General features: G+C 38.7%; 1 protein-coding gene across 1 annotated transcript; it reads right to left on the reverse strand.

Annotated features, from left to right (window-relative positions):
* Positions 1–835: 835 nt before the first annotated feature.
* Positions 836–57,781, reverse strand: tlr3 (toll-like receptor 3). The gene is made up of 6 exons (XM_039750965.1): positions 57,187–57,781; positions 51,842–51,890; positions 42,995–43,460; positions 24,778–24,969; positions 18,902–20,748; positions 836–2,953 (listed from the first exon to the last, which is right to left on the reverse strand). Exons 3-6 carry the CDS (start codon positions 43,427–43,429, stop codon positions 2,725–2,727), a joined length of 2,703 nt encoding a protein of 900 aa, XP_039606899.1. The 5' UTR covers positions 43,430–43,460; positions 51,842–51,890; positions 57,187–57,781; the 3' UTR covers positions 836–2,724.
* Positions 57,782–72,089: the final 14,308 nt, after the last annotated feature.

Below are 72,089 nucleotides of genomic sequence, written 5' to 3' on the forward strand. Positions count from 1 at the left end.
CTCACAGTTCAGATTTTAATTATATCCTGATCATTAACTCTCTGTTTCCACTTTCTCACTATTCTTTGTTGGTTCCTTCATAAATCTAAATGTTATGCATTTAAGACTGCCTGGCAACTCTAACTTGACCTAGTAGGAGTGGGTACTGGTGTGTAAAATGGGAGTCTTTTTATTGGACAGGTATCTCATTAAGAGTTGCTCTCAGTGTGTGTAGAGTAGGCCCCAGTCCTCTATGGCTCTGAACTGGATTAATAGGGTTTGAAAATGTATGCATATTTTATGGGTGCTGGTAAGCTGAATCAGCCTGTGGATGAATCAGAAGGAGTATAACCTAGCATTCCATCATTTAAATAAACAGCTTCACAGCAGCTACATGGGAGCCCAGAAAAGGGGCACATCTGCTAAAGTCATACATGAATTCAACACTGTGCTGTTCTTCTAAGGACAGTGAGCTAACTTAAAGAGTAAGAATCCATTGGGTTTGCACTAGCAAGGCACTTACAGTAATGTGGCACTACAATATAGTATGAGCTTGACATGGATAATTTAAGTAAATCATATATTAAATTATTGTAGCACTCTCAGTTCTGTCATGTTTAAATGGGTGGCTTTTAATTATTCCTTAATTTGTCATATACCAATAGTCAAATGAATATAACTAGTGGGATATACTGTGGAATCTGCTGATTCCTTCCAACTACATTATGAACTTAATTTTTATAGAATGCCATCATGGGGAGCAATAGCCTCAATTCTGGACAAAATGCCACTCAATCACATTGCTAGAATCTATCCAGGGCAACAGCATAAAGCATTTAAAACTTGTTTCAGGTAGATCAAAACAATAAAACATTTATAAAAACAACATTAAATTCACACAGTATATACAGTGTTAGTTTCAAATTAACTGTACAAATACAATCTTTATATATTTTTTGCTGTCATCATTTTGCAGACCACTCAGTTCCTCCAACTTGCAGGGAAAACTTGGGGGTTGGTGGCAGGATTGGCACTCCAGCCACTGTAAAAAAACCTCACGCTGTTCCAGGGTGGTGCTGAGGTGTCACCCATTGCATGGCTGTGCTCGGGACCTAATTTGGTATTGTGAGGTGGTTCATCATGTGGTGGGTGCACCAACGTGCTGTATCAGTAAATGATCACAACCTTTACATTATGAATATAGAAGTACTGCTTTAAATACTGCAGAAATAAATTATATAATACAATGTAAAATGTACTAATACAATGCACTGTATTCTAAACAGACTGAAATGAAAAGGCTTTATGAAGAAGGTGACATGAATATTTGGTTAAAAAAATAATCAGCAACTCTAATTGGCTGACAGCTTTTGCTGTCAGACATACAGAATGTTGGCATCTTAGGCAAGTCACTTTGAACATTAGCATGCCATATTATAAAAGCAAAAGCCACGTAGGGTTTACGTTTCTTAACCAAATGTGGCAAAAACAATACTGATATACAATACACAAGGCTCTTGTAAAGGGTTTTTCAAAGTTTTATTAAAAAGTCAGTAATAGTATGTTCACTATTCTTTGAAAAACAAAATGGCATTATAGCTATGGGGGGTGTACATACCTTTGCTGCTGTATTTCGTTCTACTCATGTTCATTGTTTCTGGTCAGTTGGGCAACAGGAAGAATTCAGACATCTTGTAAAAATGCCCCATATCATTTTAATTGGATTGGGGTCATTCAGTACTCAGTTTCTAAGATCTTGTATGGCAATGGCAGTAGTGCATGGCTATGCTTTATCATGGAGGAAAACTCTTACTTTCTGTGCTGTCTACAAAGTGGGAATAATCCCTCATAAAACACGTTGTTGAGCAGTTATGATGCCCAAAATGACAAATAACTGGTACTGGAGTATAGCCTGCTAAATGGCATAAACCTATTTCTTATTTCTTATTGATCAAGCCTTGGACATCACTCTGTCAAACTCACAATGAGTCTTTCTCAACTTAAAGCAGAGGTAAACACGCCATTGAAGCTCTGGAGTGTCGGTCAATGTCATATACATGTAGGTCAGTGGTCAGACACTTAACACTATCCCAGAATAAACTTGTATGTTTTCTGCTCTGTGATCTGTAATCTCCATTTGTCATATGACTGGGCCTTACCTGTTAACATCCTTACATCGAACCTGCTATTTATACTTTTATGATTTAGGATTTTAATATAAGTTAAAATAGAGTTTTTCCTATTTTCAAATCAAGCCAATAATGATTATGTCTACCTTTTTGAACATCAAGATCAAACCTTCCCTCTTGTAACCAATATAGCAGATATGAACAAATGGAAAAGAAGCCTGAAAGCTATGAAGCAACTTGATAAAAAATAAAATTACGCATACGCCATGTACATTTACAACAATTTTGAGAAACATTTTTGAATTTTAACAATGAATAAGTGATAAGTGCAGTATTATAACACATCAGCCCTGGTAACAACAGTGACTCAACTGCATGTAACATTTTCAAAGGTCACGTCATCTTTATGTTATTTGTGGTATTTCACAGTGTATAAAAACTGGAAACAACTGGCAGGGAAGGCAACTTTTATAAATAATTTAAGCAAAAGTCTTTAAAATGACATTTCTACATTGTAAATTGGTGAATGAAAAGATTGTTGATACCATAGTATGACCATTCATTCAAAAGCAGTTTCAGAATATTACATATAAAAGTAATTTCATAGAAATGTAGCTTAATTTACCCTGTTGCTTGAACCCAAAGCAACCTGCATCTTTTGGTAAAATGCTTGCAGGCGATCTTTTTGCACAGGCCAGTATAATATACACCGTGATTTAAACATGCCTCTCCGGAGAAACAGAGTCTGGTGCAGTTTATAGTCAGGTATGTCCTCCAAAAATAACAACACAATTGAATCTCTGCTCTGTTCAATGGCTTGATGCATTGCCTGATGGACCTTGAACCTGAAAGCAAAGAAAAGAATTAAATAGGAAACATATTTTTCACACTGTAAGCATATGGTGTCATCCAGCTTTCATTATGGTAGCATACTTTGCAAGTGTTTTTGCAAGGAACAGACTAATTGTAATTACATATAAAAAATATTGCTACATTAAAAATATTTTTTTCGAAATTGTAAAAGGATTTGATGATTAGGGCAGCAAGGTGGCGCAGGGGGTAACAGTGCTGCCTCACAGGTAGGAGACCTGGGTTCGCTTCCCGGGTCCTTCCTGCGTGGAGTTTGCATGTTCTCCCCGAGTCTGTGTGGGTTTCCTACCACAGTCCAAAGACATGCAGGTTAGGTACATTGGTGATCCTAAGGTGTCCCTAGTGTGGGTGTGTGTGCCCTGTGGTGGGCTTGTGCCCTGCCCGGGGTTTGTTCCTGCCTTGAGCCCTGGGATTGGCTCCAACAGACCCTTGTGACCCTTTAGTTAGGATATAGTGGGTTGGATAATGGATGGATGGATGGATTTGATGATTAGCGTTGCAGCCCCTAGCTCTATGGTCTCCTGTAGCATCCCAATCATTTTGATTAATTAACCCTGGATGGTTACGCACAGACTTCATATTTGCAGTACAAAGAGAAAAAATAGCACAGAAACATTAAGCCGAAATTTCCTTCCATTGCACTTCTTTTTCTCCAGTTATCAATTTATATGAAATATTATATTTCATAAATATATCCTACAGTTTTACATGAAAACAGTAAACAAAAGTGATAGTCTCAAGTTTAATACATTAACTACACTAATACAATTAACACAAGACTAATGTTGTTTAGCTACACTGTGCTGCAAACCATTCAACTGCTTAACTATTTAATCACATTAAAATCTAAAGTAATCAGCAGTAAACAATAATTTTCAAGCCTTTGGCAGTGTAGTAAATGACATTATATTCCCAAAAAAATGTTTTAAATGTCTATGATGGACTGGCGCCCTGTCCAGGGTTTATTCCTGCCTTGCGCCCTATACTAGTTGGGATATGCTCCAGCAGACCCCTGTTCAGGACTAAGTGGGTTAGAAATGAATGTCAGCATGATTAAAAAAAAGAAAAAACAAAAACAAAAAACTTTCCTTGCCATACCAGTCTAACACATACATACAGTTAAACTTTCATGCCTGGTATTTGCTTGTTTTTTCACTTAAACTTCAAAAAAAAAAAAAAAAACTGGATCTGGAGCGCATACATTGATATTTCACTACATAATAAATTCAATGCTGTAAACAGAAAATATGATCACAATTCAAAAGGTCAGTCAGCTAGCAAAAAGTGAAATAATAAATGAAATAGAAAACTTGCATAACTTGGCTTACAAAGACAATTACAAATGCAGGTAGAAGCTGGGTGTTTCATTAACTGGACGTGAGTTTTGATGTTAAAAATACACTGAATGCAAAGGGAAGCTAAGAGTGTAGCTTATGCTTAAAGAAAAATGCCATTTGGGACAAACAGTTCTGAGATTATAATGGAAGCATATGCTGCAAAGATTATATTATCCTTTTGAAAACTGAGGATCTCTCAGTCAACTTCTGACTTTAGAAACATTTTTAGAAATTATGTTGCTGTTTCCTTATTGCTTTACTTTGCTAATTTTATTGTACTTAATATTTGACAACATATTCCACAGAATTGCTGATAAAGCAATAAAAAAAAGTATTTAAAGAGCTAACCTTACATGTCAGACCATTATAAAGCACATTAATGGAGTTGGTGCTAGTGACATACTAAATGGATAAACACACAATTATACACTGTGATGGCCAGGGTTATTTATGGAAAACCTTCATTGTAATATATTTCAAAAGTTGTTGTGTGTGACAAGTCATTTGGCCCTTGGACAAGTAAGCTGTGTGTTGCTTTGTTTTTTGTGTTCCATACATATCAATTGCATTCTAAAGTTTGAGGGAGTGTCTGACTGGCAAGAGAATGATAAAACAAAAGCACCATTAAGACTGCAAAAGACCTATATAGGAGACATAACACCAAATAACTAACTTGAAACTATTTTTTCACATTAATGTTGTAAGACAGGAACACACCAGTCTGCATAGCAGGAATGGAGGTATTATGTGGCAATAACTAGGGCTAAGAAGACTGTGCCGCCCTTTCAAGACATTGCAGCTTTACTCAAAGCTCAAAAGAACCTCTAGACTGGTGCACCTGTACACAAAGAGGTGACTCCAGAATTCGACCCAAGATTTAGGTGATAAGCTTCATCAAGCTAGAAAACATGTAACTAAAAAGATGACAGAAGAGTTAGTGCAAAGGCTCACTGGAAGAAGGAACAGTGGCCATATCGAAAAAATAAAACAGAGAAAGATGGGAGGTAAAAAGGAAGCACTTTGTTGCGGAGTACTTGAGAGACAGATAAAGGTTTGTTTTCTGCTTTTATGTGCCTTTGGTCCTTTGCTTTTACATTACCAGTGAGTCACTTAATTTATCATAAACGTACTAGCTTTGACAATTTGCATTTACTGATAACATTCCTGGTATAATGTGGCCATACCTCCTATTATATTACCTGTCAGCAGGTAATCCACGTGCCTGAAAATGTCCTTTTCCCCATTCTAAGCTATGTGTACCATCATAAATATGCTTAAATGTATATGCAGTAAATTCTTATTTCCATTATTTGCATGCAACACTTGACTTGTAAAATAAAAAAGCACATTGGAAATAATAAATCACCTTATGCAATGCAAATATAAGGTTTAGGAAATTATTTTTTGGAAATACAGAGAGCTCTATTAGTTAAATAAGCACCCAGAAAATACTGGTTTTTATTTTTTAGCAAATAATTTCTGCATGCATTGCATATCAAGTACTGAACAGGTGCACATGCTCTCAGTTGAACAATATGTTTTGGTGGCAGGTGAAGAGTGAAGTCTGCTTCACAGTTACATGCTGTTTGCCATAATGCATTGTGCAAGGAATATTCCTAGTTAGCCTTCCTTATTCATGGTGTTTATAAGAAACGTAATGATTTACTTCATGAGGTAGTACCTTAGAAACAAGAATAGTGGCATTAAATCTTTAAAATATTATGTGTTTTATTTTAAATGTTTAAATTCTAAATATTCTTGACTGCAATAATAGATTGTTGTTTCTCACCCTCTGATAGAGGTAGACTAGATTCCTACTACAAGGTCAAAAATCAAAATATTCATAATAAATGACATTGAAATGGTCTAAAACAATACCTTACATGCTTATATTTGAAATTTGTCATTTTTAACTATCTGGGGGTGTTTCTCCACTGGTAAACAATCAAATATAAAAAAATATATATAATATTCATGATTGGCAACCTCAGAATTGTATAAAACTACACTCCACATGCCTATATTAACTGATCCCCAATTTGTGAAGTTTTGTGAAAGGGAATCATTTTGAACCCTTGAATCACTGGGGTTGGTTTATGTGGCATGCACAACTTCACATCCTACTGATCATTTTTGTTGAAGATATCTATTGGTTTATTCTTCATCAAAATGGTGTAATTGCACAAAATATGGCCCAAAAATGGCCTAAAAAATAGGGGTTTTCAGGTCTAACAGGCCAAAAATATGGGGGAGCCACAAAAAGCGTGACATCTTGCAAAACTAGACATCAAGACAAGTCAAACAGTATATCATATTTGTTGGTTTTCTTCCACCTATGATATGGTTAGTAATGAGGCGCCAAACAAAAATAATTGAAATGATTTCAAAGCGTTCATAAGTAATGCGTTCATTAAGTAACACAAAAAAAGAGTTAATAGTTTTTGCAATATTCACATTAAAGCAGAACATTTTATTTGCACAAATATTTGTACCAAAATAATTTTTTACTTTTAAACACTATTACATGCCTAAAAAAAAGACAGGGCAGAGCTGGAAATGGCAGGGTTAAAGATGCTATGCTTTTCGCTCGGTGTATTAGATTAGAGAGACTAGATTGAGATGATTTTGGCCTGTGCAGAGGATATGAGGGATACATCAAGAAAAGGATGTTGAGGATGGAACAGCCAAGCAAGCGGAAAAGAGGTAGGCCAAAGAGGAGATGTGGTGAAGTAGGACAAAATGGCAGTCAGTGTATCACAAAATGATGTAAAAGACAGGGCTAGATGGAGATGGATGATTCGTTGTGATGACCCTTGTGACAGATTGGGGCTTTGTCGTCCCCTTGAACCCTCAGACTATACGGCAGACACCAGATAAAAGTCCAAATTATGAATTTATTATAATAATAATGTGCACAAAGCACCCTCCTCTCCATAATACTCATATAAATAAACACAATAATCAATAAACAATAATCCTCCACTCTCCCAGACGCGTTGCCACCCTGCCACCCAGTTCAGCTCACCCGTCTGGGATTTCCCAGAGCCCTTTATAGTCCATGACCCGGAAGTGCTTCTGAACCCTCGGTTCATGTGATTTCCTAGCACTTCCGGGTCAGATCAAAACTCTTCTTTTTCATCCCGGAAGCACGTCAATTCCTCTGTCCATGTGACTAGGACGTACTTCCAGGTTATAGAGCAAATGTAAGTCTTTGAGCCTCCCTGCAATGTCACCTTGCGGCACCCATGGTATCCAGCAGGGCTGTGAAGGAAAATTCCAATATCCATGATGCCCTGCTGGAATTCGGGGCACCTCCATGCTGCTGGAAGGGCTCCATCTAGCGGTGTGGGGTTATTGGCCAGGATGAACGGCAACACACTTAAATGGTAGCAGCCGAAAGAAGAAGACATGCCTAAGATGCTTAATAACATATACCTGTATGTGTATTTTCTAGTTCTGTCTACTGGAATAAAAACGTTGTCTTCACCAAGACAAAAATAAAATTATTTTATTCTATATAGAGTTAAAGTATACATTACCATGTGTTTGATCTGCAGCTATAGTTTAGCAGTATATAGATGGAGAGAACAAGAAGAAATTGTTGAAGATGTGTGTTTGACATATTAAATGGCCTCTTGCTCACAGATGGTACTGACTGATGAATATATCCTTTTTTTCTTTACCCATACACCTTTGGAACTCCTTTTTTCTGTGTAGGGCACGTGTGTGCATATCAACACAGCAACACAAAACCAACAAGCTTGCAAGAATATGGCCTGGGTGTGTGCAAACAGAGTGAGAAAATATATGGGTGTTTTTAAACTTAGTTCATCTGTCTTTCCAAACACAAAAACAAACTTCACATTGAAGCCACTACAGCCATAAGTCTAACTGGGGTCCAGCACAGTCAAGCACAACAATTTTATATTTTACAGAGACATTAATTTCATCTTCATTATGACACACTAATATTTTAGTTTGACAACTAGTGTGGGTTATGTTCCAAGATTTAATTCTCACAGTAACACACTTAACTGTATGCACCCCTCCATCCATCCACAAAGAATCTAATTCTTCATTCAAAATTTTTATCCTGTTAAAATAATGACTGCCTTATTAATAGAAGGCAAAGTTGCTGCAGGCACATATTTACATTATATATTTTTTCCTGACAGGGCAAATAACTAGGCTAATTAAACACAGTGGCCCAGAAAGAAACATTGTAAATGTCACACATTCTTCTGCCCATGAAATAATCAACCATGCTTTTAAGTGTCAGGATACTAGTAGTTGTGTTGTGATTATTTGGATTTAAAATATGACTTTCTATACATTCTCTCTGTTGTCAACAGTCATGATTTAATTTGGGAGCTTCTGCTTATTCAGTTTCAGAAAGACTGCTGTGTTTATTTTCTGATTGTTACAGAATTTTATCCGAACAATGCCCAGGGATGGTGATGCCTTGTCATGTCAATGCACCACATACTATCTCACTTCCAAATTTTGGTTTTAAGACTTTCTAAAAAAAATATATAAAAAAAGAACATCTACATAGGGAACAGATAAGAGACAGGATACAGTCTGTGATGATTTTATTAAGAATCTTAAATATGACTTGGTTTTCTTATTAGCTTTGGTAAGGTGTGATGTACCTTTCCATGTAACAGACCCTTGCCAGCTGAACCTCTCCTTTGCCTTGTTCTCAAACAAACTAACATTATCTAGCAATATGTAATTTCAGCTATTGTTTGTTCTGAATCTTTTCCCATTCTTTCGAGCTCCTTCTATGACATATAACAATACTACCCAGCATACTATGCACACATAAGCACTTACTCACTTGTCAGTTGAACAAAAGCATGTCAGAGACATAAGACAGGAACCAAACCTGAGAAGGACGCTACATTACATACACACTGACATCGAGCCACTTCAGAGTCAGGTGCATGCTACTAACTGATCTCCTACACAATGGGTCACAATCATAACTCAGTTTTGTGTATCACTAAAGAAATTCAGAAGATTTTGTTTTTACAAGCCACACCATGATTTTTTTTTACTCACCAGAGACATAAAGGTTATAAGCGATGCTATACACCATTCTCTACCAATTTCTCATGCCACAAAATGTTGCTGACCCTAAACACAAGAACTTTTAAACATTTTAAATTCCTGTATTCTTCTTACTGCTTGATTAGCCAAGTGTCTCAAAATTGTTAATATTAAATTTACTTGTCTTTAAAATTTAAAAAAATGGTACTATTGTCATATGTCAGAATATGTTTATTTAGTTAAATTTCTAAAGTAATTTTTGTTTTTAAAAAAATGTTCATTATTATTTGGGGATGTCATTTCATCAGAATTTGCTTGTTTCTCCTAGGCACTGCCTTTCTGTGTGTATAATTGCTTTGATACTGCATGGTTTCTATTTGTGCATTGCACTGAACAGCATCAAAACTTTAAGACTCAATCCTTATACAGGGATATTCACTCGAAAGAGGCCCTGAATATTATGTAATAACTCTTACTAGGACGAAGCAATCTGAACGAAACAATGTGCAATGTGCTCCTCAGTATATGGAGCTTCAAACAAGCTGGGATGCCCCTGCATCGGAACGATGAGGTAGGCGCCGGACAGCCCTTGCCACATTTAACCTCTGTTTGCAACTTCTGGGTGCATACCATTCGTACCCCTTCACTCAGACACTTGACTTCTTGTCAGGATGGTGGTGTAACAAATTGAGCAGTGCGTCTTCATGGTGTGAACCTATTGGGTCACCAATTCGTTTAAGCGATGTCAGAATGAACTGGATGATCTTGAGTTAACAGAAGGTTATTTCCAGTAAGATGGAGCAAAGTGTCACACATCAGCAAGGAGTATGGCAGAAATTAAGTCCTTCTTTGGCAACAGGGTAATTTCAAAGGGGCTTTGTCCACCACAGTCTCTGGATCTGACCCCACCAGACTTTTTCCTTTGGGGTATGTTTAAAGGAAAAGTCTATCGGAACAAGCCTTGCACTGTGGAAGATCTGAAGGAAAACATCCTATGTGAATTTGCTGCTATTCCCCCAAAACGCTTGCCGATACGTTCAGGAACGTGTAGCACTGCGTCGAAATGTGTTTGACAAAAAACAGAAACCACTTCCAGTATTGCATGCAATGCAATCAATTACACATACGTCAACGTATATAGAGTATTTTTTTTCGTTCAGATTGCTTCATCCTAACGGGAGTTACAACAGAATATTTGGGCCTCTTCGAGTGAATCTCCCTGTATTAATGCTATTAAAGAAATAAAACTTTCTAGAAAACTTTTTGACTTTAATTTTGACAAAATATTTTTTCAATTCACATACAAAAATATTGCAAACTGGATTATGGAATATCGTCTCCAGCTAAACCAGGTAAAGATGGGCCTTCTCATTACCAAAGCCCATCCGTAATTGTTCTGCTTGATTCATTTTCACTTACAATAGTCAAGTAGGTTTGCAACCTTGGGGTGATGATCAAGGAGCAGCTGTCCTTCAGGAACCACATTGCAACAGCCGCAAGATCACACTATATCTGAAAGAATATGCAGCAACAACTCCTGGCCCAGGCTTTGGTCCTGTAACGTCTGGACTATTGCAACTCTCTGCTGGTAAGAGTACTGGCATGTGTCGCAAAGCCACTGCAGATAATTTCAAATTTAGTAACATGTCTGGTGTTCAACAAACTGTGGTGGGCAAGAGTCACTTCTTTTTTCAGATCACTACATTTAAGTACTGTAGTGGCATATATTAAGTTCAAATTCTTGCTGCTTTCCTGCAGTGTAGTCAAAGGATTGGTACCTACTGTATATATAGAGAGAGATATGGGCAGCACAGTGGCAGCGCTGCTGCACTGCCGTAAGTCAAGTCAAGTCAAGTAGAGCTTTATTGTCATCCTAACAATATACTTACAGTACACAGTAGGACAAAATATCGTCCTCCAGAGTCAAAAGGTTCAATACACAAGATATATATATATATATATATATATATATATATATATATATATATATATATATATATATATATATATATATATATACACAGTGTTATGTAGTGCTATGTAATCCAGAGAGGGTAAGGAGTAAAGAGTCCAGTGTGGAGGAGGGCAGCATGGTGCTCAGGAGCCAGACTGCTTAAGGAAAGAAACTATTGCACAATCTAGCAGACCTGCTCCTGATGCTGCAGAGTCGTCTTCCAGATGGAAGAGGAGTAAACAGTTGGTGGGAGGGGTGGTGGGGATCAGCCATGATGCTAGGGGCTTTATGAAGACAGCGCGAGGTGTAGATCTCCTGCAGACTGCGTAGTGAACTGCCAATGATGCGCTCAGCGGTCCGCACAATCCTCTGAAGGGCTTTGCGGTCGGAGGCATGGCAGTTTTCATACCAGACTGTGATGCAGCTGGTCAGGACGCTCTCTATGGTGCCTCTGTAGAAGATGGTAAGTATGGGTTTGGGGAGGTGCACCTTCTTCAGTCGTCGCAGGAAGTAGAGATGCTGCTGGGCTCTTTTTGTAAGATAGTTAGTGTTTTTGGTCCAGGACAGGTCCTCTGTGATGTGAACACCGAGGAACTTGGTGCTCTGCACTCTCTCTACTGTGACGCCATCAATGCTGAGTGGAAGATGGTCAGCCTTGGTATTCCTGAAGTCAACAATCAACTCTTTTGTCTTTTCAACATTAAGAGACAGATTATTGTCTTTGCACCAAAGTGCCAGCCGTTCCACCTCTTCTCTGTACGCCGCATCATTGTCGTTCTCGATGAGTCCCACTACTGTAATATCATCGGCGAACTTGATAATGTGGTTTGTGTCAGAGTTGGAAGTGCAATCATGGGTCAGCAGCGTGAAGAGTAGCGGGCTCAGCACACAACCCTGGGGGGCACCTGTGCTCAGTGTAATGGCGTTAGATCTTATATTCCCAATCTGTACTGTTTGGGGTCTATCAGTAAGAAAGTCCAGAATCCAGTTGCAGGTGGAGGTGTTAAGTCCGAGCAGATTCAGCTTACTGATCAGCTGCCTGGGGATGATAGTATTGAATGCTGAGCTGAAGTCAATGAACAGCATTCTTACATGTGCATTGCAGTGATCCTGGTGTGACAGAGTCAGGTGGAGTGCCATTGAAATTGCATCGTTAGTTGATCAGTTTGATTGATATGCAAACTGTAAAGGGTCCAGTTTGGGGGGCAGCTGGTTCTTTATGTGACTCAAGACTAACCACTCAAAGCACTTCATAATGATTGAAGTAAGTGCCAATGGGCGGTAGTCATTGAGTTCCGAAGCTGTGGCTGTCTTTGGGACAGGTCTGATGATGGTATTTTTAAAACATTGTGGCACAACAGCTTGGCTCAAGGAGATGTTGAAGATGTCCACTAGGACATCAGTCAGCTGGTCAGCACAGACTATGAGCACACGTCCAGGTATGTTATCTGGTCCATCCGCTTTGTGTGGGTTGACCTTGGTGAGAGTCCTTCTCACACTAGCTGCAGACAGGGATAGGACTTGATTGACTGGCGAGGGGGTGGTCTTCCATACTGGTTTGATGTTCTGTGTCTCAAACCTGGCATAGGTGTTAAGAGCGTCTGGAAGAGAGGTGTTGTCTCTCAGTGGGGCCTTATAATCCGTGATGGTTTGGATGCCCTGCCACATTTGCCGAGAATCTCTTGAGCAGACGAAGTGATCACTAATTTTCTTTGAGTACTCCCGCTTTGCTAGTTTGATGCCTCGGGACAGGTTGGTTCTGGCTGCTCTGAGTGCCACTTCGTCGTTGGAAACCAGGGTTTGTGTCCTTCCTGCATGGAATTTGCATGTTCTCCCCCTGTCTGTGTGGATTTACTCCAGGCGGTTTACCTCCATAGTCCAAGGACATACAGTTTAGGTGAATTGGCAATACTAAATTGGGTCTAGTGTGTGGTTGAGGTGTGTGTGTTTGCCTCATCGTGGGTTTGATCCTGCCTTGCACACTATGTGAGCTGGGATAGGCTCCAGCACTCCCTGCAACCCTGTTCAGGACTAAGCAGATAAGAAAATGACATGACATATGTGGAGACAATTGTGAGTTCCTATGCTTCTTTTTGGCCATTCAGGTCTGCTGATGAATATATCTGGTGATGCTACTTCTGTGTGGAATCAAATTCCAGCCCAGAATCTTTTCATGTGAAATTCCTAGCTGGTGGAACTAGCTAACCAATTTCCATTTGAAACACTAGTTCCCTCAATGTGTTTAAGAAGCATTTGAAGACTTTCTTGTTAGGTGAATTTCTGTCTAACTTATATTAGCTATTAGATTTTGTAAACTAGGATTCATAACTAGCTTGTATTTTGCTTGAGCTCTTAACTTGTGATGATTAATTTGTAACCTGTCCTGTAACACTTGTTTCCAAGCAGTCCACCAGGCTAATGTTTACTCAGTTATGTTGACCTCTTTTGTAATTCACTTTGGATAAGGATAAAAGTGACTGCTAAGCAAATACATGTAAAATAAATGGAAATTTAACAAACCAGTTTACTGACTATTCCTTTACTCATTTTTCTTTACAAGACATTAACAAAACTCTTCTCCTCCCTACAATTAACTGCTTGTCTTAGTGAACTACTACTTCTGTCCAGTTCAACCACCATGACTTTTATTGCACAGACATCTGTTAATTTCATTATTTTTAGTATTAATGGAGTTTCCATACTGATTATTTTACTACCATAAGGTAATTATCCTTGAGTTGCAAACAACAGGGTAACAGCTGGTAAAATGTTCCTCACTATGTAGCACCTTTGAATAAAATGCCGTAAAAAGAGCAGAAAGATTCTAAATGTTTCCAGTCAATTGTGTTTATTTCTCCAGAAAATTGAAATGTAGGCTATACCAAATTTCTGATAAAACAGAAGGAAGCAGAACTTATTAAATGGCATGCTATATAAACAAAGATAACTGGTTTCTAATTAAGACTTTGCTAAGAACAAAAAAACCTACACCCACTACAGACTTCAAGGATCACAATTGAACTCTCCAAACATGAAGTAAAATACTGTAAGTCAGTGTGTCTTTTTTAATCTTACATAGCTTCATGTAATGAAATGTTTTTATCATTGATTATTTATTTGACCTGCACAGTACACAAAACTCGACAAAATGTGGGTGTGATTATACAGCAGACACTTGAATTTCCCACAACTCTCTACTCCCTCTTGTGGATAAAAAAAATATTACAAGACCCCTGGTGTTAAAATAAGACTTTGTGATCACATAAAGCTTCCTGAAAATTAAAAAGACTCTTAAATGAGATGAACTATACAAATTGTTATAAAACTCAAAACACATAAATGCTGTACTGCACAATGTAGAACAGTCAAGTAACATCTGCCAGTAAAGACATTCCCCACATTTGCTATCAGAAATCTGAGTAGAGTAGAGACATTATTTTACTTTTTGATAGCCATTTAAAAAAGTTTCATGAGTTTTAATGATCTAAGTAATAGAATGTTATACAGAGGTGCCTTTTTGATTGCTAATGCCACCCTGACTGTCACTTTTTGTCTCAGCCTTTTCATTTGTTGCTAGTATGACTTCCTTCTTGCTTTTGAAGCAAGCAAATAGCATCTACTTTTTGGCTCACTCAATCATTTCATTTTTTAAAAACAGTAACATCAACTCTGAGTTTTACATTATTACATATGACAATTGACATAGAACTGATTGTATAAAAGTGGAGAGAATGACTGAGTACAGAGTAAAATATATACAGTATGTGCGATAAAAGTAAATCATTTGTGTTTATTTGATCCTCCTGAATTCTTTGGTTGATAAATGTTAACCAAATAGGGCATTTAACATAGAAAGCTTTAAAAACCTGTCAATAAGTCACTCAATTCAGTACTTTTTAATATATTTTTATGTGAGAAAGACATTCTCTTTAATTCTGATGCTGACCCCCTTATGAGACAATATAGGGAAAAGGGCTATTTTGATTGAATAATGGATGCAAAAATATACAGATAGAATATCTGCATTCACAAAACACTCTTATGCCACCAACTTTTCCCCCTACAGTGTTGCTTACTTTTTCTTTTTTTACATACACTACATGTACAGCAGGTTGGCCATGGACATAACATCATGATAATAAATTGTTTACCAGCAAAAAAGTTTCTACCAGCTTGCACAGTTCAATATAGAGTTTTAAAGACATATTTTTTGCCTAGTATAAAATTATGCCCCTTGTATTTAACTTTAAACCTTTCTTTATGTTACAATTATACTCTTAAACTCATTTAATTGCATAGCATTTTTTTCTTCCTTATTCCACCTTGTTACAGTAACTGTACTATTGATAAATATGAAAACATTTGCACTGAATCCTACCCCTGACAATATCTACAGCTAGTACTAGATAGCTGAATGTGGAATAGCAGGATAATCATCACCACAAAAAAGCCTCTGGTAATCGTGCACAAGAGTCATCAGTATCACGCACCACGTCAGATAAACAGTGCAGACCTACACATAGGTTAAAGAATGGCTAGACTTATAAGGTGCACTGAAAAGATACAAGACTTTCTGAAAAATAATCTTGTATATATATTTTAAAAGCAAAAAATCATTTAGATAAAATTTTGTTATATATAGTACATTTCATAAGAAGCCAAGAATACTGTGGATATGTACAAGTATACTACCTACTAACTAAAACTTAAAATATGTAATATTGTCAAACAAATGGTCATTACCCACATTCAGGTTTGAGTTGCCAATCACTATAATATTAGCCTTTCTGAATGACAGAGGAAACAAGTGTAAAATAATATGGAGAAAATGCAAACTCCAAATAAACAGTGGCCAGATCAGGATTCAAATCCAGGTTTTTGAAGCAAAAAGGCAACAGTGCTAAATACAGCAGAACCTCGGTTCACGACCATAATTCGTTCCAAAACTCTGGTCGTAAACCGATTTGGTCGTGAACAGAAGCAATTTCCCCCACAGGATTGTATGTAAATACAATTAATCCATTCCAGACCATACGAACTGTACATAAATATACATTTTTTTTAAGTTTTTAAGCACAAATATAGTTAATTAAACCATAGAATGCACAGCGTAACAGTAAACTAAATTTAAAAACATTGAATAACACTGAGAAAACCTTGAACAACAGAGAAATCTAACACTGCAATTTGTTCACGCTATAGCGCTACTTACCGCTGGCTAAAAGCACTTTTTTTAATCACAGGGAAAAAAAATGAACATTTGAAAAAATCCGTAATTTAATAAACCACCAAGAAAAATAACATTGCAACAATGCACACTACAAACGATTGCTGGAAACAGAAATGAAAACAAAATCAAGCCCAGTGCATTCTTTAACTGTCTTCCTACCTTAATGCGTCCAGCTCTCTCTCGCGCTGCCTCTGTGTGTGAGTGTCTGCGTATTGTGCTGCCTCTGTGTGTGTGTGTGTCTGCGTCTCGTGCCTCCTCTGTGTGTGTGTGTGTGTGTCGTGCTCTCTCTCACGCTGCCTATGTGTGTGTTGTGCTCTCTCTTGCGCTGCCTGTGTGTGTGCGTGCTGCCTGTGTGTGTGTCCCGCTCTCCCTCCCGCTGCCTGTGTGTGCGTCTGTCTCTCACGAGCGCTGCCTGTGTGTGTGTGTCCCGCTCTCTCTCTCTTGCTCGCTTGCTGCACAGGAAATCTCACTATGCCACTCTCTGAATACGTACAATGAAGGAAACAAATATTTACACACACATCACTGGTAAACAGAGTTTTCACTCATTATGAAAGCGTAAAGTGAAACTTTAATTTCTAAATATCTCATGTTAAACTCTATCTGACTGGAAAAGTGCGTTGAACCTTGAGGAACTAAGTAATATTTATCTGGATAATTTAACTAATATAACTTGCTACATTGACTGTTTTCATGACTATCCCTGGATCTGTTCTTGATATTACCCCAACTATTAAATTCCAAATCTTTCTTGTTGTCAAAAGTATGATAAAAACTGCGCAAGGTTGATGCCATGGTTTTTCAACTTTTCAGGCAGACTACTGTAATTTTCTTTTTAAATGTCCACCTGCCTGAGCCATTAACTGTATTAAATTGTTCAGAATGCTGCAAACAAAGAATGACCTGAACAAATACTGTTTTCCATTAATATACTGAATTATGTTCAAATGTTTGCTACTAACGCATAAAGTAATGTGTTCTAAGACTCCAGAATACTTGTCTACGCCGCCCACACCATATAAACCTTGCAGAAAGCTTAGACCGTCTAATGCTGACCTTCTTACTGTCCAAAACCATGCTGCACAACCATCTACATTCTTGTGGCTTCTACTCTCTGTAATTCTCTTCTTGCAACAAAGGCTTTTAGAATGCTTTGCTTTTGTTCTGAATTTTTAATTGTTTCCCCTATTGACCATAAGAGAGCATACATCATTTTACTGAAAGATGGTGACTACATTGAGAATCCTCATTTTTATGTTGTCTTTTGTTTTCAAAGAATGCAAATACATTGTGTCACACACATGCGCATGGGAGGCAGCTAAAGGGCTTGAGTGAAGGCAGTTCTGTGGCAGAGTACACTGACTCTTTTTCTCCCTTTTCTGTAGACCATTTCTGGGAGATTCCACCTGGCTCTCTTGACGTCACTTCCAGGACCAAGACAATGGAAGTAGACCTTACCGGCTGGGGCCCCTGTGATGTCACGTTCGGGCTCGATCCAATGAAGGAAGAACGTGGGCCCGATCCTTATGACCTCACTTCCTGTCTTCCCCTTTAAAAGCCTGCCCTTTTCCCCTTTTCCCTCAGTCTTGCTCTGGACTCAGACGTATACACTTCAGTGCGGATTATTTGATAAAAACGACTTTTGCAGCCGGGATACCATATTATACGGGCGGCTGCCCCAACCCTTTATCTGTTTATGTCTCGTTATTGTGACAATTGCTACACTTGAAGTTACTTGAAGTAGCACCTGAAACCAGTGAGAATCAGCCAAAAGTGGCTCCTGTTTTATTTTCACTTTGTATTTTTCATTTTTCAATCTAAAACTTCTTAATAAAGTAGCTTCCATGTAAAACCCATACCACGCCCACTGTAGGGAGGCTGTGGGGTAAGTGAAATCACTGAATAGTTTCCACCTCTGTTGGCATACAGGTAATATGCTGCCTCCCATTTTTATATACTTCTTGTTCTTTTTTGTGTACAATGCTTGTTTTTACTTTGTAAACTGGTTTAAAGAGTATATAAATTACATAAAAAGTGCAAGTACGTAGTAACAATATTCATCATGCTTTGGAATCTCTTGCATATGGGTGAATTGATATGAAGTTGTTAGATGCGTAATGTCCCACACATCATAAAACAGTGAAGAGAAAAAATATAAAACTAAAACCGGTGTATAGAGAGTGGCAAAAGAATAGATTAGGAATAAAGTAGTTAACAATTTCCTCCATATCTTCTCTGTGAGCAAAAATAGCAATTTTACATCACTTAAATTTGATGTATTAATTTTACAAGAATCAGAAATAATATACAGTAGCTTTAAATCACAAATCCAAACAGGACATATGCTTACCTTTTACACCACGGATCATTCAACAAGGCATTAGTTATAATGAACACAATTTTTCTGCTTTTGCTCATGCTCTCAATAATTGCTTCCAATTCAAAAGTGCCAGCGGCAATGTCCCGTTCCTCAGAAGAAAAATGAAACATATTCTGAAATTTATCTCGTAAAGGAATCACATTTCTATCTACCCATGTAGCATCTTTAGCCGCATGGATTATGTAAGCATCATATTCAAATCTGTTTTCACCCAGATCAATTTCTTTGTATCCAAGAATTCGATTTACTAGAACATTCCAAAAAAACTGGACTCTCCATCCTTGGAATTGAATTAAAATAGCTGAGAATAAGAATACAAGAACAACTATTGTACTGCTAAGAAAAAATGCAAAAGGTGCTAGATCTTTACAAGGTGAAATATCAAAGTCAGAGATTGAAGAGTTGTAGTATTTTGGTGGGGTATTGCAAATGCATTCTGAGTTCAATCCAGGAATACTGGTATTTGTTTTATTAAGCCAATTCACAAACCAATTCATACTTTCACAAGTGCAGTCAAAGGGATTCTTTCCTATGTATAAAATGTGCAAATTACTGAAGACGTTTTTGAAAGTATTTTCTGGAACAGATGTAATCAGATTTTTTTGAATGCCTAAAACACGGAGCAATGAAAGATCTTTAAACAAAGTTTCTGGAAAAAAATTTAAGTCATTTGATCCTAAATCAAGTTCAATGAGCTGGCTCAGTCCTTTAAATCCATCAGCAGGAATTTCATCAAATCCATTTGATTCAAGCTGAAGTATTCGAAGATTTATAAGACCTTTTAGGAAAAGCACTGGACCACCAGGATTACCACTTTTCCAAAGGCGAGCCAAATTATTGTGCTGCAGCTTGAGTATTTTGAGATGTTCAAGTCCACTGAAGACAGCATCATTAATATTTGCTATGTTATTGTTGCTAAGATCAAGAACTGTAAGATTCTGTAGACCCTGGAAAGGAGAGGAATTAAAATCCAAGCTGCCAGCCAGGGTACGTCCAAGCATAAGAGTTCGTACAGTTTTAACATGGCAAAATGATAATGGCCTCAAAGTAATTTTCTGGTTGTAGGATAGGTAAATTTCTTCAATATTTTCCAATCCTCTAAACTCTTCTCCGGACAACGTCTGCATGATTTTATTATGCCCCATATATAGCTTAATTAAGTGTGGAAACCAGGAAAAAGTTCCATTGTTTATTTGTGAAATTCCTACAGATGTTAAATTAAGAAACAAAAGAGGTGACTGTGACAAAGATGATAATGTTCTAATGTTAATAACATTTAGATTTATGTTACAGTTACTCAAAGTTAAATACTTGAGGTTTCTTAAACCAGAAAAGGTATTATCTTTTAAGCCAGTAAACTCATTATCCTGTAGCACTAGGTATTCCAGATTTTCAAGGCTTTGGAAAGAGAAATCATCAACTACTGGTGTTGATGTTTTGTTCCCTCTTATAAGTGCTCTGCCAAGATTTAAGGATTTAAGGTTAGACAGTCCATAAAAGGTAGTGTTCTTCAAATGGTCAAGGAAGTTCTCTTGCAGGTACAGATGCTCTAATTTACTAAGCCATTTAAATGAGTATTCACTTATAATATTTATTTGATTTTTGGAGAGATCCAGTACTGTAAGGTGTGTTTCCTTTAGACCTCTAAAGGTGGAGTTGTTTATTATTGAAATGTCAGTATTCTTCAGAGACAGATTAGAGATCTTTGTTTCTGACAGCTCATAAGAGAGATCCTCTATAAACTTAGAATCAAGTTTGGAATTGTCCAGAACCAATCCATGTAGTTGCCCAATCATACTGAGACATCCTTTCTCAATCTGAAAGAAAAAGCATCCTGTTAGACAAACCATTTTAAACAGGCTCTTCATAAGGATTAGTCAGCAATGCACTCAAGATTACAGCTTATACACATAGACATAGAGTTATTTCATATCTTCATAGGGTCAGTACTGACACATGTACAGAGTACAGTGAAATTCTTACTTGAATGCTCCAATCAACAGGCAACATGTTGCCACTCATGATCAGTGACTGAAGGGCTTATTTCACCTCCGATTCTAATATAATCAGTTGGGGCGATAGACAGACAGACAGACAGACAGACAGACAGACAGACAGACAGACAGACAGACAGACAGACAGACAGACAGACAGACAGATAGATAGATAGATAGATAGATAGATAGATAGATAGATAGATAGATAGATACTTTATTAATCCCATGGGGAAATTCACACCATTTGACCTTGATAAGCCATGTCTTATGCAAAAGTTGATATTTATAAGATCCAGAATTGGCACAGAAATTGGTTTAAATCTTTTGATGTTGCCATTTCAGTGATTCCAGACAGCAGGACAATGAAGCAAACAGAAAATCTTGTTTCATTTTGCATTTCAATAGTATGTCAGTTACATTCTGATGTCCATCCATCCCCTTTCTAAACCAGGTTGTTAAAATCTATAATGAAGCAGGAATTGCATTATTGGTTGCATGATGATCTCTGTAATATAGGCTCCATCTAAGCACACAACTCTGAGAGGAGGGCTCTGGAAAGTCTAAATTGTCTTATAAGTCAGTCATCATCACGAGAAAGTACACAAACACCAATACTCATATTTAACAGAAAACACTGTGTTTTTAAACAGATTTTAAATGAGGCAAAATTACAATTTTTTTCATTTTAGGAAGCTGGAAACTGTAACTTTTGGGTGTAACTTAGTTAACTGAAATGAAAGTTGGAGAATTTTCTGTTATTTATTTACTTCATCAAAGAGACACAAATCACACTTTTTTGTTTAAATATTTTGTAACATGGGTATGGGTGATGGAAATTTCCTCAGACTTCCATGCCACTATTTGTACAGGCAGGCATAAGTTCCTGGCACAAGCACTACCTTTTTAATTGCTCATGCTGACCATTGAGGATTTTTTTGCCAACAGAAGCATCTGCCAGGCATCAAAAACAAGAAAACACTAGAGGTAAAATATTCAAGCTGAAAAGGCCTCTATCAATCTAAATTTATAACAGTGAACTAACTTTGTTCCAATGAATTTTTTAAACTCGCGTATTCAGGGCAGGGGGCAACTGAAGTACATCCAAGCAAGCAACGGACACAGAGGACAACAACCCCTAGACAGTATTGCCAGGCAATAGCAAGGTGAACTCACACACACATCAAGGGCCGATTAGGCATTGGCAATTTACCTAACCTGCATGACTGGGCTGTGGTAGGAAACCAGAGTAAACCCAAGGGAACCCATGAGCAATCTCCACACAGCAAGGCAAAATTCCTGAACCCTTACAATGAGACAGCAATGCTAGTACTGCATCAGCATACACCACATTTGCTGATTAACACATTTACATTAATTGCAGCTTCAAAAATTAAAAAAAAAAAAATACCCTTCATGTGAAAGTTATTTTAGTAACAACACACATCTGTTAGACGTTTGGGGTGGTAGGACCCCCTGGCCACTCCTTAAACTACACCAAAAGGAACTTCTCCAAATATGAATGAGAGGTACCAGCATACCAAAAAGATAGAAGCTATAGTAGTGGCTAAAGCAGAAATCTGTGTGTGGGTCAAATTTGGTTAGGCCTTGAAGTGCAGATATTCTAATGGTCTCAAGGGCATTCTGACAAACTACTCAACAACTCAGGATAGAGTAGTCATGTCATTGTCCAGGCTGTTCTCATTAAGAGTGGATAAACATTTACCTCAATTGGGGAAACTGTAATAAAGTGTAAAGAGCAATCCATGGAATTCCTAACCCTGGTGGACATGTAGTCTTTGGGGAAACATCGGATGGGGAAGGGTTCATCTCTGTGGTTAAGGTCACTGCAGCAATTAAAAAAAAAAACTGCAACGGCTTATGCCCTTGTATCGCTTAGAATGTTATGGGAGGGGTTTCAAGAGCATGAGGTTCCAGGACGACAGCTATGTTTGCATACAGTATTTGTCAATAAGTTGAGTCTGCTTGTGATTTTAATGGACATTATATGAAGGCACAATAAAGCAAGGCAATATCTGGTTTTGGGGACCTAAAACTGTACATCTTCTGTTTACAATATCCTTTTGGCTTCTTCAGACTGTGATACCCTTACATGCACTGGAATAGGGGAGGAGTTCAAAACCTTGGGGTATTCACAAGTGAAGAAACAGGTGGTCACAAAACTGAAAAATACATTGGCAAGAAGGCTACATATTTGGGATGTTGTGCTCAACTGTGCAGGTTAAGGCAAAGATAAGTCCTTGAAAATGGCTTTCAATTTACCAGTTGGTTCACATCTTCATTCTCACTTATGGTCACAAATTCCATGATAGGGTCAGGAGCTTAGCAGGTCAAGAGAAGCCCTCTTTGCTCCTTCTATGGGAGGTGTATAAGGCTTGGCCAACAGAAGAAGACCTGAGGATGCTCCAGGAAACCCTGAATGGAATAAAGTTCTCAGCTCAACTGGAAGTGTCTGGTAATTGTGCACAAAGAACAGTAAGATGTGAGGTGACCTGGTCAGGGAGGACCAGTGTGTTGCTGCCACAATACTCATCAGGATAAATGGAATGACTAGGATGATATGAAAATAATAAAGTGTGATAGTGTGGGTTGGTTTCATGCGCCCACTCTTGTCTGGGAGCCTCTTGAAACCAACACCGGATGACCCAACAGATGAGGACACAACACAAAATTAGGGGAAGGTGCAAAAGTGCTTTTATTAAAAAACAATTCAAAACGAAAGTGTCCAAACAAATTGTGCAGTGCTTCAAAAAATGTCCAATAAATAAATTATCTAATAAAATGATAAGGTGCTGGTGGGTGTTAAAACAAGCATTTCTTTAAAAACTGAGGTTAAAAGAGTAGAGTCTTTAAAAAAGAAAAATAAACACAAGCCCCAATGCTTCACTTCTCTAGCAGTGGGAGGAGACGCCTGCTGACAGGTACAGTCAACTTTCCTATCTGGGCTACATTCCATGCCACCCTTCTGTCGGTGTATGCAGGGCAATCCGATGAGCCCCTCATATCTTTCCCACCATTCACCTTTGACCCTTGCAAGGAGACTCCATCAATCGGGACACTTTTATTCCCGAAAAAGTGCTCAGTAGGAGTGCCTCTTTCACAGCATCCAGCTCCCCATGGCTATGAGGCTCACTCCCAACCACCTGCGTCACTCCATTAAGCTCTGGCGCTCTCTGTCTCCATCTCTACCTCTTTGTCTTCCATATTTCATTTTAACCTCATTCTTTCCGAGTCATTGGCCAGTTTGTTTGACTCATGAATTCTGATCTGCTTTTTTTTTTCCCCCTCTCACACTCGTGCTTCTCTTTTAAAACAGGGACACGGCACATCTGTGGCAATCAGAATCTCCTGGCACCAATTAGGGTTGTGGGCAATCTTGCACCTGTGCACTAAGTGCAGGCAATTTTTTACCTGGCTGCAGGTTGAAGACATGACCCTCCACACCCCCAGCCTTCCATGCCCCGGCTTCTCACACCCCTAGCCTTTCACGCCACGCCCCTGCCCCCAGCATTCAGTGTCCGTTCTCTGTCACACTGGTTCCGTTGCTACCATGTCCACACACGACACACAAGACGCAATAGCAGCAATTACAACTATTTACTTTTTAAAACTGGCACCTTTCTCAGTCGCAGACCCCATTTTACCAAATGAAGACAATAACTTGCAAAAGTGCAATAAGCATTTGTACCATTTCCATTGCTTTCTGCTGTATGTTGCACTGAAAAACATATGGACGCACTGCAAATAAATATTTACACCCTTATTGTGAGTATATTTAAAACAATCAGCTAACCAATATGTTATACTTCAATAATTGCTAAGCACACTTACTATTTTCAGAGGAAGAGATGCCAATTTCAGTAACTGCAAAGATGAGTTGCTAAGATAAATGAAGTCTTCATTCTTTATTTCAGAGATCTTATTTTCTGAGAGGTTTAGCACTTGGAGGCTTGGTAGCTGTGGACTCATGCCCAGATTTACAGATTTAAGCTCATTTTTAGAAACATCAAGTATTTTTAAATTCTGTAAGGAAACATAGAAGTCAATTAAGCATAAATAATATACTGTAAATACCAATGCAGAAAAAAGAGTGAAATCAACTCATTGTACTTGATCTGCTGTTTACTTTAGTCATCATATACATTCTGTCATAAAATGCCTATAATAGAAAACAATATCTATACAGCATCAAAAGATAAACATAATGTATCCTATTAGAAAAAAAAGGCACAAAAGTTTTAAATCAGTGTATGACACTAAAAACTGACTACTAATATGGTCCCAAAGCTTTTGATAAATTATTTGATATAAAATTAAAAAAAAACTTGTTTTGTAAATGTCATAAACATTAGCCATTTGAACTGCTAATCAATCAATTAGCTTTAATTTTACTGGAGACTGAGTTTGGAATAGTAAAATTATTTTGTAACATAATTAAAGGATAGGGCAATGATTCTCACGCTGTGGTCCGCAAGGAAACAGTCATTACTGCTAAGCAACATGATGTAAATCTCTCAGATAAATTACACCATTATGTAGTTATATGGTCTTAAAGCTTTTTGTCATGACGTCAAAGGCATTTAAATTATCTTGTTTTATTTCTAAGTATGGAATTTGTGTTTCTTCCATAGTATATGTCTAGCAACAAGCACCGAAATGGGAAAATCAACAGAACAAAGGACTGAAAATTCAGCCTTACTACTCTTCAGCCTCCAGACTCCTCTTTGAAATTCTCTGCTGTTATGGCCAAGGAGAACAGGTACACAAAACAAATATATGCACCTTGCCCTGTTTAGTAACTGATGGTATTTGCTTCTACTTGTGCATAACTTTTTTCACCTGTTATACATTTTCATTCCTTCATACAATTTCACTCTTAACCCACATTTTACACTGCCAAAGAAGCATCTCATCTGCCAGTCCACTCATTCACTCTTGATTTATGTTTAGATGTATTACTCTTTAAATATTATAGTCAGTCAGTCATTCTCCAACCCGCTATATCCTAACACAGGTTCAAGGGGGTCTGCTGGAGCCAATCCCAGCCAACACAGGACACAAGGCAGGAACAAATCCCGGGCAGGGTGCCAGCCAACTGCAGGGCACCTAATCTGTATGTCTTTGAACTGTGGGAGGAAACCGGAGCATCCAGAGGAAACCCACGTAGACACGGGGAGAACATGCTAACTCCAGGTTAAGTTTAAAAATACTTTTAAGCAAGTTACTTTGACCTACAAGACTAAGCAAAGCAAAAGATTTTCTGACTAAAAGATCAAAGACCATATGCAATTCTACTGTATTTCACTTACTAGTTTGATTTGGCAGAGAAGGGGATGCCTTCCAAGATTTATACTGAAATGGTCACATAATTTAGTTAAAAAAAGGACAAATCATGTCATTTCAAATAGGAACAGCTTCTGACAGCTTGTTGTTGACGTTTCATTTCAAGCTAATGTACTATCAATCTTTATTTACTGGCGTCTTAAGTCTTGACCAAACATCTTTTCTAAAAGCTAGACTATACAGAGATAGCAAAGATTGCACATAAATGGTTCTCATATGGTTTTCCAGCTCTATATTTTGTGTAAATATATGCTATTCCCAAAATGAAAAATGATCATGTTATGAGTGATTATAATATTAAACACTGAACAGCAAAAAAAAACCTATATTTTAAAGTCGTTCAGTTTTTTATGAAAGCCTAGTTTTTAATGTTATGTACACCTCCAGAAAATGTGGTTTTTTGGCTTTTGGTTGTTGCTGAGCTACTTATAGGTGGCATCTGATAGTTTTAATACAGGATTTGTGTATGAAAAATACATTTTAAACTTGGTTAATTGATTATCAGTTTTGCCTTCTGCAATACAGTGTAACTAATCCCAATTATTCAGCAAGACTCCTACTTTATTTACGTTTCCTTTTTCTGTTGTAGGAGGCGGGTCTTCAGCCATTAGACTTATATCAAGGTAACTGAGGCAGGCTCATTTTAAAAAACAGAATAATATAATTTATTGATAAACATAAGTATTATAGAAAGCATGATAAATGCATATATATATATATGATGTATAAGACTGAGGCAGCTAAATATTACATATACGTGGCTGTTTACTAGTATTTAGAGTTCCATTTTATCTTGGCACAGATAAATAGTTTTATGATACCAATTCTTCACGGATGATGTTTGATTTTGTGCAGAGTTGTTACTTTGTTCAAGTTGAAGATTCTTTGCTGCTGCACAATCCTTGTCATTGCTGTACTGCTGCTTCCTCTGCTTGCCTTCTGCTGTCTTTTGCCACATAATAGGGAAAAGGGCATTACTCATTCTGGGCCGAGTTTACTAAATTTCTCTTCTTGAAGTAATGGCTCCTCCTAAGAAAACATGACTCAGTGCTTTGCTTGACAAACTGGATCTCAGCTCTCAGGCTCACAAAGAGAAAGGCTTCAGCTTGTTTTAGTTTGAAAAAAGATTTTAGAAGATTTGAGAGAATCCCAGGGGGGCACCCAGAGAGAATCCCATAACTTCTCTCAATGTGTCATTCTCTTGTCTCTCATCTTCTCACCACTTCCCACTTACTTTAAGAGATGGGGTGCATGTGGTTTTAAAGTAAGGTTGAACCTTCTCCTTACTGGATTAAAGTCACATCCAGTTACCAAATCAGTCTTTGCTTAAGTCCTTTTCACACCTTCTGGCTCAAGAGGTCTGCACAGGGGCCTCGGGAGAGATGTCAGGTCATGTCGGATTTACACCTTTGTCCAGGCAGATCCTGATACAAGCTGAAGTTTAGTCACTTAATTTGGAATTCAAGTGGGAGTTTTGTGCAGCTGGATGTCTGCAACCCTTTTAAATCTGCTTTATTCACAGGCCTGGTGTGTCACGAAAGCCTAGTAGAATGGGCAATACCCAGTTTGTCCTACAAAAGAGCTTGGAGCTCTCTTTCTGACTTTCAAATGGATTGTAACAACACACGACACACCTACCAAGTCAAGTCAAGTTGGGGAGCATGTACTGGTACAGTGTGTTGCCGCACCCACTACACAACGAAACAACTCAGGATCCCGATTTGCAAACCCCCAGGCAGACACGAGGTCCAGTCCCACCCTCTGGAAATGACCCTCTATCTTCCGCAGTCAGGTGTTACGTGGGCGACCCCTTGGCCTGGTCCAGCCACTCAGGTCCCCAACAATAAGGATCTTACGTGCTGGATCACCCTCAGGGAAACGTGCCACATGGCCGTGGTGCCGTAACTGACGCACCCTCACAATGCAGGTAATGTGCCTCATTCGGGACTCCATGAGCAACCGCTCATTTGACACAAAGTCAAACCAACGATACCCAAGGATTTTCCAGAGAGACACAGTACCACAGGAGTCCATTCTTCATCTCAGGTCACTGGATAGCGTCCATGTCTCACAACCGTATAGCAAGACAGAAACCACCAGGACTCTAAAGACTTGGACCTTCGTCCTTTTACATAGATATTGGGAGCACCACACACCCCTTTCCAGCGATCTCATGACCCCCCATGCTCTCCCAATCCATCTACTGACTTCATAGGAAGAGTCACCAAAGAAATGAATGTCACTGCCAAGGTAAGTAAATTTCTGGACAAGGTCAACACTCTCTCCTGTGAACTGTGAAACTGTGAACAAATATTATCATTTTCAGAACATTAAATCTATGCTTAAAATGTGCCTGAGCAAAAAAATAATAGAAATTGAGAGATCAGAAGATTAGAATAAACCATCAAAGCTGTATTTGTGTTGAATATTTTATGGAATATTACTGCCATATTCATTTGCTGAATATTTCCTGCATGGATTACATTAACTTCAGTTTTCCAGATGTAGCACACATTTATATTTGTAGAATTATTCTCAAAAACAAAGTAACTGTAAAAGACTGTGGGGCCAATAAAGTAAGAGTGCCAGGTACCAAATCTGTACAGCATAATAGTTTAGGCATTTTGGGAAGGTTCTGTGGTGCACACTGATATAATGAAAACAAAGCAAAAATGAGGTTAAGGATAAGTAGTGCAGTTATGAGATCTAGCATTAACACTGAGGAAACAAGTCTTTCAATGAAACTGTCTGCGTGATGTTAGTGAGAAGGGAACACAAGTACACTTCAGTGGTTTCTTTAGGGTTTGATGTTCAATAGGCCCACTTAGTTTACAATACTTTCTAAGGATGCTGTAACCAAGTGACTTTGGTAACCACTGTGCCACTGCCAACACCAAGGCAGGAGACTCATAGTTGAAATTAATTATCTCACTTTGAATAGAATATATCAAGGCCGAGGCAAAGGTGAATTTTATTATGCCTGCATGGGAAATTCAAAATGGTCTTGGAATAGCCTCATAAATATATATTTAATAATATTTATTATAATTATTTATATTCAATAAGTATTAGAATAACTGCTTAAGAATGCAACAATGCAAACTTTTGCCCTTAATGTTTCTCAACCAGCTTATTCAAAGCAGGGTCGCAGAATAGCTGAAGCCTGACTCAGCAGGTGTCAGGTACAAAGCAGAAACAATCCCTGGGCATGGTGCCAGTTTATTACAGGATGATAACACAAACACGCACACACATCAGGGGCCAATTTGGCATTGTTGGTCCACCCAACCTACATGTCTTTGGATTGTGAGAGGAAACCTATGCAGACATGGGCACAGCATGCAAACTCCATGCAAGAAGCACCTGGGCTGGATCCCTGGTCTCCTTTTTGCAAGGCAGCAGCACTACCACTGTGCCACCCTGCAAACTTGTATGTAACCTTTAAAACGTTTAAGGAACATTGAAATATCTTCGTAGTACATGTTAAATTATTCTATCCTTCACGACACTCCCAGTGAAGAATATAGATTATTTAAATGAAGTTAAAAGTTTTATGTGTATAATTTAACAAACATATTTTGCTGCATTTCACCTTAAAATGATATCGTCATCATATGTAAATACGCGCTTTATAAAGTGGCTCAGGTTGTGAGATATTATAACTGTAGTGCAAGTTTACAGTGGGGTGATTGTACTTATAAGTACAAACCGTTCTACAAGGAGCAATTGATTGAATGCATTTAAAGTTCTTGGGATTAAACTGTTTCTGAACCGCGAGGTCCGTACAGGAAAGGCTTTAAAACATTTTGCAGTGGCTGAGGTAGCATGTCCTTAAAGCTGTATACCGATAATTCTCTTTCCGATCAGCTGCTGCTGTGATTCACACTCAGATACAGTGATATAAATACTCCGAGTCGTGCAGTGAGAGTAATATGGAAAAAGATGATCCGCTGTGGCAACTCTTAACGGGAGGAGCTGAAAGAAGAAAAAGAAGAAGAAGAAGAAGAAGAAGAAGAAGAAGAAGTGAGAGTAACAACGCTAAAGCAGTTATGGTATTTGGAATACTATGGCTGTTCCCTGGACCATTATATTGTTACGAGTTAATTACAATCAGATGTATTACACTAATAAACAATATGCGGTTAGTTTCTGTGTATTTATAAAGCCGCGTCATGAAAATAATGAGCAATCACACAGGAACAGTAGCATTGCTTTGACGCTGGGTGCCGCCAGTCTGTAAAACCGAGCGGAGAACTTGCGTACGAAAGACATGAGGTACCGTGGAAAAGTGCGTGGCTTTACGCCAAGTGTAGGTTTTATACATCGCGATTTGAACGTGGAAAAGTTCTTACGCAACATTTCTTTGCGTACGCACCGTTTATACATGAGGCCCCTGGTCCTCCTAGGTGAGCGCTGCATTGACAGCCCTGGGGCTTTGGGTGATTACTAGGTAACCTGGAAGTATTTGAAATGATAGTGGATCAACAACAACATTTATTTAGATAACACATCATCATACAAATAATGTAGCTCAAAGTGCTTTACATGATGAAGAAAGAGAAAAAAAGACAAAGTAAGAATTAAAATAAGAGAACACTAATTAACATAGAATAAAAGTAAGGTCCGATGGCCAGGGAGGACAGAAAAAACAAAAAAAACCTCTAGACGGCTAGAGAAAAAATAAAATCTGCAGGGGTTCCAGGCCATGAGACCACCCAGCCCCCACTGGGCATTCTACCTAACATAAATGATCAGTCCTCATTGTATTCAGGGTTCTCATGGAAGAAGTTGATGATGACAGTCACATGGACTTCTGGCCTTTAATCCATCAATCAAGACTTAAAAGCTCCTTTCATCCTGAGAAACCATAGAGCTTGAATTTGGAAAGTAGCACTAGACACTGGCTTATCTGGAAGAAGAAAGAAAAGAGGGCAGACCTGTTTAGGAGATGGCGACTGTTTATTTGGAAGGTGAGCAAGTTGACCATCTACCACATAGAATTATTAGGATTCTCTAGTTCTGCATATATGGCCTGAGGATCCATTATTCTTAATGTTTGCATTTTTGTTTGTTGTTGCCTTTACCCTGATGTAAGTATTCCTTCTTTTATTAATAAGCCATGATGTGGTGATTTGGTCATCCATGTTGTTTTAGGGTTTTCTTTTGGGTCACTCTGTAATCCTATTTGCAGTTATCCTACTGGAAATGCACAACATGCACTCTGGTTCCATCATCACCGATCCTTGGTTAGTCACCTTAAACACACTTTCCTTGTATGTCGCTGGTAAAGATTTTGTGCATGGTATAGCATGCATTGGTAAAGTCAGTGTCATATCTATGCTATGGGTTGGGTAACTATTTTGGTTAGTTCAGTTTAATTTGAGGTAAACAACAAAGATGGCAAAAAGAATCATGCTTAAGGTCAGAATCACTTGTTTTTTCTAAAAATGAACTCAATCTATTCATTTTATAGGCATGGAGATAAGCAGTACTAATAATTACTGAATTTGTTTACTAAAACAGCAGAGAATGCCCTATAAACCACAAACAGAATTTACGCATTAAAAAATAATTGTTACAAAATACTATGAAATTACATTGTTATATGCCAAGTGTAGCCATGTTTACTATGAACACAGTGTGGCGGACTGACAATGCGCAGCGTGAGCCCATCTGCTTGGAGGCAGGTGAGGGCTGCTCTACGAAGGGGCAGAGACGCCAAACGCCCTTAGCTGAGCGGATGAAGGGGCAGGAGTTTGCTTCCTGATTCCAGTCCCGCAAAGGTTGAACTGGAGGGGGGCAGCATTACTATAATTGCAGCTGCTGTGGTCACGGCTGGAGGTGTTGTCCAGAGAGGACATCCGGAGTGCATGGACGTCATGGCAACACACCCATACCTGTTCCTTTTATCTCCACAGGGCAGGGCCATGGGCTAGAAGACGGCAACTCCCCATCTTGGAGAAGTCCAGCCCTCGCGGGACGTGCCGCCAAGCCAGAGAGGGGCTATGTGGCGGATGGCGGGGGTCCATGCCCAGCTGGGACACCCCTTCACTAAATGTTCAGGGGGAGCAGTTATGGACTGTGCAATACCTCCCCCTGGACGCTAGATGGCAGCCCCCCTGGGTTGGAACAGTGCTTCGGTTTCCCGCAAGGTCCCATGGGAATTGGAGTTGGGTGCAGCCCTGTTGGGTCCTGCAGCTGGGACTCCTGAGCCCTTATGGGCAGTGTATTCGCCACACCCAGAAGTGCAGCCGGAACTTGGCAGTCAACCACCTGGAGCACTTCCAGGTGAACTATAAAAGGGGCCACCACTCAAGCAGCCTGAGTCGGGAGGAGGAGGACAAAGTTGCCAGAGAGGAGTGGTGTGCTTTATTTTGATTTATTTGGAGTGTTTTTGGGACTATGCTGTACTTGTGGGACACAGGGAAGACGTGCCCCACAGGTGAAGAAAAATAAATCTTTGTTTTATTTTTACGCGTGCCTCCCTGTCTCTTTGTGCCGATTCGGGCACTAATAAAATGCCTTTTCCTAATAGGTAACACTTATAAACAGGCAAAAGCTTTCCCTAAACAGCAACCTGAAATCCAAGAAAGTGTTTTGCACTGTTCACTGTAATGCTGTAAATAAAATATCTGTAGCTATTCATTTCAACTAAGCAAATAATCATTCAAGCAAACAAGCTATTAAATATGTGCTAAACATTTTTATTTTATTGTATTTATTGTCACATGTCAAAACGTGCACCGTAATTTTTCTTGTCCTATAATTACAAAAACCAGTTAAAAGAAACTTCATTTGTTTTTGCTGCAAACGTGCATAATAATCGGAGATGCTGACTCTCAGTGCCAAGGGCCTGGGGTATGATTCACAGCCTGGGCACAGCCTACATTCTCTTAGTATTCACATGAGCTTTCTTTGGCTATCTTTGGTTATTTTATGGAAATGTTTTGTGCTGAGACCAATCTGAAATTTCTATATACAGATGAAGGCAGAAGTAAAATCATTAAGGTGAAATCAAGTAATTGTTTCTTGAATCGTGACACTTGGTGCCTATAGCACTGGAATTTGTAGAAACATATAATTGTCAAGATATATACCAATGAATTCATAGGTAGGCATGATGATGAGATTTTTTTGATTTTTTTTTGTCATTTATTTCACGTGAAAATCAGAACACTTGTACTTGTACTTGACAAAACCAAGCAACATTAAATAAAAAGGTAACACTAACCCTAATACATAATACATACAACAGCATACAGTACAATACAATACTGTATATAGTACAATACCAGTATGACACAAACAACTGCATAAAAAATTGGCAAAATTAATTTATCAAAGGTCTTTCAGCATAATTTTTGATGTTTTTGTTAAGTAGTGTAATACAAGAACACGAAGCTGCCAGCTGTCACTGAATACATCTTCCAATGTAGACCCATGCAGTTAGGGTGATTCATGAGAAGAATGGCACAAGTCCACAGTAGCTACTGTTATGACAGGAAGTTCCAAATAAAGCAAAATAGGTAAAAAGAGGCAATCCTACAGCAAACCAGTTCAAATCAACAATCTAGATGAGAAAACCAGGAGCAGAAGAAAAATATTTCAGAAACCAGAAAATTCAAAGAAAATAACAATTCTTACAGCTCCTTTACAAATAATGTTCTCTTAATTTGAGCTAACTCGGGTGTGGCCTTAAATGATCAGAGTGAAGGCTCAGAATGTGTTGTGTCAGGGTGGCCCCACCTCCTGAGGCTCGACCCACAAAACACAAGGAAAGGAATTATTAAAAATATCGTACATAATTTTAAAACATAAAGGCAAATATATGAAATATAATTATTCAAAAATAATACATAAACACATTGAATAACATAACAGATACAGTCTAATCAACATTAAAAGACCATATCTGCATTTGTCATGTGTAAAATCAGTTTGTATTGAATATTACACAACTAACACCTTTGGTGTTTTTCAATGACATATAGAAAAAAAGTCTTTCTGAATTTACATTTTGTTATTAATCACTTTAGTAAAAAATACTGATAGTTCATTTGCAAAGTACTATGCACGTATTGTAAAACATTCAGTAAACCAAATATGTTTTCCTAAAATATTCATAGCTGCAATATTGGGTAAAACACAATAGAAAAAGTGATTCTAGACTATTCAGTCTTTTACCTCAAAATTAAGACACCGGTCAGGAGCCTTTAGGAGACATCAACCAGTGTCAGAGCTACTGATAATAAGAGTTCCATAAGATCAGAAGAACATTTGAAATTTGTCAAAAGAGAGCAGACCATTCAGTCCATCAAGTTTGTTTGTTTAGCTAATAGTTAAGCTGTTGCAGTATCTAATCCACATACTTCTTAAAGGTTATCAAGGTTTCTACTTTAACTATATGGCTCCGTAATTTGTTCAAGGGTCCCACAGCTCTTTGTGTAAAGAAGTGCTTTCCATCTTCAGCTCTAAATGCACTTCCTCTTAATTTCCACTGGTCTCCTTGAGTATGTGATTCACAGTTAAGTTGAAAGATTTCTTCTCAATCTACATTAACAGTACCTTTGAGAATTTATTTATTAATTACAAAGGCAATCATCATTATGATTTTTTGCTAAAGTTTTACAGCCAGATGCCCTTCCTGACACTAACCTTCTCTATTTATCTATTTATCCAGGCTTGGAACCGGCACCAAGTTGGACTAGTTTGCTCCAATGGTGACAAATTCTAGGGTTTACCCCATTGGCAACATGCCTGGGACTCACCTGGCCCCTGTGGGAAATGAGCAAGGGCTACCAGTCAAGAGTGGGCTCAGCTAAAGAAGTTTGTCCAGAAGGAGCAAAAGACAACAGGGGAGGGAAAAAAAGGGTAAGTTAAAGGTAAGAGTGGGGACACTGAATGTTTGGACAATGACTGGGAGAGGAAGCGAGTTGACAGGCTTGATGGAAAGGAGCACATGTATGTGCAGGAAACAAGGTAGAAGGAGAATAAAGCAAGAGAATTGGAGAAGGCCTTAAGTTTATACAGTGAAGCAAATGAGCAAGGGAAGAAATGGTGTAGGTAAAGTAGTATTCAAAGAACTAAAAGATAGTCTTGTCAGTGAGAATAGGAGGGGTGAAAGGATGATGAGTGTCGAGTTGAGGCTTGATGAAACTGCAGTAAATGTCATTTGTGCATTTGCTCCTCAAGTGTTCTGTGAGGAAGAGAAGGAGGTGTTCTTTGCACAAATGGATGAAGAGTACAAAAGGGAGAAAAGGGGATTGTTGGTGGTAATCTAAATGGGCATGTGAGAAAGAGTACAGAGATGATAGAGAGGGTACATGGAGGGTGGGGAGTAGGGGAGTGAAATGAAGAAGTGGAGAGCATAGTAAATTTTGCAATGGCATCTGATTTGGTAATACTTCACACATTTTTTGGAAAGAAAACAAATCAGCTTGCGACTTACAGTAGTGAAGAAATGGCGAGCCAAACAAACTTTGAATGTGTAGAAGATCTCAGTTGAAAGAGATAAAGTAAAATCATAAATGAAAAAATTGTGACAGTGAAGCATAAAGAGGTGATGATATACTGGGAGATCAGAATCAGCAGGAGAATAAAACCAGAGGAAGCAGCACCAAGGATAAAGTGATGGACATTAACACTAGAATTCCTGAAGCCTACGAAAAAACTCGCCCACTTTAAATCCCTTTGCACCTTTAACATCAGTGTCTTTTATATTGTAAATGTGTCAACCAGCACAAGCAGCAAGAAGCCTGCTGTTCCATCCCCCTGCTTTGATGGAGCTCAGCTTGTGAGCAAAACGTTCTCCCAGCTCAAGTCAAGGGTTCTTATCTGCATGTGATGTGCCTGGAGTTGTATAGGGTAAATAATACAGTATATCATTATTGGAATGCATGCATTTCATGTGTGTTCCATGTCTAGAAACGCAAGAAATGCTGAACACATAGCTAAAGCAGAAACTTTTTTCATGCTATACTAATAATAACATGAGAAGTGTATAATGTGTGAAGACTTTAGTCCAAATATCAAATAAACATGTGTGCTTTTATTCAAGAATATAAGCAAAAAAAAACCATTTAATTTACGTGTTGCTGTCAATGAGTTAAAAACCCAAGCTCAAATTGTCAATTGACAGGAAGTTGATATGTATTCTTGAATATGTATTCTTTTCACAAGAACAGCGCTGTGGTTGATGCCTGCTCAGAACTGTTTGTTGTACTGGCAATCAAAGATACAATGTCCCATGACCGCTATCAGACTGGACAAAGGCAGGACCGTAACAACAGACAGCTTCTTCAAAGCTCTTTCGCCAGCTAATAGACTGCTGTAACGCAACACAACTCTGCTTGGCACCATAAGTAAAATGGGACTTCCACCTGCAGCTAAAGTCACTTCAGTATGCAGGCAATTAGCCACGCTAGTGTTTAGATCTGACAGCGCTGTGCTGATGGTGTATGCGCCGTTTAGGGAGAAAGTTGTAAGTGAAGTGCAGTCATTTGAGAGTGTGGAGGAAAGGTGGGAGAAGAATAGCAAATTTGTATTAATCGCAGGTGATGGGTAGGATGGCAGGAAAGTGCTCACCCAGGGACAAAGAGACACGATAGTGGAACAGAGAGGTGCAGGATGTGATAAAGGCTAAGAAGGGGGCAAAGAAGAAATGTTACCAGTTACAGACGGAGAAATCTATAGAAAGAAGAACAAGGGGGCAAACAAGGCAGTGGCAAAAGCCAAGGCACAAGTAGTGTATGAAAAACGAGACAAAAGCAAGAGAAATAATTATTTTTAGAATAGTGAAAACTAAGTGCAAGGCTGGAAAGGGCTTTAATCAGATGAAGTAGATAAAAGATGAGCAAGATGTGGTCTTAAATCAGCATGACAGGATTAAGAATAGATGGAGGATCTAATGCAGAAGAGCAATGAACAGGAGAGAATATCAGAGTAGTGGAGGAAGAGTGTGATTGTATCCACTTATAAGGAGAAGGGTGATACTCAGGATTACAGAAACAATAGAGTGATAAAGTTGATGTCAAGCACACAGAAATTATGGACAAGGGTTATATAGGGAGAAGGCTTAGGGAAGAGACCACCATAGGGGAGGAGCAGTTTGGTTTTATGATAAAGAAAGGAACAACTGATACAGTCTTTGCATTGAGAAAGCTCATAGAGAAGCACTGAGAAAAACAGAAAGATTGCATATGATGTTGATTGATTTGGGGAAGGCTTATGATATAGTTTCACATCAAAGGTTCTGGAAATGCATGATAGAGAAAGGAGTACCAGAGTAGTAAGTGAGAACTGTCCAGAATATGTATGAGAGAGTGAGGACTTATGTTAAAAGCAGTATTGGGGTAACAGGCAAGATATCAGTTAGACTAGGTCGGCAACATGGATCTTCTTAAAGCCCTAACTCTTTGATGTGGATATGGATGTGCTGAGTCATGGGATAAAAGACCAATCCCCTGGTAGATTCTTTTTGCTGATGACATTGTGTTGTATAGCACCAGAAATGAGGAAGTGGTGATGAAGTTGGAAGAATGGAGAAGGACTTTGAAAGATAGAAGATTGAAGTTAAATAGGGAGAAGACAGAATATATGAGGTTTAATGATGATCAGGATTCAGAGGTTAGCCTTGCATGGAAAGCTGCTGAAATGACTGTCTAAATTTAAATATCTAGGATCATTGGTAGCCCAAGATGGAAAACTAGATGCAGAAATAATCCATTGAGTGCAGTGTGGATGGGACAAGTAGAAGAAGGCAGCTGAAGTATTGTGTGATCAAAGAATTAAGGCAGAGGTTAAAGTTAGGATTTTTAAGACAGTGGTAAGACCAGCAATGATGTATGGAGCTGAGATTGTAGGAGCTTTCTATGGTGCACAGTGGTCGGCATGTGCACTCTGACCAGTCTGTGGTTACCTTGGTCCAAATACAGCAAGCTGCGATGTACTGTGTTTTCTGATACCTTTTTGTTATGGTAATCATTACATTTTTCAGAAATACATAATACAGTAGCAATTCGGTGTAATCAGACCAGACAGGCTAGACTTCATTCCCCATGCACATCAATGAGCCTTGGGCATCTACGACTCTGTTACTGGTTAACCAGTTGTCCTTTCTTGGACCTTTTTTGGTAGGTACTACCCGTTGCATACTGGGAACACAGCACAATATCTGCTGTTTTGGAGATGCTCTGACCCAGTCGTCTAGCCATCACAATTTGGCCCTTGGTCAATGTCGCTCTGATCCTTATGCTTACCCATTTTTCCTGCTTCCAAAACATCACTTTCAAGAACTGACTGTTCACTCACTGCCTGATACAGTATGTCCCATCCCTTGACAGTTACCACTGTAATGAGATAATCAATATTATTCACTTCATCTGTCAGTGGATTTAATATTGTGGCATATCGATGTATAGCTTGAGCAGTTAATTAAAATAATTATTAATTATGATAAAAAAACAGAGAAAATATTTTGAAGTACAGCTAGGAAACGAGGATGAAAGGAAAACATTTTTCTGACCAGTGCGTAGTCGCTGTATAATAAACTGCACAACATTCAGGCAAGACTGGCTATACAGACATACATCTGGAACTACTGTGTTTTTTGATTTTTAGAAACCATAACTGCTGAGACTTCTGATGAAAACAATCCAAATATTTCCTAATGAGAAAATATGGATAAATGTAGACATCAGGAATTTACTGAAGGCATGCAGCAATGCTTTTTGAAATGGTGACACAGAAAAATTAAAGAAATGCAGATACGAATTTAGAAAATCAATCAATGTGGCTAAACATCAGTATAGAAGTAAACAAGAGACAGAACACAGCAGCTATAACAATTCGCAAAAGCTTGGATAGGGATGAGGGACGCTTACAGACTACAATGTAAAACCTAATCCAATATGATCTTTGTTTTCCCTTCCAAATCAGCTTAATGCTTTCCATGCAAATTTTAATTGGGACAAGAAGCAGCCCACCATTCAGTTTTTTAGAGTACCACATAATCTATCTTTCTTTTTTTCTGTCCATGACTATAAGAAGGACTTTTAAACAAGTTAATATTCACAAGGCATCTGGTCTGGATATAATTTCAGGGTGTTTTTAAAAAACTGCATCGATCAGTCAGATGATGTCTTTAGTAACCAGCGACATCTTTAATATTTAACTGAGATATTCTATGGTCTCAGCATGTTTAAAGGATACTATTTTTTCTAAGCCTAAAAAGAACAAAAATGGACCTTCTGAATGATTACAGTTTGGTGACATTCACTCCAGACATGATGAAGTGCTTTGAGAGGATGGTGCTGGAACACATTAAAGATAATATTCCAAATAGTCATAATCACCTCGAGTTTGCATAGTGTCACAATCGGTCCCTAGAGGATTCCATATCCCTAGCATTTCATACCATCCTAGCAGATCTGAATAATAAAAATTATTCAGTAGCTCAGTATTTAATTCTACTGTACCAGCAAAGCTGACTACTAAATTCCTCAATTTAGAATTCTGCACCACCTTCAGCCCTTTTGGACCTCCTAACCAACATATTGCAATATATGCAGATTAGCAACATCACATCCTCTGTTCTGACTCTCAACACAGGCACTCCAAATGGTAGTGTGCTCAGCCCCCTTCTGTGCTCCTTGTTTAGGTGTGACTGTGTCACTAGACACAGCTTTAACACCATTAAATAAATCTGCTGATGACACCATCATCATAGGCTTTGTCACCAACAGTGGTGAAACAGCTTACAGAGAATAGGTCTACCTGCTGACTCAGTGATGCCAGGAAAATAATCTCATCCTTAATGTAAGAAAAGGCCACATATCTATAAGTTTGAAGGAGATGCTACTGAAAGATTGAGCTTTACAATTTCTCAGAGTGACTATCACTGATGAACAGAATTAGGCTCAACTCATTTCATCTATTGTAAAGAGGACTCACTAGCACTTTTTCTGACTTCTAAAGAAACCATACATTTCTTCATTTGTTTTTACAAGCATCAACAGTTGCAGAGTGGAATCCATCCTCATTGGCTTCATCACATCCTGGAACAGCACCTGCTCAGCTCAAGAGTGGTGAAAGCAGCACAAATTATTAATGGCAATCAACTGCCTTCTTTTTAGGACATATACAATACTTGTTGCCTTAGAAAGGCAATTAGAATAACAAGACATCAGCCATCCTGCACAGCTGTTTTTCTCACATGTATCATCTGTCAAAAAAGTACAGGGGCATTGGCATTCTCACCAAGAGATCCAGGGAAGTTGTAAGGAACAGTCAGTCATGAGAACAATTACTATCAAATATTATAATATAAAAACAGTGTGTCTAAATATAACCCCTGCAAACGCATAATGTATATATATATATATTGTCAGGGATGTCAGGATCACGTGGGGGTTGCTTTGCGGGCCACGGGTTGAGGGCATGGGAGCCCCACCCTGCAGGGGCCCGTGGTCACCGCCAGGAGGCGCCCCAATGCCTTGGGGACCTGTTACCTCAGCACTTCCGCCACACCCGGAAGTGCTGGGGGAAAGATTAAAGAAGACACCCGGAGAGCTGCCGGGAGAACAGAACGCTGGGGCGTGGCCAACGGGGGAGTGTCGGAAACACCTGGAGCTCATCCGGGACATGTATAAAAGGGGCCGTCTCCCTTCATTCAGGGCTAGAGTCGGGTGGAAGACGGACAAGGCAGGAGAGAGTGGAGGCGGCCCGAAGAGAGGCATTTTGTGGATAGGACTGAGTGTTGGGGTTTGTGCACTGTATTCTGGGTCTGAGTGACCATATTATTTGTAAATAATTGTAAATAAACATGTGTGGTGGTGAAAAACAACATGTCCGCCTGTCTGTGTCCGGTCGGCTGCACAATATATATATATATATATATATATATATATATATATATATATATATATATATATATATATATATATATCTTTTTGTATCCATCTCCAGATGTGTGCCTATTCAGAACCTTTTTCCCTTAGATCTTTTGACAGTGATTTGTCACCCATAGTTGATTATTTGCTTTCGGTTGCAGTTCCAAGCACTGGAATGCTCTAGGAATAGCTTCTTTTATGCTGGACTAATCATAATGATTACAGTTGTTCAAGATGGAAGCCAGTTAGCTTGGTGCACAATGGAGAAGGTGATTAGTTACACCAGATTAAGTTTACAAGTATTTTTAGGAGGGGGTGATCCTTTAATCATCTCAGTGACTCTGTTTTTTATTTTTCTGAATTGTTCCTATTATATCTCTCACTTGGCTGTAATATATTGCATTGAGTAAATACAGCTGGAAAATATTTTTGTGTGTGTCTTCATTTCAGGCTGCAAAGCAACAAAATGTGAATATTTTGAAGGGGGCTGATTCTTTTCTATACCCACTGTACTTACTGCTGTACTATAAACTTTAATGGTCACTTCATAGCAGTAGAGTGCTGTGCCGTGTTAGCCATAGATTGATACAGGAGAAAGTAGGATGAAATTATACCTTTTTTAGGGTTACACCTTGCCTGATGTGGGAGCCTTAGCTGCCTTGAAAGCTTTGTAATCTGTTTAGTTAGCCAATAAAAGGTGTCATTTCACCCTACTTTCTCCTGTAATGGTCACTTCAGTATTTTTCAAGCAATCCAAACCTGCAACACCCTGGCTTTCTTTTTCCATCTACTCTGTGACCCTTAACATATTTTTTTTTCCTTCCTCTTACTGCAGCTCACTTGTAAACTCTTGTCTCTTAGCTTCTTGTGCCCTCCCATATGTTTTACTAGCACCTTGATTAGTTTGCTTATATATCCTGTCAACATCTTCCCTTGTTTTCTGCCATAACATCTCCTGTTTTCCTCAATTGTCATCTTTCTTTCAGCCTTCTACCTTCTGATTTGTGTTTTGGCAGTCCTTTTAGTCCAACCACAGATGGCTATATTCCTTGGTCATTAACCAACAATCATCTTAACAACTATAATATGCTCATTTTCCTTCACCACTTTCTATGTCAGTTTTTCAGATAAAAATACATTGACTCCAGCACTACCATCACTTCTACTCTACATAAAAATGTATAACTTCCATCATTCCCACACCTTTGCCTCTCCACCTCATCTCCTGAATACTAAACACATCTGCTTTCCTTCAGTTAAGCACTTCATCCACTTTTCCAATCATGCTCCCAACATTCCATGTTGCAATACCTATACTCTCTTCTTCTCCCGTTTCACTCACTACCTTACCTTCACCTTATCTTCCCTGCCAAGTAACCAGTTCTCTACATAGTGCATCACTAATCTGTCATAAACTGGGATTCCCTGTCTGTGGTTCTGTCAGGCTTCTAAACTTTCTGTTTGACATAGCCACTTAGGGATACCAATTCTTTGTAATTTGCAATTCTCACCATAGTACAGTTACATTTGTAAAGCTAGATGCCTTTCCTGCTACCAAACTCCTTTAATCCTTTTTAACATTACACAAGAGAGACAATAGCATTAATCTACAAGTCACAATGGTCAAAGAAAATCTTACATATTAAACGTTTAAAGAAAAAAATGACAATTTACTAAATTACCAGAAAAATTCTAATATAATGCAGGAGAAGACATATTAACATAGATAAAACCTGAAATCCAGTATTAATACTTGCCATAACATTATGGGTTGTAATGTAAAGAGAAACACAACAGTTTTACTAATACTTTCTTACCTGTAAGTGTCTAAATGTATCAGCAGTCATTTTGAGTCTGTTTCCTGACAAGTTCAGCTCTGTCAGGTTCAAGCAGTATTTCAGATCCTTTTCAGATAAAAGATGTACCTCATTGTGTTGCACTTTCAATGCTTGAAGATGAGGAAGGACCAGACACAATTCTGGGTCAATTTTCTGGATACTGTTATATGATGCATCCAGATAAATTAATTCTTTATATCTGGACATTGCGGAACTTGGTAATCCATGAAGCTGATTATGTGCCATATCCAGATCTGATATGTTTTCCGGAAGATCTGAAGGAACTGCTGTCAGCTTTAGACGAGTACAGTCGGCTGTTTCTCCTTTAATTAGACATTTAGTTTTACATTCCACACTGCTGAGATGCAATGTAAAAAGTTTCAGTAGAAAGTAAAAAAATGCCTTCACTTTCATTGTTGTGGGCCTGTCTGTTTCCAGCCTTGAACTGAAAAAAACAATGGATGTAAAACAAATTGCAATTATTTAAACTGGTAGAATTTTTAAAGGTGGCAAACCTTTAAATGAATGTTGTCCAACTATTCATTAATCATCACAGTGGTTACACAGGTTTACTGAATTCTTTTCTTACTCTGTCATTTTCTACATTTACCAACTGAATTTAGAATTTCAATTCAGTTCATTATATGTTACTGCCATGAAATAATACATTTAAGTTTATTTTGTTTTTCTAAGAACTATTCAATTAAAGAAGCTTATTCCCACACCTCAACATCATTGTGCACACACATGCTCCAGACATCCTGTGACGGCTAATTAGGGATAGATTAAGGATGTGTATATAGTATGTGCAATTGAGGCTGGCACATGGAATAATTCCTCTTGAGGCAAGGTGCATTTTTGCCACCCACTAATCCTTGCATCCCCTCCCAAACCAAAAACACACATACCCAGAGATTTATCCTTGCTATGCATTAGATGATATTCTTAATTCACATATATTGTATTGCTATGCAGGCTTTACAATACAGTGTATTATCTAAACAATAGACAAAAAAATAAATGTTACTTTTGAAAAAATATAAAACAATAAATAGATGATTAAAAAAATAAAATGCAAAATTGGCATTAAAAACATGTAATGTAAAACTCGCCCTGCATGCTTGTCTAAACACCATTGTTCATTTCAAACTCCACCCCACAAGCTAACAGGTGCAATGCAAAATTATGACACTTTTAACAGATATTGTTTCAGATTGACACCTTAAACAGATTTCAGAAATTAAAATTTTACAAAATAGCATAATCAGAATAGCTACAAGGCAATATGCATGTGCACAAACCAGTCATAAACACTGTGGGAAAAATTATAGGCTACCAACTTGTAGACAATAATCCAGCAATGGTAATAAAGATAATAATCCTCAAACTGAACAGGAGATACAGATGTGACAAATACAATTACACAAGAATGCAACTGTGGACTTTAAATGCACTGCTAAAGGTATTATGGTAAAGGGAAATCATGAGTATTCTGTATGGTGTTCCACAAGGCTCTCTCCTGGGTTTGCTGCTCTTCTCAATCTACTTGCTTCCGTTAGGTCAGATTATCTCAGGGCACAACGTAAATTACCACAGCTATGCTGATGACACACAGCTGTATTTATCAATTGCACCCAATGACCCAGACGCTTTTATTTCACTAACACAATGTCGTACTAGTGTTTCTAATTGGATGAATTGTAATTTTCTCAAGCTAAATAAAGAGAAAACAGAAATTTTAGTGATTGACAATAATGTAGACAATGAGATTATTAGAAATAAACTTGTTGCATTAGGATTAAAAGTCAAGATGGAGGTAAAGAATTTAGGGGTAACTGTTGACTGTAAACTGAATTTTAAATTTCATATTAATCAGACCACTAGGACAGCATTTTTTCACTTAAGAATCACAGCAAAAGTTGGACCTCTTATATCATTGAAAGAGGCTAAGAAATTAGTTCACGCTTTTGTTTTCAGTCGTCTAGATTACTGTAACGCACTCCTTTCAGGACTACCCAAAAAAGACATAAATCGTTTGCAACTAGTGCAGAATGCAGCTGCTAGAATCCTAACTAGGAAAAGAAAATCCGAGCACATTTCTCCAGTTTTGATGTCACTACACTGGTTACCCGTGTCATTCAGAAATGACTTTAAAATACTGGTTATGGTTTACAAAGTCTTAAATAATCTCGCTCCATTTTATATTTTGGAATGTCTGACACCCTATATTCCAAATCGTAACCTTAAATCCTCAAATGAGTGTCTGCTTAGAATTCTAAGAGCTAAACTTAAAAGAAGTGGTGAGACAGCCTTCTGCTGTTATGCACTTAAAATCTGGAATAGCCTGCCAATAGGAATTCGCCAGGCTAATACAGTGGAGGACTTTAAAAAACTGCTGAAAACATATTACTTTAACATAACTTTCTGATAACTTCACCTTCATTTAATCCTGATACTCTGTATATTCAATTCATTATAATAACTATTCATGGTGGCTCTAAAATCCGTCTAACCCCTACTCTTTATGTTTCTTTTCCTGGTCTTCTGTGGTGGCGATCTGCGCCACCACCCCTAATCAAAGCACCATGATGTTCCTACATTGATGCATTAAAAGCCAGAAGTCTACATGACTATCATCATCAAGTCCTTCCATGAGAACCCTAAATACAAAGAGGACTGTTTCATTTATGTTAGGTTGAATGCCCAGAAGGAGGTGGGCGGTCTCATGGCCTGGAACCCCTGCAGATTTTATTTTTTCCAGCCGTCTGGAGTTTTTTTTTTTTTAATGTCTTCCCTGGCCATCGGACCTTACTCTTATTCTATGTTAATTAGTGTTGTCTTATTCTAATTCTTACTTTGTCTTTTATTTCCCTTTTTTTCATCATGTAAAGCACTTTGAGCTGCATTATTTGTATGAAAATGTGCTATATAAATAAATATATATATATAAATAAATATTGTTGTTGTTGTTGCATGTGGTTTGCATGTTCTACCCATGCATATCAACTAATTGCATGCTACGCACATGCTCAACCTCTCTCTACATGCATGCCCAATGTTACCAGAAGCAGCAGGCAAGATATGCTAGAATACTGGAAATGTGTCTGGAATACTTTACAATTAACAACAAAAAAGAAAAATTAGTCCTTAATATGCTGTGAAAAAATAGCATCCGTCTTCTTTTTCTATCCCTAATCTATGTCCCTGAACATTCAAGATATGAACACAAGCCACTGCGCCACCAGATAACACAGTCCCAAAATATTCATAGTAAATAACTACATTAAATCTAAACAAACACACAATTTACAGATTTGTTATTGAAATGCACTCAGTTTACACTTTGCTGCTTGGTTATGCGATTGTGCCCAGCAAAAACCTGGCATATCATCCACCACAGTTGCTTGTTGCCTTACACCTATGTAAATCCTTTTAGTATGAGTCAGCAATGGTAGCTCTGTGCTACCACTCTGCCTATGTTAAAACATATGTACAAAATCTGCTTAACCTTAATTGGATTAAAATTAAATGTATGACTATAACTTTTGTTCAGTTAGTGTCCCTTGATTACAAGCTATGTGCTTTCTTCATCTCTCCATCAACATGAATGCTCGATATGAACAGCAGTAGCAGGTTGCTTCTTGCCTTACACCCAGTGCTACTGTGATAATCACTGGCTTCCCTGTGATTTAAATTGGGTGAATTAGGTTTACCCCATAACACATGCAGAATTAAATGTATACCTATTATTTTTGTTCAGTTCTTGTCACTTGATTACACATATGCACATCCTTAATCCATCCCTCATTAGCCATCACAGGATGTCCAGAGCATGTGAATGTACAATGACACTAACCACACCAGGCAACATCTTTTGCTTAATAATGCTTATGAGTGGTGGGAGTAAGCTTCCATACTGAAAATTAGCTTTATTTAAAACATTTCACATATTATGTCCATTAAACTGTTTGATCAAAAAATGACAGATCTCTGTGGCATTAACTCATATCACTGAAAATTACTAAAACTGACTGGTATTCAACTCAATAATAACATCTTATTGAGTGTGGTACTCTCCTAGTTGCCAGACTTGTTTCCCTGTAGGATTTGCCCTGAAAATTGTTTTATGAAGTGAAACAGTAGGATCCTGCCAACTTAAATTAACAAAAATCCCCGGCAGTTGTGACTAGCATTGATGTTTGAAACCCAAAATGACAGGTTACCCAAAAAGCATGCACTCTTCTTAGAAGATCCAAGATTATGTCCTGTCTAAGACCAATTACCACCCAGGTTAGAACAAAATGTTTGTTTAATCCAACAGAAGGGAACGAGTAAACAATGGATTAGTTACAGTATTTGGAAAGTACTGAAACTTATTTAAGACTGAATTTTAATATATGTCTGCTTCAAATGGATGATGGGCCAACTCTTACTGAAGACATCTGGATTTATTTAGATAATTACAAAATACAGAAATAACACATGTAGTGTGTGTTATAGCCTCCCAGTGTCAATGTAAAGCAATTAATATCAAAAAAGGCAGTGAGAAATTATACTAATGGAGCAATTTAATCAATAGGAAAACACCTAGGAAAAAAGCATACCAAGGGAACACAGATTCATACATGTAATTTGTGATTATTTCTTATCACATTAAAATATCAATAAGGGATAAAGTCTGACTAGACTTAATATTTTTCTAAAATTAGGATAACATTACGATCCGGTGATCATAACGTGATACATTTTCTCACTTTTTGTCAGAATGCATATATCAAAATGAAAACTGTTAACATGCAATTTTACTAATGCAAGCTTTCAGAAGGAGCAGCAAATTCTAAAGTGGCAAACTACTACCAACTTTTAAGAATATGGAGGGCTGACGTGCAGTGGGACCAGGTACAATACAGGACAAGTTTATCACAAAATTTAGAAGTACTAGGAAATTTTAGAATACACTGTGGTTAAATAAAGTGCTATTCAGGAAGCTAGAAAAGAAACAAAACAGCTTTATAATGCAAACAAGACAAACAATTCCAGCATCAGCTTGTTAGCATGCTAAGCATCAGTTTATTAGCATATTAGATTAAAAAGTATAAACAGTAATAGGAAAGATAAAAAACTATTAGAGAATAATATTGAAGAAAATGCAACAGCTGACCAAAAGAGATTCTTTCAGTATTTTAGCTGTAGAAGGACAGTAATGGTGAGGTAAATCAGACTCAATAAGGATGAAAGTAAAACTCAGTGTTTAACTTATGAACGCTAGGGATTAAGACATTTAGAGATCTTTAAATAGACAACATGTCTGCATCTTACGAATGACTCTGTAACAAATGTAACTTTTCAGCCACACTTTTTTCCTATATGCAAACTGGAAATTTTTTTAAAAGAAGTCTACTAAACATTCCATATCTCTTACCCATATCAATCCCTGAGGCCATACTGTCTTGATACTGTCTTTAGTCTTTATAAAGACTCAGACAGCATTTTAACAATATATAAAAATATTTTAAAGAATTTACCCTTCAAAGATCGGTATTGTGGCACAGTGTTAGCGCTGCTGCCTTGCAATAAGGAGACCTGGGTTTGCTTCCCGGGTCCTCCCTGCATGGAATTTGCATGTTCTCCCTGTGTCTGTGTGGGTTTCTTCCAGGTCAGGTTTCCCCCCACAGTCCACAGACATGCAGGTTAGGTGCACTGGCAATCCTAAATTGTCCTTAGTGTATGAGTGTGTGTGCCTTGCAGTGGGCTGGTGCATTGCCTGGGATTTGTTCCTGCCTTGCGCCCTGTGCCGGCTGGGATTGGCTCCACTTTAGTTCTATATGTACCAACAATAACTCCATAACCTCAGTTAATTAATTTAAAATGGTGTAAAATGTTACCAGGGAAAGACACAACCTGTGAGCACTGACATCTAGCTCTATCATTGCTAGGCCATATATTTTGGGAATGTTCTAAATTAACAAAATTTTGGACACAAATCTTTACATACTTCTTGGACAGCTTCGGTGTTAAAGTCACTCCTAATCCATTAACTGCAATATCTGGTGTACTTTCAGTTGGCCTTAAAGTGCATGTTGATGAGTTGATTATGGTATCCTATACTAGACTGTTAGCACACAGACTTACCTTACTTAAGTGGAATAATTCCAACCCACCATCTATAATTCAGTAGGTCAGCGATGTTTCATGATCTATATTATCTAAAATCAAATCAAATTCTCTATCAGAAAATATATACAAACTTTTTAAAATTATTGCAATAATTCGCTTATCTTATTTTACAATAAGCATATTAAACTTATGATCAACTCTCTCATGTTACTATTCGTTTTACCATATCTAAAAAACATACTTTTTGCTTTTATTTTTTCTTTGTGTCTCTTGTTTTTTTCTTTCTCTTTTTTTGGGTGTGGGTTGAATTGTTTTATTTTGACTTTTTCTTTTTTTCTACTTTTCATTCATTTTAAAGTAAATGGCTTTATCTGTTTAGTTATTGTTACTTGTCTGTATGAGTAGCATTCCTCATACTGATATGGACAGGGTAATGTGTGAGGAATGAAAGGATGCCACATCGTTTGATGGAAATAAAAATTATCAATCTACAGAGCGCTGAATTCAGACACCCTGAAAATCTAACTGAAAAAATGATGTGGCAGGCTAGTCCATTTTGTGGAGATTTCATTGCAGCAACTCAGTATAGTACTTAGTAGTTTGTATGGCTTTCACGTTCTTGTATGGATGGCTGCCAACGTCGAGGCATGATCCAAATGAAACAATGGGTTATGTCCTGGGGGTTTTCTTCCCAATATGGACCAGGGCATCACTGAGCTCCTGGACAGTATGAGGTGCAACCTGGCAGCGTCAGAGCGTGGGGGCCAGTCAATGGTATCAATTCCTTCATCTTCCACGAACTTCCTGCGTACTCTGGCCACATGAGGCCAGGCATTGACTTGCACCAGGAGGAACCCAGGACCCACTGTACCAGCATAGGGTCTGACAATGGGTCCAAAGATTTTATCCCGATACCTAATGGCAGTCAAGGTGCCGTTTTCTAGCCTGTAAAGGTCTGTGCGTCCCTCCATGGATATGCCTCCGGAGACCATCACTGACACACCATCAAACCGGTCATGCTGAACAATGTTACAGGCAGCATAATGTTCTCCACAGCTTCTCCAGACCCTTTCATGTCTGTCACATGTGCTCGGGGTGAACCTGCTCTCATCAGTGAAAAGCACAGGGAGCCAGTGGTGTATCTGCAAATTCTGGTATTCTATGGCAAATGCCAATCGAGCTCCACGGTGCGGGGCAGTGAGCACTTTGCCCACTAGAGGACGTCAGGCCCTCAGGCCACCTTCATGAAATCTGCTTCTGATTGTTTGCTCAGAGACATTCACAGCAGATACCGGTCCTGCTGATGGGTTAAGAAATATCAACGGCCCTGTTCAGCTCTCCTAGAGAAACTGCTTGTCTCCTGGAATCTCTGCCATGCCCTTGAGACTGTGCTGGGAGACACAGCAAACCTTCTGGCAATGGCATGTATTGATGTGCCATCCTGGAGAAGTTGGACTACCTGTGCAACCTCTGTATGGTCCAGGTATCACCTCATGCTACCAGTAGTGACTGTAGCTGAATGCAAAACTAGCGAAAAAAACAGCCAGAAAAGATGAGGAGGGAAAAATGTCAGTGGCCTCCATCTGTTAAACTATTCCTGTTTTGGGGGTCGTCTCACAGTTGCCCCTCTAGTGCACCTGTTGTTAATTTCATTAACACCAAAGCAGCTGAAACTGATTAACAACCCCCTCTGCTACTTAACTAACCAGATCAATATCCCAAAAGTTTCATTGACTTGATGCTATTCTCTGGTTAAAAAGTGTTCCTTTAATTTTTTGAGCAGTATTATATATGGAAAAGAAAATAACAAATTCCTTCACATTTTCTGAAGATCTCATGTGTGGAGAAGTAGCTACAGTAACTCACTGTAGCTAGTGGGAATAGGTACTAAATTATTTGGAAATGAAGGACAGAGAAGCACTATTATAACAAATAATGTTAATAAACCATTAATGGGCTTATTTCAGAAAGCACTGGGAGAATGCAAATGCTGTTTCATTACATAAAAAGTTAAATCTAGGTCAATCTTTGTAGCTATAGGCCAGTAAGCTTAATGAGTATCACATGTAAATTAATAGAAGCAATTATTAAAGAAAAGATAAACCAACACCTAACAGTAAAGCAGTATTAGTGAATCATCAAAATATGATTACATTTAGGAAATAATTTATCAGTAATAAAAGTCTATATGCTAGACTTCCAAAATGAACCAACAGGAGAATATGATTGGAGATGGTGCATAACATATTTATCTTGATTTTCGAAATGCTTTAGATAAAGTATTGCATGAGTGGTTTATGATCAAGCTAAAATAAATGAGAGGGAGTTCAAAGTACAGTGTATATTCAAGTGCAAAACTGGGTCAGATGCAGAAAGTGAATTTAAGAATGGAATATTATGCTTAATCAGCATATTTGATCTATGAGGCAGCAGCACTAACGACATAACCACTTCATAAGAAATATTTACTTGTAACATTAGTAATGTGAGTGGCCTGGCATAGAAAATAGTGTTGTTTCTTCAATCTTTTTGGAACCAAGATTTAAATTCTGGCCTGGTAATTGTTTGTAGCCTGCATGATATTCAAATTGATCATATTTAAGAACTATAAATTCCATCCTTATACCATGGATATATATGTTAATGGGCAACTCTGAATTGGCCCTTAATGAGAGTGTGAGCCCTGTGTTAAGAAGTTATAGCACCTACCATTGATTTTTGTCTTGCTTTCAATGTGGTAAGGATGGGCTCCACAAACCTGTAAATGAAAAAGTGTTTTCAGCAAATTGGAATTAAAAGAAAGTAACTTAATAAAAAAAAAAAATCAGTAAACTGAAATGTGTTTTTTGCATGACTATTTAACAAAACTATGCTTCACCTTCTATGTTTACCTTCTGAGGCATACAGTCTGTGGGACCCTGACTGTAATCTATTGCTTTTATGAGGCAAAAAGAGTAATTGTGCAAACAGTTTCAGTGAATGGATGGGTGGAAGACAGTGATTTTTGCTGCAAACTTAGTAAGAAAGGATGGCTATACCTTTAACAATTACTTCATGTGTTTAGTTTCTAGATTAATTTGAAGCAGCACTTTCATACCAAGGAAAATTGCAGTGTTTGTTTCAAGATTTCTCAGCCTTCCACTTCCACCTGCTCAGTTAAAAACTTTTTTTGTTTAAATATAAAAAACATACCCTGATTAAAACTTGCAATCCTATGGTAATGAATAGAAAATGTAGCTTTAATTAAGCAAATGGGGCTTACAAATCAATACTTGATCCTTAATGACAGCATATTTCTTTTAAATGACAAACACAGCTTTTCCTGCTTTGTTTGATGCTCACAGGTAGGGTAAATGGATGAGGCACAGTAATGGAAAAATGAGTTCAGAAAATAGATGATTAGAACATCATTATTGCACCCATTTCATGACTCTAACAGTAACAGGGAAGTATACTCCCAACACTTTATTAGTTTGATTCATGGAACATCTGAGTTGATAACGGATAACGGATGCTCTAGTCAGCTTCATACTCTTTCTTCATTTCTTTTACTTACACTTTTAACTGCACAGACAAGCACTAAATTTCCAGATATGCAATTCTATATACTACAAATTTTAAATGCATGTCTGCTGTCCAGCTTAACAGCATGTAATTAAAAAATCTAACTTGTCTGGCTTTTTAATTTTTTTTATAAGTCTACTGTCAAATTTATACAGAATGCTGAAACTGCTAATGCTGAAGAGAATCATATTGCTAATTAAAACATTTTTATTACATTTGGAGGGGCAATGTTCAAATAAACAGTGTATTGCATTCCCTCTCATAAAAGCAGTCCTGTGCTTAAATTTAAATTACTTGTTAACTTAAAACATATCTAAGCATAAAGCAGAAAAAAGGCCCCTAAGCAATCTTGGAGGCCAATTATTACTTCTAAACCAGTTCAAGAAAACATTTTTGTGCTTCTTTTAGTCTTAACCATATGCATTTACTTTTTTAACTGACTCGTTTTTCCTTAAGCAGCTATCATACAATAACAATAAGTATATTTCCAGAAAATGAATGTACATTTTAAGTAATAGTTTGTGAGATTTGCTTTTGGCAGCTTAATTCTATCTACTTTGACTTTTAATAACAAAAATGATTTACATAATGATAGCTTCCTTAAGAGAAAATAAATAAATAACTGCTGTTGCACATGTTTTGCTTTATTGGAAAAAAACTGTTGCTTAGCATGCTTCCATGTATATTAAAAATTGTACATCAATGACCTCTCTGATTTTTCCATGTCCTACTGATGCCTGTAACAAAAAATAAATGAACAGCATATTCCTGCATAGGCAACTGTTTAATATTGTCCAAATTCTTAAATAATTCTTATGCTTCAACTAACTACCATTACCAGCATCCAAAGACAATGGAGCCAAAATAAACCAATTACATGATAAACCTACAAGAAACTGCCTTTTTGATGTGCCACCAGCCAGCTGTATGGGGAAAAACCACGTGACAGAAAGTTGTAGTTCAGAACCATATTACTAAAAGCTTTTGGTTACAACATTTTACAATCTTTGGAAAATATTATTGACAATTGCAGTTCCATCTCCTATTTGATAAACACTTCAAAGTATTAAAACATTTTTGGGCAAAACTTTTCAAATGGAAATTTGTCTACTGAAATACAAACGACAAACAAATGGCAGTTTGCCACCAAATTTCTTTTAATTTACACCCTTATGTGTTTTCACGCAGTATCAGTTTTAATAAAATATTTAGAAAGAAACAGAAGTGAAAAAATCTAAAAGGCTGAGAATTACAAATCATTCCTGGCCCACAAATCATTTAAATGATAATTCTCAGAAAAGAACAATCTACAATATAAGAAGGACCAGATAATGGAGATTGAAAACACCATAAGAAGCCTTTAAAGACTGTTGCGGGCTCAAGGGGTTGAAAGTGATGTCTCTAGAGACACATTAGGTGCCACTCCTGACTTTGGTCACAGATGTGGGCATGAAGCCATCTAAGGCTGAGGCAGGACTGACTTTGCAGATGGAAGAAGAGATAAAAACAAAGGCTCACTTGAAAGAGGAAAAGTCAAGGATCATGAAAGTTTGTGATTGAGTGAGACAGAGAGAAAGGAAGAATGCAGAGAAAGAAAAGATTGCATAGGCAGTAAAGAATAGGTGGGTTACATACTCAAGTAGGTAGACATGGGCTCAAAACCGATGCTAACTAGGCCAAGCTGAGACTACAGCTCATGGCTCTACAAAAACCTACAAACCAATTCCTAAAATACCCTTGATTAGGATTTGAATAAGAACATTTTAAAGGCCTATGACATAGGTAGAAACTATTTCTACACTGCAGTTTTTCTGTCTGATAAAATACAACTTAAACAGTGCTGTAATAAACAAAATGTTGATTCATGTTTGATCCTCATAGATTTTAACCTTTGATCCTGTACGTTCATTTAATTTTGTCCTCTGTGATGCAGAGAGAAGAACTCAACATGTTATCAAAGATACTTTAAAGTAACATTCGTTCCATTTATGGTACTTTCTGGGCATGTTTTTGTGTTAATTCTACACAAATATAATCCTGGATTTGCTTCCATCCACGTGTGATTTTTTTGTCCACATTTGCAAGCAATATATATAGGGTTGTGGGTAAATTAAATGTTATAACAGTTTATGGGTCTTACTTATGAGCAAGTTTATGTTCTTTTTTTTTTTTATTTATTAATTTTATTACAATCCATACAAAGCAATCAAGTTTTTACAAAAAGAATTGAGTTAAGAACAGATCGATCCCCACCCCTGAGAGAGAGAGCAAGCCAAACGGCGTAAAATTTAAGGCTTGTAAACATACCTAAATTACTAAATTCTCTGTGCTTTATGAACTTATTTTAAAATATTACTGATTAGATCCTGCCATGTTTTGAAAAAAGTCTGTATGGATCCTCTAACTGAGTATTTGATTTTTTCCAATTTCAAATAATATAACACATTGGTTTCCCACTGACTTAAAAGAGGAGAGATTGGGTTCTTCCAGTTTATCAGAATGAGTCTGCGTGCCAAGAGTGTAGTGAATGCAATCACAATTTGTTTGTCCTTCTCCACTTTAATCCCCTCTGGAAGAACACCAAACATAGCTGTTAATGGGTTAGGAGGGATTGTGAGTCCAAGGCTATCTGAAAGGTAATTAAAAATTTTTGTCCAGAATAATGTTAATTTGGTGCAGGCCCAGAACATGTGACATTATTGTATTATTTGTCCTGTGAGTCTGTATTCTTGTTTTTTATGTTTCTGTTGCTTAATGCATCTAAAATTTCCCTTGGGATTAATACATTTTATCTAACCTAATCTAATCTAATTTATAAAAATGTATTGTAAATGAAAACGCACTGGTTTAATGGTCTAATCTTTAGCATACTTAAACTAGATTCCTGAGAATTGCAGTACATGAACTGAAAGTATTTCACAGTATGAAAACTTTCCCTTTCTAACTACTATTCTAAATATGGATAACCTTACAGTTTTGTTTAGAAAAATATCTAAACTGAACAATACAAATTTGGATCTCTCTGGCACAAATTTAATTAATATCAGGAAAGATAATGTTTCTGATTATAAAATTAGGATTAAAAACCAGCAAATAAATGTTATCTCAAGACCAAGCAGCACTGAATAAGACTGCATTGGATTCTATTGACTAAACTGTCAAACTAAAAATCAGTTTTTGCTAAGAATTAAGCAATGTGGTTCACAGTGAGGTAATACATAACTTAATGTTTTGTAACAAGGATACATAACCTTTAAAACTTACAAAGCATTGATATATTATTATCTCATCTTGTGTGGTCTGCCAAAAGATCATATAAATAAATGAAAATAGTAAAACACTTTAAAAGAACCAATGCTTTTCAGACACAAAATTTAGGTAGCTGCTAGCTGATTACAACCACTTATTCTGCAAAACAAATGATCCTGCCCCAAATGATCCTGAGTCGATTTAATCCTGGCAGAGGGCTGGACAGAATCCGGTCATAAACTAACGAACATTCTCCCAGACTACTCACTTTCTAACAAAACAATCGTTCCAAAGGTCTCCACTTAAGAAACAAAGGACTACTACTAAGCAGAAAATCAAGCAGCAGTATTTGGGAATACTCTCAGTTCAATTATTCAAAGTCTTTTCCTTCAATAACCTTTCCGCATATCCCAAAGCAAATTCACGCTGCCGGGTTTGAAAGACAACTTCACGTAGTTACATTCTAGGTGTGTGTGCCACCTCCACACACACGGTGTTTGTTCCGGTAATCACTGAGGCACCATGCAGACTACACTATACTGTAATAAACAGTTTCTTAAATATTACTTACAGTTCTCTAATTCCTTAAGCTCCATAATAAGTCGTGATTTTATAATAGTATGTAACATCTCCATGCCCACTTCAGATGAGATACATGTACAATTTATTCAAATGAACACCAGTTTTACTTACAAAGCGCCATATGCTATGCCAGCATTTTACAATTAAACTAATAAACAAATGGTTTACTATCCCGATTGAAATGTATATATTTTTGTAAAACAATGTTGCCGAAATATAAAATATAAATATAAAATCCCCGAATTCCACGTTCTCAAACAAGGAATAAGATACAAACGACGATGGAATATCGTACCAAGAAATTATTTCATTATCGGCCATATTTATTTAATTCGTACTCCACAAGCCTGAAAACAAAAATTAAGCAGTTAAGCGGCCGGAAAGCTTTTATGCAGTTTTGGTACCAAGAGTTTTTAGCCTACATTTACACGGGACGCACAACCGCCTGTTCTCATTTTTACCATATCATCTGAATGATTTGTCCAGTGGCCCATTTTGAACGGTGCAACAGTGCAAACCACCCTCAACGGTAGACGAAACCGACTGGCAGTCCTGCCACCGCGATCTACCACCCTAACTAGTGTAAAGTTTCGAGATGACGCAGTCTAAAAGCAACCAAAAGAAGAACAATATACTATATTAAATATCCACTCACTCACCCAAAACAGCAGTTGTTCGAATTCTGTGACGAAATCTGAATACTTAAAAAAAAGGCTCTGGCAACAACGAGCTCGCGCTTTCTCTTCCTAACCGGTTCGGGTGTGCCACTCAAATGAGGGCACGTGTCAGTTATAAATGTACAACAAACAAATTCCGTGTAATATTTCTTAGGAAAGTTGTTTAAGTCGTCCGCTATTTAAAAGTACTCTTGACGCAGTTTGATCATTTTAAAAGGCGATTTCATGAACTGATTGCTTTCTATGTCTATTAATTTATGTGTCTAACGGGGACTATAGAACGAACGTACACGCTGCTGCGCAAAACGAGCATAAATCTTTGTGGCTTACTGCGCATAAAGCAATTTTTATATAGGTTTACTTTAATTCCCTAAGGAATAAAGGAGAGAGAAGAATAATACAAAGACGCGTGTGCTTGAATCAAAGAAAGATATACACTTCTGCAAAAGCTGTATTTTGGCAATGCCACCAACCCACGTTCAAGTCCCCCGCCAGCTTTTTAAGTTCAACTAAAACTAAAAGTATTTTTTTGCGTTTTAAGTGGGTATTGGGGCGGAACGATGGCGCAGTGGGTAGCGCTGCTGCTTCGCAGTTAGGAGACTCGGTTCCTGGTTCCTCCCTGCGTGGAGTTTGCATGCTCTCCCCTTGTCTGCGTCGGTTTGTGCATTGGCGATTCAAAATGTCCTGTGTATGCGCCTTGCCCGGGGTGTTTCCTGCCTTGCGCCCTGTGTTGGCTGGGATTGGCTCCAGCAGACCCCCGTGACGCTATAGTTAGGCTATAGCGGGATGGATAATGAAGGGAGGGAAGTCGTATTGTTCCTTTTCACATCCAGTGGGGTGTGGCAGTGATTCATATAATGACGTCATGCTCTTGGCTTTGGATTTAAGATGACAAATCTAAAATGTTGATTTTAATATTTACAGCTTTTCTTGATAAAACATGCAAAGTCCAAAGTAACAAAAACTTTAGTTTCCTTTACTTAAAAAGCATTTTGGACAAAGAAAGGACATTTTGGTTATTTTCATATACACTATTTTCCCAGCATCTGCACTTCAGAATAGGTAATCCACCTGGCATGTTTGGGCCAGCCTAGTACCTGGATGGGAGACCATCTAGATAAAGCATGAGTTGCTGCTGGAAAAGGTGTTGGTGAGGCCATCAGGGGGACACTTTTCTTGTAAGCTGTTTGTGGATCCCAATGCCCCAGTGCCAAGATGATGACAGTGAGCTATAAAATGTAGCACCATTCTTTGGATGAGATGTAAAAACAAGGTCCTGACTCTCCATGTTCATAAAAGATCCCTGGGCATCTTTTGAAAAGAGTAGAGTGTTCCTCTATGTCTTGCCTAAACTGCCACCACAGCTTGGTCATTGTGTCTGCTAATCACTCTCTGACTCAACTTGCTAATTATGTTTCTGCCTCCTTCATCACCAAATAGCTAATGGGTGTACTGTATGGGTGTGATGCAAGAATGTCCATTGTCACATCATCTGGGTGGATGCTTCATATTTGTAATGGTTGAAGTGATTCCACAGTGTTGTAGGTTAGAAAAGCACTATATAAATGTAATTAAATATGATTATTTATACCATTGCCATTGATAGCACTACACATCCACTTAATTCAATTAAGGGTCACAGGGATTGAACCCTATCCCATTGTCTATCCATCCCACTATATCCTAACTACAGGGTCACAGGGATCTGCTGGAGCCAATTCCAGCCAACACAGGGGGCAAGGCAGGAAACAAACCCCAGGCAGGGTGCCAGCTCACCACAGGGCACACACACACACTAGGGACATTTAGGATTGCCAATCCACCTAACTTGCATGTTTTTGGATTGTGGGAGGAAACCCATGCAGACATAGGGAGAACATGCAAACTCCACAGAGGGAGGACCCAGGAAGTGAACCTAGGTTTCCTAACTGCAAGGCAGCAGTGCTACCACTGCACCACCGTGCCGTCCCCTATCCCATTGTTAGTTAGCAAATTAAATTACACAATACTCACATGCTTTCATAATTACAAATGTGTTATAGGTAAACAGACATGTGGCGGTGTTCCCTGAAAGAATTTAAATATAAATGTTAATTGAATGACATTGAAAAAATATTTCACTCATTGATTGGTTAAAAAAAAAAGAAACGTGTTTAAAAAATGCACACACACACAAATATATATATATATTGTGATCAGTGTTTTATTGAAATACAAAACCAACACTTTAAAAGGTCACTTTGTCAAGAATTCTGATAAAGTAAAACCCAATTCTTGGTTTTAACCCCCCACCAAAATACCCCATAACACAAAACACCCAACCTTGCTATCATAACAGTGACAACAAAGGAATAAAGGAGCCCATGAGGACCAGCATGCAAGATAATGGCACATCACCAACCCCATTAAAAAGAAGAAGAGTTTAAGATTAGGATTGTGGCCTGGACCAGGGGCATTCATGCTAGGAGCAGCTATACCTTATATGCTCATTTATCAATATAAGAACCAGATGCCAAAAGGATCAGATTTAAAAATGAAGAGTTCCAGATAGAACGTGAAAAGGAATCAGGAGATTTCCAGTGAAAAATAATGCTGGGACTGGCTTGGACTCTGAAATTCTTTGGTGTTAGAGAATCATCATGCTTCTCTTACCTAGATTACGGTTAGAAATAAGGATTATAGTCATTTATCCATGTTTCATCCCCTTTTATTAAACAACCCCAGTCCAATTCATTCCGTCAAGATTCTTCTTGAAATACTGAATGTGGTGATGGTCCATTTCAGGTGTCAACTTTCTGGACACACCCAATGTGTACACCCTGCCCATGAATTCACATAACTGAGAACTAGAGTATCTGCCATCTCAAGCGTCATTACTCTTTAATTCATCATTACAATTTACTCAGCGGTGGAAAACATTTTCTGTTATCATCAATGTTAAAGGTCAGGCAGACCTTGGTTCATCTTTGATCCGCACACAAATATATACTGCTCAAAAAAAATAAGGAACACTTTTTAATCAGAGTATAGCATCAAGTCAATGAAACTTCTGGGATATTGATTTGGTCAGTTAAGTAGCACAGGGGGTTGTTAATCAGTTTCAGCTGCTTTGCTGTTAATGAAATTAACAACAGGTGCACTAGAGGGGCAACAATGAGATGACCCCAAAACAGGAATGGTTTAACAGGTGGAAGCCACTGACATTTTTCCCTCCTCATCTTTTCTGACTGTTTTTTTCACTAGTTTTGCATTTCGCTATGGTCAGTGTAACTACTGGTAGCATGAGGTGAAACCTGGACCCTACAGAGGTTGCACAGGAAATCCAACTTCTCCAGGATGGCACATCAATGTGTGTCATTGCCAGAAGGTTTGCAGTGTCTCCCAGCACTGTCTCAAGGGAATGGAGGAGATTTCAGGAGACAGGCAGTTAGTCTAGGAGAGCTGGACAGGACCATAGAAGGTCCTTAACCCATCAGCAGGACTGGTATCTGCTCCTTTGGACAAGGACAAACAGGATGAGCATTTCCAGAGCCCACAAAATGACCTCCAGCAGGCCACTGGTGTGAATGTCTCTGACCAAACAATCAGAAACAGACTTCTTGAGGGTGGTCTGAGGGCCCAACGTCCTCTAGTGGGCCCTGTGCTCACAACCCAGCGCAGTGGAGATCGATCGGCATTTACCATAGAATACCAGAATTGTCAGGTCCACCAATGGCACCCTGTGTTTTTCACAGATGAGAGCAGGTTTACCCTGAGCACATGTGACAGATGTTGAAGGGTCTGCAGAAGCCATGGAGAATGTTATGCTGTCTGTAACATCATTCAGCATGACCAGTTTGGTGGTGGGTCAGTGATGGTCTGGGGAGGCATATCCATGGAGGGACGCACAAACTTCTACAAGCTAGACAAAGACACCTTGACTGCCATTAGGTATCAGGATGAAATCCTTGGACCCATTGTCAGACCCTACGCTGGTGCAGTAGGTCCTGGTTTCCTCCTAATGCACGACAATGCCCGGCCTCATGTGGCAAGAGTATGCAGGCAGTACCTGGAGGATGAAGGAATTGAAACAATTGAATGGCCTTCACAATCCCCTGACTTAAACCCAATAGAACATCTGTGGGACATTATGTTTCAGTCCATTAGACGCCGCCAGGTTGCTCCTCAGACTGTACAACAGCTCAGGGATGCCCTCATACAGATCTGGGAGGAAATGCCACAAGACACCATCCGTCGTCTCATTAGGAGCATGCCCGGCGTTGTCAAGCATGCATACAAGCTCGTGGGGCCACACAAGATACTGAAAAGCATTTTGAGTAGCAGAAATTAAGTTTTTGAAAAAATGGACTAGCCTGCCACATCTTCATTTCACTCTGATTTTAGGGTGTCTACACAATTGAGCCCTCTGTAGGCAGAAAACTTTTATTTCCATTAAAAGACTTGGCATCCTTTTGTTCCTAAGACATTGCCCTGTCGTTATTTGTATAGATATCCAACTTCATATTGAGATCTGATGTATCTAATTTGTTTCTTTAAAGAGTTCCTTTAATTTTTGTGAACAGTGTATATATACTGTATATATATAGTGAGAAAGGGTCTGAAACTGCTAACATATATACTGTTGCATTCAAAAAATTTTTTTAAGAATTGAAGGATCACTCTCAGATTACTGAAAAAATTTGTGTGGGCATTTTTAAGCCATTTTCAAACTTAATGTAACTTTATAATCTGTTATATTTTCCATATTTTAAAAATATTTTGTAGCTTTTTTTAAAGTTTCCTCAAATATTTAAAGCTAATTTATAGCAATTTTTTAACCCCTTAGTTTACTTCCAGGCAATGTTATTATAAAGTTAAATATTTTTTTACCCTGGTGCCATTTTTTTTTTAAATCAAAGTTGCTGCCAGTTGTGGAAAAGTTGCTTCCGTGTTGCCAGGGAAAAGAGGGCCTCATGTATAAATGGTGCATACGCACAAAAATGTTGCATAAGCCAATTTCCATGTTCACATCTTGATGTATAAAACCTAAACTTGGCAAAAAGCTACACACATTTTCACGCCAGCTAAATGCTTAGCGTATGCAGTTTCTCCACTCGGTTTTGCGCACTGGTGGCACCCAGTGTCAAAGCAGTGCTTTTGTTCCAGTGTGGTTTCACTTTCTTTTTTAGATCCACATCCCTGACGCGGCTTTATCAAATACACTGAAATTAACCACATATTGTTTATTAGTTTATGGCATCTGATAGTAATTAACCTGTAACAATATAATGGTCCACGGAATGGCCAAACTATTCTAAATACCATAGCTGCTTTAGTGTTGTTTCTCTCAATGCACCACTCAGAGTATTTATCCCACTGTATCTGAGTGTGGAATCATAGCTCTACAGCAGCTGATCGGAAAGAAAATTATTGGTATACAGCATCAAGCACACGCTGCCTCAGCCATGAGCACAGTCTATTGAACTGCTCTCAAATGGCAAACGCTTCAGAGACTTTCCTGTACGGACCTTGCGGTTCAGAAACAGTTTCATCCCAAGAACTAAAAACACACTCAATCAGTTCATCAAGTGCTCCTAGTAGAACTGTTTGTACCTATAAGTACAATTACCTCACTGTAAACTTGTGATAGTTATAATATTGCACAACCTGAGCCACTTTATAAAGAGCATATTTACATATGATGACGATATCATTTTTAAGATCAAATGCAGCAGAATATGTTTATTACATTATACAGATAAAATGTTAACATCATTTAAATAATTTATATTGTTAATAATTAAACATGTGAGGACACGGTGGCGCTGCGCTAGAGAGATTGTTCCTGCCTCACTCTGAATGCTTGCTGGGGCTGGTGTGACACTGGATGGATAGATGGATGGAATAATTATACATGCACTACGAAGATATTTTAATGTTCCCTAAAAGTTTTGAAGAATCTGTGTTCTAAGTTTACAGATGGCTTAACATCTATTACAGAGCTGATTGTGTGGCAATTGGTTACTTGGAGAAAGAAAACGAAGGGCAGGAATTGGGGGTTAGTACGTTTGAAAGAGACAGTACTACTGCAATAAATTATTTAATCAAAGGTCGCGTACGGTGCAGCAAGCATCTTGCGGGAGGCAGGAACAATCTCTGGACAGGGCGCCAGCGTGTTCCCATGTTAAATAACATGCTTTAACTCCTATAATCATGAAAATATCAAGCATACATCTCAGTATTTTAATTACTCAGAGAGCTGCAATATCACAAATGTAATGGATTCTGTGTCCTGTCGGAGGAAGAGAAAGCCCGTTTAAGAAGCAAATAGTGATTCACACACATAGAGCACATAAAACAACACATACAAAACAAAGCATTTAACGTGTTACTTTAGTTATGATGGTATTTGAGAAACTGTTAAATTAAACGATATAAAGATGAAGTTTATGATGTTCTACTTTAATGACAAAATAAACTACTTGATTAAAGTGGAAATTTTAAGATTAAAGTTGACATTTTGAGCTTTTTTCCCACTGTGTGCTTATTTTTTTTCTTTTCTCTGTACCCTAATAAACTTTTATATGACACTCAGACAGTGGGCTACAACTCGCCTTTTCACGGCGACTTTGATATCTGACAACTTCTTTTCTATTTCGGGCACTGTGCGACTTTATGAACTTGAGCTTTTGAGTTTCTCCGACACTCTGTTAAAACCAACAAATAGTACGTTTGTCTTTGCCTCCACTTGGTATTCGCTGAAATTCTTCTATTTTACCCTGTGCTTTTGCTATTGCCCTTTCACAGAATGCTGAGCTTAAAGGCTATTTATATTGATTTGCATATTCAAAGAGGTGTAATTCTGGGAGGATTTTGGGAGTGGCGGCAGGCGTGTTCACGTGTGTTACCTTTCACACTGAACGGGATTTATGTAGCAGAATGTGGAGGTTGGCGAATACACAGATTTATGCATCTGGATTTTTTTGTGCATATTTCAGCGTGCGGCTTGGGCTCTTGTCCGACTGGGACGCTTACACGCTGAGAAGACTGGAGGAGCAAGTTTGGCCAGAGCGTTACCTCCCCGGGACGTTAGATGGCAACCCCCCTGGGTTGCAACAGTGCCTCGGACTCCCACAGGGCTGCATGGGAGTTGGAGTGGGGTGCAGCCCTGTTGGGATCCGCAGGCACCACCGGGGGTGCTGCAGCAGGAGCTGCTGAGCCCTTATGGGCAGTTCTTCTGCCACACCCAGTGCATTATAAAAAGAGCCAGCAGCCACTACTCTGGGAGCCAGAGTCAAGAAGAGGAGCGACAAAGCTTGACCTGAGGAGTGAAGGTGGAGAAAGATAAAGAGAAGAGACATATCACATTGTGTTATACTTGTGGGGAATGGTGAAAAATAAAACCTGTGTGCCGTGAACTTGTGTCCCACGCGTGTCTGTGTCGGGTTCAGCTGGCAGTGCCAGCTTGGTAGTCCACAGTATGCACATTTCCGCTTTGCCATTTTTAGTGTGAATTCTACGCATGGCGTTATGCATGAGGCCCCTGGTGGCTAGCAACTGTGATATCACAATGTTGTGGCCGTAAAGGTCAAGAAGAGAAATTCCATGTACCAAGAAAATAATAGCATGTATTTATACAGCTGGTACATTTGGAAAATGACTTTTGATCTTTGTGTTTTTGACTATGATTTAAAGTTTTCGATTTTGGCTTCACACTAATATTTAATTTACCTCCAAGTTACAAATTTGCTTGCATTTATGCCTCACATTTCTTCTGTTCTTTTATTTAAAAATTCTCTGTCAACATCTTTGTGACAGAACACAATCACATGTACAGTATATTAAATGCAGGAAAATTCCAGTAAACATGTATATATTTGGGTGTATATACAGACCAGAAAGAGGCCCAAAATGTGCATGTGCAAATTTACATACAAAAGTCAGGATGTATAAAAGAAAGCATGATGGGAGAAAATGCATATATTTCCAGCAACCCTGATCCATGCAAACACAACATTTGGGAAGTGGGAATTGACAAACACCCTTGATCAAGTAGGGAAGTGCAGCCAAACTACCCCAACCAGCTAAATGATTTGATGCAATAATTTTTATATCACCAAGCCTTTATTATAATGTGCATTGACATGACAGACCTAATAAACCTTAAAAGTGATGAACATGACTTATAGAAGCCATTTTAGTTGCCTTTAAAGAGGGCCAATGCTGTGTATTTGCCCTGAAGAATGTTTTTGGTTGTTTTTGGTTTTCCTTAGTTTATAAAGGCTACCTACCTGTTATCACTTCTCAGGATTAAAAATCAATGCATTCACTTTTTACCGATAATTGCATTAAGTAAATTATAAAGCATAATTCACTCCCTTCATATAAAAATCTATAAATATCATGAACAACAGTCAATTCATAGTCTAATGGTATGACATAACATGGCTTGTTTGGCATTGCTTGGGGATTATGCTAATAGTTATATATGAAAAGAGCAAGCTTTTAGGAACATCAGGGGTTTTTTTTGCTTATGATAATGACTGGCTTAGGAGCTGATTTAGCTTCCTAAGAGTCATTCCCCTGAAACTAGGTGCTGAATTGGGCTGCTTTAGAAAGAGAACGTGCAGGAAATCTGGCTGTATCAGTTCATATCCTGGTTTAACAACAGTCAGCTTTCTGTCAAAAGACACCTATGAGAGGGAGCTGGGTGACAGGTTACAACATTCAACATGTGCGCTGAAATATACTAACATCAGAAAGTGTAGAGGAAGTCCACTTTAGTGTTTCAAGTACGGTAGTATACTGACATTAGATCGGATCGTCGTGGTGGTGGGAGGGGGTTTAGTCATGCTGCATTATACTTGCTGGTATGCTGCCAATAAACACCAAACACTGCCAGCTTCAAGCACTGAATAATGAAAATTGGCAAGAATGAAGCTGCTTTTGTTAACTGTAAACAGTTTGATTTCATCAATGTAATCTGTGATGACATATGTATTGTATTGCATATGTATGAGGTTGATTAGCATGGTCCATATATGGCTGTTTCCATGGCAAAATCAGGAGCAGTTCAAGACACATTTATGTATGCACACCGTAACAAAAGGCACTATATGTGCCTGACCCGACACAGATTCATACCAGAGGCACATTAAAATAGACTTTTATTTTACTTCACCTATGGGGCACGTCTTCCCCATAATCCCCACAGGCACAACACAGTCTCAAGTGTAAATAAAGCACACAAAGCAAAGCCCAATCTTCCTCCACCACTCCTCTCAGGTAACCTCATCCTCATCCTCCTCCTCCCGATTCTGGCTCCTGGAGTGGTGGCTGTTGGCCCCTTTTATAATTCACCTGGAAGTGCTCCAGGTGCTTGATTGCTGAGTTCTGGCTGCACTTCTTGGTGTGGTTTAAACACTGCCCATAAGGGCTCAGGAGATCCAGCTGCAGCACCCCCTGGCGGCACTTGTGGGACCCAACAGGGCTGCACCCAACCCCAATTCCCGTGGAGCCCTGCGGGAAACTGAGGGAACGCTCCCAACCTTGGAGTGGTAAATGGAGGGGGTATCCATCTAGCGTTCAGGGGGAGGTATTGCACAGTCCATGGCTGCTCCCCCTGAGCATATAACGAAGGGGCGTCCCGGCCAGTCATGGACCCCTGCCGTCCCCCAAAACATTAACAAGATGATTGTGATTTATAAAGGGTAAATTGCGTACAAATATGTGATTTTATAAATCAGATTTTCCTTTTTTTCCCATATGTATACTTTCACTCTCAAATCCATGCAAAGTTTTATAAAGGAGACCCCAGGAGTAGAAGAGTAGAGTGCAATGACAGTCTGAAAATGAAGCCAAACAACTGTCAGTAAAATGACTTTCAAAATGGCAGCAACAAAGCCTAAACTTTGTTGAAAACTCAGAGTCAAAATAACATTTTAAAAAGGTCTGAACTGTAAACAAAAATCCTTTCACTAATTGAATATTAAGAATCGAGAGTTTTTGTTTGTTTTTAAAATAATCCAAGGCCTTGTATGCCAAGGGCTCTATGCTGCCATCCTAAATAGTCTCCATGTCAGGATGGCACACCCAACATAGATGAACTATATGATCAGCAACAGACATTGTTGCCAACAACAATGATCACAAAATGGTGATGATCAAGAAAAGTAATAGTAAATAAAATGTTGTACAAAATGTAAATAAAATAATGATAAAGTTCAATAACCAATAGAAACGTTATTCATAAGCACAAAATTATAATGCTGAATGATAATAATAAAAGAAAAATATGCTCACAAACATAGCCTCTAAAATTTTGCTTCAGAGAGAATAAGTGTACAGAGATAATGTGTTAAAATAAAGTAGGAAAAAGAAAAACTCACTGCAGCTAAATCTGAAAAAGTGACTTTAGAATATTGTGAAAACCTACAGCAACAAAACACAAAAAGGGGAACTGAATTTCAAAAGCCTATAAAAAAAGCCAGACTAGCTCCTAATTTTGCTCTGAGCCGAATGATTAGACCTCACTTCCAGGGTGCCTTCTCACAAACTCAAAAGACAGAATGAATTTAAGACTTTTAATGTTTAAAACATCTACAAATGCTGGTGTTGGAAAAAAACACAATAAAACCTCTGGCCAAACAAAAACAAACAAAATTCCTTGAATATTTTAAAAATTTACTTCAAGAAGTTATTTTATTTTAAGAAAGGTTATACAAAACCTTTAAGCAAAGAAATCCAAAAGCAAAACCTCAAAATAAACTGAGCATGGGAAAATGTATTATTATTAATACCTTATGACTAAATGGGTTAAAACCTTCCAGAAAAAACACAAGGCTCACAATTGAAACTAAGCAACCAAAAAGAAACAATGCTTTAGCTAAAGTGAGAATTTTAGCTTCTTCTTAAAAACCTGCTGGGGTATTATCTCAGTTACATACTTAGGAGGCCTTTCCTTCTGGAACTCCACATACCGGAGACAGGGCAGAAAACAAAAACACTAAATAAAATAAAAAGTAAACTAACAATAAACTCATCTATAATCAATACATATTAACAAACCGGTAATGAAGTTGACAGCCTTATACACAACATAATATTTGATTTAAAACCAAAATATTAAATATACAAAAAAATGAACAAGCCATGACAAAAACTGGCTGAAATATAACAGAAAACAATAAGGGACAGTCACCAGGCACCACCATAGAAGAACATTATTCATCATTGATTGAGATCTGAGGTAGGAGAGGACGCTGGCGTTGAATGTTCGCCGCTTCTCCCTTTGAGCTTTATGAGTTTTATTTTACTAATTTATTATTTTACTTTTAGTTTAGTTTTTAGTTAAAAAGTTTCGTACTTTTTTTTTTTGTACTGTTTCATCGTCTGCCGTGGGTTTTTACGGATTTTACCGAGTTTTAGCTGACTACTCACTTGTTGCCCGGTATGGGAACCCGGATGGGCTCCAGCTGCTTCCCGGCACTTAACGTTGGCCACACTCCTGTGTGGCGGAACTGCCGGCTGCGCACCCGGAAGCCGTCCATGTCTCCCCGGTCGTCTTCCCCCCGGCACTTTCTGGTGTGGTGGAAGTGCCGGGCTCCCGGGATAAATAGGCACTGGGGCGCCGCCTGGCGGTGGCCACGGGTCCCTACAGGGCTGGTCTTCAAAGCCCCTTACCCGAGGCATTCTGCATAACCAGGACGGACGCCCCTTCTCGGTCTGGAGGAGGCACACGCCCTCCTCTGGTCCTCCAAGGCGTCCCAGCCGGGCTCCAGCCCCGGCCGAGGACCACACGGGATGAACCGGCATCGGGGCACCGCCTAGCGGTGGCCACGGGTCCCTACAGGGCTGGGCTTCCAAGCCCCTTACCCGAGGCCCCCAATATAACCAGGACGGACGCCCCCTCGTGGTCAGGAGGAGGCACAAGCCCTCCTCTCCTCCTCCTGGGCGTCCCGGCTGGGCTCCAGCCCCGGCCGGGGATCACACCGGATATACTGTTTTACCGTCTGTCGTGGATTTTACAGATTTTATCAAGTTTTGCTGTCTACTCACCTGATGTCCGGATGCCCTGATGCCCGGATTTTCTGTTTTAATGTCTGCTTTGGATTTTACGGCGCTGTCTGGATAGCATATCTCCTTTCTTCCTCAGTCAGAATGTCGCTCAGTTATTCCAGCTCACAACTCCGCCGACTTAATCCCGCAACCACTCCTGAAATTAACATCTCCATCATCAAAGAACTTGGACTCCTTTGCCGTCCTCGATACACTCATAGGGGCTCCGGTCGAAAGTTCATTTTCCATAACCTGCCAAAGTGCTCTGCTCCCAATATTCCATCTTTCTGGTCACCTGTCGCACGTTTGACGCGTCATCAGAGCACCGTCATTCCAACTACTATCAACTCTGAAAGTATCGTGAAATCTTTGCACTCCAGCATGGGAAACATCAGAGCTATTGAGAGAAACACAGCGAGATTCTCACATCCCCGCCTGGATTTATTTTGTGAATTTGATTCTAAGCTGCGTGGAGTGGATTTTAATGTTTTGCGACCAGTACAGAGATTGACCTCACAGTCATTAGTCAAATTTGAACTGTTTAACTCTCAATCCATCTGCAATAAAGCCACACTGATTGAAGAACACATCAGGGAGAAAGGACTTGATTTCATGTGTCTGACAGAAACATGGCACCAGTCAGAGGTTTACTCTGCCCTAAATGAAGCCTATCTTCCTGGCTACAGTTACTTGGAAGCAGCTTGCAGCACTGGGCGCGGTGGTGGCTTAGCTATCATCCACCGTCAGGATTTGGGGTTGTCCCGTATCTTGATACCAGCAACATCCTCCTGCGAGTGCCTTGCATTTAAATGTAAGCCTCCTTTTCCCATGACTGTTCTCCTTATCTATCGACCTCCAAAACCCATCTCTGCCTTCATCCCGGAAATGACTGATCTTCTCACAACACTCTGTGCTACCTCTGCCAACATCATAATTCTAGGAGATATAAATATTCATGTTGACAATCCCACAGGTTATCTCACTGCTGATTTCCTTGAGCTATTGGATTCTCTTAATCTACAACAACTTGTTGATGTCCCCACACATTCCAGGGGTCACACACTTGACCTGGTCATTTCAAATTCTGCCTTAATCAGTAACTTACAGGTATATGATCTTGGTATTTCAGACCACAAAGTAGTGTCAATGGAGCTGCCCATTTTTTCCCCCCATATCAAACTAAAACGACAGATACATTTCAGAAATCTGAAGAACATCAATGTTGATGCCTTGGCCCTGGACCTTAAACTTCTCTCCTCTGACCCTACCAGCTCCCTCTCTGTTGCTGACCTTGTGGACTTTTACAACCAGTCCCTGAGCAGTCTCCTGGACTTCCACGCCCCCTTAACATCCAGGTCCGTCTCATTCTCGTGCTCAGCACCTTGGTACACCTGCGAAAAATGAAGACGGCTGGCCGTGTCCTTGAGCGGCGGTTCAAGGCCTCTGGGCTGACTGTCCACAAACAGGCTTATAGGGAACACAAGAGGGCGTATGCAGAAGCTCTGAAGGTTGCACGGTCCAGGTTCTATTCCACCATCATCAGCAACAGTTCCAGGAACCCCAAAAACTTTTTCAACTATAAATCACCTTCTCAAACCTCCTTCACCTGCCCACTCTGAGGCCACCGATGAGAGGTGCAATATGCACATAAATTTCTTCAAACAAAAGTTGATAACATCCGCTTACACCTCTCCACCACGGATATCCTGCCCCCCCCAACTGTAGACCTACTGTCTGAGACTGTCCAGCCCCTTTGCTCCTTCTCTGTTGCCACACGGGAAGAGGTGGAGGATGTCATCAGGAAAATGAAACTGTCTACCAGTTCCCTGGACCCTTTCCCCTCAGCTTTACTGAGGGCCAACGTCTCTGCCATCTCTCCACTTATCACCAGGATCATAAACCAGTCCCTTTTGGCTGGCCATATTCCTTCTTCACTAAAAACTGCTGTCATCAGACCCCTACTGAAAAAAACCCACCCTGGATTCTGAAGTTCTCTCCAATTATAGGCCCATTTCCAATCTTCCATTTCTCTCTAAAGTTTTGGAAAAAATAGTTGCAACTCAACTTCATGACCACCTCAAACTGAATAATCTGTTTGAAAAGTTTCAGTCTGGTTTCCGCCCTGGCCATAGCACGAAACAGCCCTGGTCAGGGTCACCAATGATCTTCTGATAACAGCAGATACTGGTTCCCCTTCTTTACTCATCCTCCTTGACCTGACAGCTGCTTTTGACACAATAGACCACAACATTCTCCTTCACCGCCTGAAATACACCATTGGACTCTCTGGAAATGTTCAAAATTGGTTCACATCTTACCTGACCAGCAGAACTGAGCACGTCGCCCTGGGCAGCGCAAAATCTCATACCCACAACGTCACTTGTGGTGTCCCACAGGGCTCTGTGCTAGGCCCCATCCTTTTTACCATCTACATGCTCCCCCTTGGAAATGTCATTAGCAGACATGGTTTATCTTTTCACTGCTATGCTGATGACACTCAGCTTTACCTCAGGACTACCCCCACCTCCTCTACTGCTCCTCTGCCAATCTCTACATTGACTACCTGCCTGGAGGAGATAGAGGCGTGGATGAGGCTCAATTTTCTTCAGCTAAACAGATCCAAAACAGAAGCCATCTTAGTTGGCACATCACACCATCTCCACTCTTCTACCATCACCAGTATCACTTTCGCTGGCCAAAACATTCCCCTTTCCACATCTGTCACCAATCTGGGTGTTAAAATGGACCCTCAACTCACCTTTGACGCCCACATCAAACACCTCTGTAAGTCTTCCTTCTACCACCTCAAGAATATTGCTAAACTCCGACCAACTCTCACCCTGGAAGAT

Source organism: Polypterus senegalus, chromosome 4 (assembly GCF_016835505.1).
Source record: "Polypterus senegalus isolate Bchr_013 chromosome 4, ASM1683550v1, whole genome shotgun sequence".
NCBI classification, from domain to species: Eukaryota; Metazoa; Chordata; class Cladistia; order Polypteriformes; family Polypteridae; genus Polypterus; species Polypterus senegalus.

Excerpts from the sequence above, each read along its gene's own strand:
- tlr3 (XM_039750965.1), bottom strand. The coding sequence starts at position 43,429 with ATGAAAGTGAAGGCATTTTTTTACTTTCTACTGAAACTTTTTACATTG. Across the intron at positions 24,970-42,994 it reads ATACATTTAGACACTTACAG|AATTTAAAAATACTTGATGT; the intron begins GTAAGAAAGTAT and ends GTTTCCTTACAG. Across the intron at positions 20,749-24,777 it reads CATCTCTTCCTCTGAAAATA|ATTGAGAAAGGATGTCTCAG; the intron begins GTAAGTGTGCTT and ends TTTTTCTTTCAG.